The sequence below is a fragment of the Hyla sarda genome, chromosome 2 (genome assembly GCF_029499605.1).
Source record: "Hyla sarda isolate aHylSar1 chromosome 2, aHylSar1.hap1, whole genome shotgun sequence".
NCBI lineage: Eukaryota > Metazoa > Chordata > Amphibia > Anura > Hylidae > Hyla > Hyla sarda.
This window is the reverse complement of record NC_079190.1, coordinates 199,291,522-199,351,149: the sequence shown is the minus strand read 5'-3', so window position 1 is coordinate 199,351,149 and position 59,628 is coordinate 199,291,522. Positions and strand designations below refer to the sequence as shown.

Here is a 59,628-nt window from a genome sequence, read left to right as displayed (position 1 = left end):
AGAGCCCTGATTGTCCTCAGTGCACAGAGCCCTGATTGTCCTCAGTGCACAGAGCCCTGCTTGTCCTCACTGCACAGAGCCCTGCTTGTCCTCACTGCACAGAGCCCTGCTTGTCCTCACTGCACAGAGCCCTGCTTGTCCTCAATGCACAGAGCACTGCTTGTCCTCAATGCACAGAGCCCTGCTTGTCCTCAGTGCACAGAACCCTGCTTGTCGTCACTGCCCAGAGCCCGGCTTGTCCTCAGTGCACAGAGCCCTGCTTGTCCTCAGTGTACAGAGCCCTGCTTGTCCTCTGTGCACAGAGCCCTGCTTGTCCTCAGTCTACAGAGCTCTGCTTGTCCTCAGTGTACAGAGCTTGGCATCTCCTCAGTGTACAGAGCCCTGCTTGTCCTCACTGCCCAGAGCCCTGCTTGTCCTCAGTGCACAGAGCCCTGCTTGTCCTCAGTGTACAGAGCCCTGCATATACATATAAAGTTATTTTCTACATTATATAAAAAGCTTTTGTTAAGGACAGGTACACTTTAAAAAAATAACAAAAAGACAACATTACGACAAGAAGGATTTTTTCAAAACAAAGCTCTGTTCACACCTGCAAAATGTTCAGTATAGTATTTTTAACTGCATGATACAAGAATCCCCAAAAGAAAACTAACAAACCAAACTAAAGGTCAATGGGGTCTGTTAGTATTCACCTGGATCCATGTGAAAACAGGTCCACCTACATAGCTGCTATAAACTAAAACCCAAATGTGAAGAGAGGCTGACACACAATAGATTTTTATGTTGACTAGTAGACCAGTGCAACTGCAGAATTAAAATAAAGAAATCCTTTTTCCTTTTGGTGGCAATTTTCCCTTTAGATAGCTCTTTCTGCTATCTTCAGCTTCTGCTGGTGGCTTTTAAAGGGGTATTCCAGGCAAAACCTTATATATATATATATATATATATATATATATATATATATATATATAACTATTTTTTATATATCAACTGGCTCCGGAAAGTTAAACAGATTTGTAAATTACTTCTATTAAAAACTCTTAATCCTTCCAATAGTTATTAGCTTCTGAAGTTTTGTGTCTAACTGCTCAATGATGATGTCATGTCCCGGGAGCTGTGCATACTGGGAGAATATCCCCATAGGAACTGCACAGCTCCTAGGACGTGAGTCATCAGAGAGCAGTTAGACAGAAAACAACAACTCAACTTCAGAAGCTAATAACTATTGGAAGGATTAAGATTTTTTAATAGAAGTAATTTACAAATCTGTTTAACTTTCCGGAGCCAGTTGATATATAAAAAAAAGTTTTTGCCTGGAATACCCCTTTAACTTTTTGTTGTTGGCCACAACATCCCCTGTCTACACAGGAGACAAGAGATGTTGGCCATGCAAAATACGTGATCTAGCCATCAGCAGAGGAATGAGCAAACGCTTTTACGTGGGTCAGGAATGAGCCTATTATCAGCCTGTGTAATATTGTATTTGAGGGGCATACAGGAAGCTATAAATTGATCTAATGCCTTTAAGAGAAATTATGGGAACAGTAGTAATTTAAATTCATAATCCTACCTGCATAAACCCTGGCAATACTGAAAATATCTGTACTGCACCGAATTGGGCAATATTATGGATATGAAAATATGCTGGTATAATTGGTTGAACATTCTGCAAACCCCATTAAATTCCCATCACCTAAAGTGATTAAAAAAAAACACCCTTTAGATACAAGGAAAACTTAGAAATGAAAAGAAAGAAATGTGTGTTATAAAGGGAATTTTCTCATTCAGAAAAAAACATGCTTTCTTTGAGTAATAAAGCTATATTGTAGTAGTAGCAGAAAAAAAAGTTTATGTAGACATATTTCAAATAAAAAAATATTAGAATTATTTAGAAAAGTGCTGCATTTCACAATAAAATGTTTTGTTCTATGTTTATATAGGTGCTTGTATTGCAACAAAGAAATATGACACAATGTCAGTATTATATCTATTGGAATTAAATTGCACTACATTATATATTTCTGTAAAAAAAATAAAAACCTAATAAAATGAAACATGTTGCATTTTATATCTAGAAAAAGAACTGAGAAGTGGTGCGTGATAGAGATTTCCCTGATAATGTTTGCTAAAGCTTCTATCATGCATCTCCCCTCAGACCCTACATAGGTTATACATTGGCATCAATTCTGTTATCCACCATATTTGTCAAAAGAAGGGACTGTGTTCCAGATCCATAGCAGATCAGCACCTGTAAGAAGACGTCACACCTAAGGAATCCAGTGGGTGAAAAAAATAATTCCAATTATACATCTATTGCAATAAAATATATAATAGCAAAAGTGACAACTGAATCCACTGTATGAACCTAGTCTCAATGTGCTATACAGCACTGCAGCTAGTCCAGAGGCAGAAAAAGAAATGTAGCTAAGAATAGAAGTATTTAAAGCAGCATCATGGAAAGTGTATGGCTGGATGACATGATACTCAGTGATAATTCACCAATCTACACTGGCCAAGATGATGTAGGAACTTCTGTTATAATAAAACATATAAAGATAACGCCTAAGGCTATGCTCACACGCCGTAAAGTGTGCAAAATGTCTGTCCGGAAAACACAGGCAAATATTTTGCACATCGGGATGTTCTGGCAGCACTAGGACAGTAGGGTAATGCACCATTTCCATAGACGACAATGTATTTCCGAGTGAAAAACACAAATAAACAGTAAGCCGGTCGATTGTTTCTGCTGACACCAAAGTCAGGATTTTCACGGATTAAATATCTGCTGCAGAAATTCAACCCCGTGCACAGTGTGCACACACTTATTTAGGACCTAGGGGATACATGTCAGGTAACAGACCTGAGGAAATGACAATCGTTACCCCATCAGACAATGCATAGCTGTACACTGAAATTTTCAACACTTTTCTGACTCCGTTGATAGAACGATAATGTATCTTGCCAGAGAGTTCTGGTACGGTCTTTTTAAAGGGAATTAAATGAAGAAGAAACAGATCAGATCTCGAATTTACTAGCGAAATCCATACCATGCCCCAGGCTGATTCAGATCACAATGTTTTTTTGTTTTTTTTCTTCATATACAAACAAACATAAACCATTGATTAAAATAATTAACTTTTATGTGCTTGTGTTATATTTCACACTAAGGAATCTTCCTTCTGGCAGGGGCCCCAGGCCATGCGGACCTGCACCATCACCATTAACGGCAATGCAGTGCGCGCATAATTCTGCTAAAAGAATAAACAGGGTTATTATTTTGTCACACAAAACAGCGTAGCTGGGCACTGTCCAGATTATATCAGCCTAGGATATTCCTCTCTTGTGCAGGATCCGAACTACTGGGCTAACATATATGTGTGTGTGCCTGCCACGCCCCCTCCCATAGACTTGCATTCAGGGGGCGGGGCATGACATCATGAGGGGCCGGGCTATGACATCACGAGCTCCCGGCGCCGGCTCTAGCTTTCGGAACAGTTTGTTCCGAACGCTGAGCAGCGGAGTATCCCTTTAACCCTGAAAGGCCATGCAGAGTATTGCTGCATCCTGAAAATCGTGCCGCAGCTAGAGCAGAAAGCGGTCTATTCATATGGTATAAAACGTGCATAATGCCCACTTGAAAACACAGGACACACATGTTCAAATGGCGCTAGGACCGCTCTGAAATGCACAGTCTTCATAGACAGCAATGCATTTCCAACCGGAATCTACAGAAACATTGAACAGGATCATAGGTTAATCCACTGAAATCAAGATGGAATAACTAACACATTTTTCCTTAGCACCCCCCACCCCCCCAAATCACAAAAAATAAAAAGTTACTAACACATAAATTACATAAAAATGAAGCCTTTATAGCTTTTTAATCTGCAGAAAGTTGTCAGGATGTGGTTAAAAAATTTAATTGCGGAGGTGTAATATATATACACAGCCTTTAAATTCCTAAGTGCAACTACTAAAGATGCTGCATTGCTTTTCTTTTCCGATTGCTCCCTCTAGTGGAATTATTAAGGAAGTGTTTGGGACACACAAGCTGAAAAGAATTGAAAGTAAGGTAACAAGAGCTAGGCTCCATACGGGAGATCGAGGGTTGGACTCCCCATGATCAGACACATCCTACAGTCATGGCCGTAAATGTTGGCACCCCTGAATTTTTTGTCAAGAAAATTAAGTATTTCTCACAGAAAAGAATTGCAGTAACACATGTTTTGCCATACACGTTTACGGAACTAAACCAAAAAAATGGAGGGAAAAAAAAAGCAAATTGGATATAATGTCACACCAAACTCCAAAAATGTGCTGGACAAAATTATTGGCACCCTTAACTTAATATTTTGTTGCACACCCTTTGGAAAAAAATAATTGAAATCGGTCATTTCCTATGACCATCAACAAGCTTCTTACACCTCTCAGCCGGAATGTTGGACCACTCTTCCTTTGCAAACTGCTCCAGATCTCTCTTATTGGAAGGGCGCCTTTCCCCAATAGCAATTTTAAGATCTCTCCACAGGTGTTCAATGGGATTTAGATCGGGACACTTCAGAACTCTCCAGCGCTTTGTTGCCATCCATTTCTGGGTGCTTTTTGACGTATGTTTAGGGTCATTGTCCTGCTGGAAGACCCAAGATCTCGGACGCAAACCCAGCTTTCTGACACTGGGCTGTACATTGCGACCCAAAATCCATTGGTAATCCTCAGATTTCATGATGCCTTGCACACATTCAAGGCACCCAGTGCCAGAGGCAGCACAACAACCCCAAAACATCATTGAACCTCCACCATATTTCACTGTAGGTACTGTGTTCTTTTCTTTGTAGGCCTCATTCCATTTTCAGTAAACAGTAGAATGATGTGCTTTACCAAAAACCTCTATCTTGGTCTCATCTGTCCACAAGACATTTTCCCAGAAGGATTTTGGCTTACTCAAGTTCATTTTGGCAAAACGTAGTCTTGCATTTTTATGTTTCTGTGTCAGCAGTGGGGTCCTCCTGGGTCTCCTGCCATAGTGTTTCATTTCATTTAAATTTCGACGGAAAGTTTGCGCTGACACTGATGCTCCCTGAGCCTGCAGGACAGCTTGAATATCTTTGGAACTTGTTTGAGGCTGCTTATCCACCATCCGGACTATCCTGCGTTGACACCTTTCATCAATTTTTCTCTTCCGTCCATGCCCAGGGAGATTAGCTACAGTGCCATGAGTTGCAAACTTCTTGATAATGTTGTGCACTGTGGACAAAAGCAAATCTAGATCTCTGGAGATGAACTTGTAACCTTGAGATTGTTTATATTTTCCCACAATTTTGGTTCTCAAGTCCTCAGACAGTTCTCTTCTCCTCTTTCTGTTGTCCATGCTTAGTGTTGGACACACAATGCAAAGACTAAGTGAACTTCAGGTGTAATTCTTATATTGCCCACACCTGTTACTTGCCTCAGGTGAGTTTAAAGGAGCATCACATGCTTGAAACAATCTTATTTTTCCACAATTTTGAAAGGGTGACAATAATTTTGTCCAGCACATTTTTGGAGTTTGATGTGACATTATGTCCTATTTGCTTGTTTTCTCCCTTTTTTGGTTTAGTTCCAATACACACAAAGGGAATAAACATGTGTATAGCAAAACATTTGTTACTGCAATCCTTTTTTGTGAGAAATAGTTCATTTTCTTGAAAAATTTCAGGGGTGCCAACATTTATGGCCTGTATATCATATACAAGAAAAAGCGGGCTCAGCAACAATAATCATACCCAGGGTGCCAAGGTGCAGATCAATAAACTAACATTGCAGCACAAGAAAAGACTATGCCAAAAAGCGCACACCTACTGTTAATTTATAATGGAAAATATGTTTTATTACAATTTCAACATTATAATACAGCAGACAAGGACATTTAAACACATCTAAAAGGCCCAAAGGCCATTACACAACAGGGGGGACCCTCTAAAAGAGGGGGGAGACCACTCCCGGGGCACCTGTTTAATAACAATCTATATATTGCACTAGTCCTAAACAGCTCTAATCAGGACAATCCCCCTGAGGAAGTTGCCAACCTGCAGGCCTAGGGGGGCACCTGCGAGGTTATTCTCCATCTGCTGTCCATAGCCCTGTTTTTCCAGTATTGTATTGCTGCATACAGGTTGGATTTGCATTTGATCCTTTACAGGTTGATTCTCTTGGCCTTATTATTTGTCTGAGGAAAACTTTTTTATGTGACTTGTATTGTTATTTTTGCGGCTATACGATTAGAGTTGTTTAGGACTAGTGCAATATATAGATTGTTATTAAACAAGTGCCTCTTTTGGGGGGGGGGGGGGGGTCGCCCCTGTTGTGTAAAGGCCTTTTAGATGTTTTTAAATGTCCTTGTCTGCTGTATTATGTTGAAATTGTAATAAAACATATTTTCCATTATAAATTAACAGTGGGTGTGCGCTTTTTGGCATATTGTCTTTTCTTGTGCTGCAACATTTACGGCCATGACTGTATATCCTATCCCCTATATTATAAATGTCATATCAGTGGTTGTCTAAACATTAGTACTAGAAGGCTAAAAAGTGTCCCCCACACTGTTTCTAATTAAAAAGAGGGGTGAAACACAGGGCCAGGCACCCCTCCCCCATCTTTTTTTTTTTTTATCCCCTTTCTAGCTTATAGTTTTCTCCTTTCCAAATATATTGGTTTCTCCTTTGTCCTCCCCCTCCAGTTTGATAGAATTTGTATATGCACATCTAGAAAAATAGAATATGTCAGCAGATAAGAACCATTTGGCCCATCTAGTCTGCCCAATATTCTGGTCCTATCTCATATCAAGCCTTAAAGGGGTAATCCACCCCTAGGGGATAAGATGTCTGATTGCGGGGGTCCCGCCGCTGGGGACCCCCGCAATATAGCATGCGGCACCCACCTGTTTCTGGTCCGGAAGCGCTGAGGGGACGGGGCGTGACGTCACACGGGGACAGAGTCATGACGTCACGAACTTCCGTTCCCGTGGTCGGGACCCAGACCCTCCAGCGCTTCCGGACCAGAAACAGGTGGATGCCGCATGCTATATTGCGGGGGTCCCCAGCGGCGAGACCCCCACGATCAGACATATTAGGGGATAAGATGTCTAGGGGTGGAGTACCCCTTTAAACGTATCTAGCAAATTTTGTTCAGTATAATGCACATAGGGGTTTATTTGGATGTATTGACCCTAAAGTTTATAAATGTGACTGAAGAGCCAGAAAACTTATACATTTGCTGTGAGCAGCTGCATGCCAATCCATGTGGATATCCCCACCCTCCTCGATGATTGTTTTTGGGAAAGCTTTTGCTTCTAATTTGTACAGACTGGGTGGAAGCCTCTATATGTAAGGGAACATAGGGTCTAAAAAAATAAAAAATAAATAAATCATCTGGGAAAGCTTTATTCTCACACTCCCTAATAGCATACAACACAAGATTAAGCAAATGTTTCTTCACGCAATCTAGTACCTCAAGGATGTCACAGATGACTCCCCTTTATGAATCCCCTTTTTTTCCAAGCATCGATTTAGTGTGCGTAAAAAATTCAAAAACCTAATGTTTCTATTGTAACAGTTTTACAAAATATTTTTCATATTTTTGTTTAAAATATACCTGACATTTAGAAAGACTTTAGATATGTCAAAAGTTTTGATCGGTCAGTCTCCGTGCCAAGACCCAGAACGATCAGGGGAACAAATGGGGAAAAGCAAGTGATAGACTTAAAGGGGTACTCCGGTGGAAATTTTTTTTTTTTTTTTTTTAATGAACTGGTGCCAGAAAGTTAAAGAGATTTGTTAATTACTTCTATTAAAAAATATTTTTCCTTCCAGTACTTATTAGCAGCTGTATGCTACAGAGGCTTTTTGAATTTCTTTTTTGTCTTGTCCACAGTGTTCTCTGCTGACACCTCTGTCCATGTCAGGAACTGTCCAGAGCAGTATAGGTTTGCTATGAGGATTTTCTCCTGCTCTGGACAGTTCCGGATACGGGCATCAGGTGTCAGCAGAGAGCACTATGGACAAGACAAAAAAGAAATTTAACCCCTTAAGGACCCGAGCTTTTTCCGTTTTTTCATTTTCAATTTTTCCTCCTTAATTTTAAAAAATCATAACTCTTAAAAATTTTCACCTAAAATTCTACATGATGGCTTATTTTTTGCGTCACTAATTCTACTTTGTAATGACATTAGTCATTTTACCCAAAAATCTACGGTGAAACGGGAAAAAAAATCAATGTGCGACAAAATTGATGAAAAAACACTATTTTGTAAGTTTTGGGGGCTTCCATTTTTACGCAGTACATTTTTCAGCAAAAATGACACCTTATCTTTATTCTGTAGGTCCATACGGTTAAAATGATACCTTACTTGTATAGGTTTGATTTTGTATTACTTCAGAAAAAAATCATGAATACATGCAGGAAAATTTATACGTTTAAAATGGTAATCTTTTGACCCCTATAACTTTTTTATTTTTCTGTGTTCAGGGCGCTACTAGGGCTCATTTTTTGCGCTGTCATCTGAAGTTTTTAGCAGTACCATTTTTGTTCTGATCAGACTTTTTGATCACTTTTTATTCACTTTTTTGTGGTATAAAAAGTGATCAAAAATGCGCTATTTTGAACTTTAGAATTTTTGTTGCGCGTACGCCATTGAACGAGCGGTTTAAAAAGCGGTATATTTTTATAATTCGGACATTTCCGCACGCGGCGATACCACATATGTTTATTATTATTTACATAATGTTTTTTTTATTCTTGGAAATGCCGGGTGATTCAAACTTTTATTAGGGGAAGGGATAATTGAAAGGGTTAATGATTTTTTTTTACACTTTTCTTATGCAATATTATAGCTCCTATAGGGGGCTATAATAGTGCATGTACTGATCTTTTACTCTGATTGATCCATCTCCATAGGAATGGATCAATCAGGGTTTTCGGCGATTGAATGCTCAAGCCTGGATCTCAGGCTTGAAGCATTCATTCGGCGATCGGACAGCACAGGAGAAGGTAAGAAGACCTCCTCCTGTGCTACAGCTGTTCGGCATGCCGCGATTATACCGCGGCGATCCCGAACAGCTCCCTGACCTAGCCGGGCACTTTTACTTTCGTTTTTAGCCGCGCGGCTAAAGGGTTAATAGCGCGCGGCACAGCGATCAGTGCCGCGCGCTATTAGAGGCGGGTCCCGGCTTCACTATGACGCCGGGCCCGCCACGATATGATGCGGGGTCACCGTGTGACCCCGCGTTATATCGCAGGACCAGGACCCAGGACGTACCCATACGTCCTGGGTCCTTAAGAGGTTAAAAAGAAAAAAGAATTTCCTCTGTAGCATGAAGCTGCTAAAAAGTACTGGAAGGGTAAAGATTTTTTAATAGAAGTACTTTTTATCTTTCTGGCAACAGTTGAGTTAAAAAATGTTTTCCACTTCAGTACTCCTTTAAAACAGGGCTAAAGGATGGAGATCGTTCCGAGCCAAGGAGTGTAGCTAGCACGCTACGGCATGCTTCTCCCCGCTTGTTCTCCTGATTAGTGGGGGAGACTTCAACTGAGTCAAGTTTTTGACATGTCTCTATGAAACGTAAAGTTTTTTTTTAAATTACCGGGACACTTTAAATGTGCTTTTCAACCAAGCCATGCCTCCATGTGGCCAGAATTCAAAAAGGTGTCCTCACAAGGAATACAAATGCCACTGCAATTCAAAACATTTTAATATTATAAAAATAATACAATGTCTACTCATAATTCTAAGAAAACACTACTATCACTTGTAGGACAGTGTTAGCCTTCCTCAGCACGATAGTCCTCAGCACTAAGTTAGTATATGAATGTAAGAACATGTGATCTGTGTCAAGGTGAGAGTTTTTGTTCTGGTAGAACTTTCTAAGATAAGAAACACTGAACAAATTCATGCAGCATTAACACGTCCTCGACTTGTAAAAAAGTGTTGGCAATGTCCGTACATCTTCGTGTCTATATTCCAGTAGTAACCATCAATATAGAACATCCCAAAATCTGTCAGATGCCTAACTTCATGGCCACGTAACATGCTGGATCTTCTTCTTTGCTTCTGAAGGTTTCCCATCATTCTGAAAAAGAGTTGGTGAAATTCTTAGTTGTATATAAGTGAAGACCCCTTACATTCCAGTGCATGACTTGCTAAATAACTATATCGTATAACTGTCTACTATGGGCAACATCATGAAGAAACAGCAGTAAAGGCTATGAACCAATGTATTCCCATCATATCAACACAAGTTCTCATAGATGTGGGTCGCACTTCTGGGACCTGCACCTATCTTGAGAATAAGGGTCTATTCACACGGCAGAATTTCCGCTTGCGGAATTCCGCCTCAAATTAAAGCCTATAAACTTCTATGACATTCTGTACTCCCATTCACACTTCTGAATTTCTGCTTGCGGAATTCCGCAAGCAGAAATTCAGAAGTGTGAATGGGAGTAGGGAATCCCATAGAAGTCTATGGGCTTTAATTTGAGGTGGAAATTCTGCCGTGTGAATAGACCCTTAGGGCCCTGTAGCCTTTTCTGGCGGCTGGAAGTGGTTGAAAAAAATAAAATGGCACAGTGATAGCAAACATGGATAGGCCATACGTTTCGGGGGATGGGTATAATCCTTTAATCTACTCATTTAGGCCTATAAAATACATGCATATTTTTAAAAGGCAGCATGCAATACTTTCATATATTCTGTGGATGGAATGTCTGTTGAGCGTTTAATATATTGATGCTCCCATATATAACCATTACTATATCTGTGTTTCGGAGGGGCTAGTTTATAAAATTCAATATGCTGCCTAAAAAACAGCCAATCAGTATTACAAATGGACAATACTGATGCAATATGGATAGACAGGGTTTACACATACTATTTTGGTCAGTATTTTGTTCCCAATTTAGAACCAAAACCATATGGATGGCCAGGAATTGCCTCATCTACAACAGGGAGGACATGTCCGTCCAGGACTGCCGCAGACTGGTCCACAGCCGGCTTAGAGACTATTCCATCTTGGACTGTCCGGACGTCGATGAAGAAGAAGATTAACTCCCCTACCTCCCCATACGTTTGCCCAGTAGTTTGACCCTGTGATCTGCCCTCCCCTCTACCCCCATTTAACCCACACCCCTCCCCGATCACAGACTGTAATGTGTTGTTGTTTTTTGACTTGGTTTCTTTGATATCGAGTGATGGAGCGGAGTGTTAGTGTAGCATGTGGTATAGTGTATAGTTTAGGGAACCTGTGCTGTATATTGTACTGTTATGCTTTGTGTGATTGTAATTTATTGTATGACTTGTAATGACGACTGAATGACAAATAAAGCTCTTTCAATACCTTTAGAACCAAAACCAGGAGCGAGCCCAAAAGACAGCAAAAAAAGCAAATCTTTCCAATATAGTTTAGTTTTCACTCCTGGTTTTGAGTAAAAATACTGTCCCAATACTATGTGTAAACCAAGCCATACAATGTGAATAGCCGCATAGATTAACAACGATGGCTCTATAAAGCTGATCAAATACAGGGTGACTAAAATGATGTAAAAAAAAAATGGAAAAATATAAAAGTTTATCAACATGAAAAGAAACTACTATCTATATATAAATGTGACAAGGCATATGTCTAGATGATACTTCAGTCCATGATGTAGTACCACAGAAAGAAATTGGAGGATGCTATATTTGGCGATCGTGGAGAAAAGCATAACATTGGTAAATCCTATCTGTAACATTCAGGTTGAGTTTCTTTCAGGTATTGGCAAACATCCGAATGAAAGTGTGGAGGTGCACCAGTTAATTGCGCACAAGAGACTGGGCTCTGCCAGCTGGCCACCCCTGCCTCCGTCCGCCATAATGCTGCCACTGCAATTTGCATATTCCTTTTCTTCAACTCCACATCTTCGTGACATGGAGTTGTCGGTCACGTGAACGCTGCGCTCTGTCGGTAGAGCGCATATGCTGGCAGATTACAAACAGCTCTTACGTGTTACATACTGCCCTCATCAGTCAGGGCTCTCATGTCATCAGGACGTGAGAGCCATAAGGATTCGGCTGGCGCATGCAGACAGAGTGCAGCGCTAATGTGGCCGGCAACTCCACGTCACTTGGACGTGGAGTTGAAAAAAATGAATATGCAGATTGCAGGGACGGCGTTATGAGCTGACGGACAGAGAAGCCCCGCCTCCTGTGCGCAATTAAATGAATTGAGCAGCTGACCTTCAGTAGCCCATATCACCGGAACAAGTGGACAGAATTTAGTAAGTGACCCCTCTTTGAACTCCCGGTCACCCACTCTACAAGCCAGTGTTTAAGGTTTAAAGTGGGTGATCAGGCAGTTTTCCTTTAAAATGAAAGCTGTGCTGTGATTGTGATTTTGCTTTCATTTTCAGTCAATGGCCATATACAAGCGAGATTACTTTAAAGGGGTACTCCGGTGGAAAACTTTTTATTTTTTATATATTTTTTTTTAAATCAACTGGTGCCAGAAAGTTAAACATATTTGTAAATGACTTCTATTCAAAATTCTTTACCCTTCCAGTACTTTTTAGCAGCTGTATGCTACAGAGGAAACACTTTTCTTTTTGAATTTCTTTTCTGTCTGACCACAGTACTCTCTGCTGACACCTCTGTCCATGTCAGGAACTGTCCAGAGCAGGTTTGCAATGGGGATTTTCTCCTTCTCTGGACAGTTACGGGCAACAGGTGTGAGCAGAGAGCACTGTGGACAAGACAAAAAAGAAATTCAAAAAGAAAAGAATTCCCTCTGTAGCATACAGCTGCTAAAAAGTACTGGAAGGGTTAAGATTTTTTAAATAGTCATTTACAAATCTGTTTAACTTTCTGGCACCAGTTGATTTAAAAATTTTTAATGTTTTCCACCGAGTACCCCTTTGACTCTAGCCTTTTACTTTTACACCATCCTTTTTGACTCGCCCTGAAAATAAACTTATTTATCAGGGGGAAAATCAATGGCAATAAATGCCCAACATTGCCATCTCCTCCGAGTAGAAAGGGGCCATATTATCACAAACATAACTTCTTATGGTATTTCCTTTTAACAATTCAAATAACAATCACTTCAAATAATTACTAAATTAATAAATAAATGTATACATGCAAACACTGTAGCCATTCACTGGCATCAGCAGTCTCATGCCATATACCACCGAGGCCAAAGACTGACTGCAAGAGTAAGACGAATGTATACAGCAGTGTTTCCCAACTATGGTGCCTCCAGCTGTTGCAAAACGACAACTCCCAGCATGCCTGTCTACAGCAATGTTTTCCAACCAGGGTGCCTCAAGCTGTTGCAAAACTACAACTCCCAGCATGCCTGTCTACAGCAATGTTTTCCAACCAGGGTGCCTCCAGCTGTTGCAAAACTACAACTCCCAGCATGCCTGTCTACAGCAATGTTTTCCAACCAGGGTGCCTCAAGCTGTTGCAAAACTACAACTACCAGCATGCCCGGACAGCCTTTGGCTGTCCGGGCATGCTGGTAGTTGTAGTTTTGCAACAGCTGGAGGCACCCTGGTTGGGAAACACTAGTATACAGGGATGTCATCTCCTTAGCACAGATAACTAAAAACATTGAGGACCACTAGAAGGTGACATGATGAGGAATTTAGTAGGTAGGTAATTGTTGTTCTGGAATGGTGGGGAATTTAGTAGGTGAGTAATTGTTGTTTTGTTATTTTATAGCATCCCCTTTACAATAATACTATTACACTAAATTTTAAAGAATTGTGGTATACAAAAAAAGATATTAATGCTGTAACATGAAGAGGAAAACCTGTATATAGTGTCAATAAATAAAGCTATATTTGCATATACAATACATACCGTTACATCGGAGTCCTCTTTCGGAGCAGCTCTTTTTATTTTCACAACACTGACTGGCGGTTGTGTTTTTACTTTTACTGTTGCGGCACTGGACCCAGACGTTGAATGTTCTTGGTTTCCTGTTTGAACCTTTGTTTCTTTGCTGGCTGTTGAACTATTATGGTTGGACACCGGACTGGTGGGTACTGCCCCTGATCTTACTGGTGTGCTGCCTTTTTCCATGCATGACAGGTGAAGCCGCTGAGCTGCGTCTCCATTTTCTGTTTTTTTCACCTTTATACTTGTACTGGTGGAAGCCCCATCAAATACTATAAGAGGACGTTTTCTAACATTTTCAGCACTGTAAAAGAAATTCTGTTTATAGTCAGTCTATGTACTTTTACATCAGTCTCATTTCAATTATGCTGCACTACAATGATAAGTTAAAGGGGTACTCCGGTGGAAATTCTTCTTCTTTTTTTAATCAACTGGTGCCAGAAAGTTAAACAGATTTAAAAATCTTCATCCTTCCAGTACTTATTAGCTGCTATAAACTACAGAAAGAGTTCTTTTCTTTTTGGATTTCTTTTTTTTTTTTGCTCTCTGCCGACACCTCTGTCCATATCAGGAACTGTCAAGAACAGGAGCAAATCCCCATAGTAAACCTATGCTGCTCTGGACAGTTCCTGATACAGGCAGAAGTGTCAGCAGAGAGCATTGTGGACAGAAAAAAAAAAAGAAATCCAAAACACAAAATAACTTTCTCTGTAATATACAGCCGCTAATAAGTACTGGAAGGATAAAGATTTTTTAATAGAAGCAATTTACAAATCTGTTTAACTTTCTGGCACCAGTTGATTAAAAAAAATACAGTATATATATTTTCCACCGGAGTACCCCTTTAACAAGTCTGCAGGGAAACAAAGCAGAAACCAGAAGACATACAAAGTAGAATGAATATCAGTGTCTTCGAGGAGTGACACTATAGCATGCAGTTATATATACAGGCAGGTAGTGGAGATGTCACAACAGTAGGACTGCTCATCATTGCTTCAGACTGACCTGCAACATCATGTAAATAGTAGCACATTTTTAACATATTTTGATTTATTTGATGCATAAAGGGGAACTCTGGCACATTACATATTATCAAGAGAATAGGCACGCTGCAGTGTGCAGACATCCCTTTTTTTTTTATGGAATGTTGGTGTATACCTGGGGTGCACTAAATTAACACAGTGTGAACAAAGCCATACTCACCCAGTGCATGGTGCAGAAGAGCTAGCAAACTATGAGAACCAGGAATGGGGCATATTGGGTGGCCAAGGGTAACATTGATGGCCGTGGTCCAGTGATTGGATACAGGCTCAGGGTACGTTCACACGAGCTGATTTTTTTGCAGGTTTTCCGCTGCGTATTTGAAAGGGGGCGGGCTCTTCTCCGCTGTCCGCAGCATATTTTCCGCAGTGGAATTTACGCTGCGGAAAATCCGCTGCAGTCCCTACTGACTTCAATGGGGCTTGCGACGGATTTTCCACAGCGTAAATTCCGCCGCAGAAAATCTGCTGTGAACAGCCGAGAAGAGCCTGCCCCCTTTCAAATACGCAGCGGAAAACCCGCAACAAAATCCGCTCGTGTGAACGTACCCTCAAGGTCAGCCTGGGGCATTAGTTCTCATCGGGGTCCACAATTACTGATTTGTCACCACAGTGTGGGCTAAGTTCCAGTCTTCATTCATCTTTAGACCTCCTGATAGTCAGTAGGTTTGCCCCTTTTTTTTTATTAATTTTTTTCATGTTACATAGTAGTAGTTAGTATGGTTGAAAAAAGACATACGTCCATCAAGTCCAACCAGACTGATGTTGGCATTTCCCTCACAGTAATACATTCTGGATGTCAGGTCTGCATTTCCAGGATGTTGCTGCCTTCTCTAGCTACCATATCAGCACTGCTCCACTCCTGTATGGCTTTCTACTTCTATACAGCTCATGTGGGTGGGATCTCTTCTGCCTAGACACTAATGCTTAGGAGTGTTAAAGGGGTATTCCTGCTTTATACGTCTTATCCCCTATCCAAAGGATAGGTGATAAGATGTGTGATCTCAGGGGCCATCCGCTGGGGACCCCTGAGATCTCAGCGCATTCTGTGCTGGGCGCTGCCTCCAAGACGGGAACGTGACGTCACAGCCACGCCCCCTAGTGACATCATGCCCACATCACGTCCGCGTCTCAGAGGCAGCACCCGGCACAGAATGTCGGGGGCAGCACCGAGATCTCAGGGGGTTCCCAGCGGTGGGACCCCTGCGATCATACGTCTTATCCCTTGGATAGGGGATAAGATGTATAAAGCCGGAATACCCCTTTAATCCCCCATGGAGCAGTCTGCCATGGGCGCTCGCTCTGCTTTCTCTGTGTACTCATACACAGAATGCTTTCTTGTCTAAAGACAGCATGATGTTGGCTGTTTTAAAACCTCTTTCCCTTTAAAACAGAAACAGCCAGGAACAGTGTGCTGTTGAATTTTTTTCATCAGCTTTTAATACAGTACATCTTCCCTGCAATGCTTAGAACAGTGTTTCCCAACCAGGGTGCCTCCAGCTGTTGCAAAACTACAACTCCCAGCATGCCCGGACAGCCTTTGGCTGTCCGGGCATGCTGGAAGTTGTATTTTTTTAAAACAGCTGGAGGCACCCTGGTTGGGAAACACTGGCTTAGAGTAACAGTAATCTTACCTCCTCTTGTGTGGTTCTTCAAGTTTCTTTACTCCCTTCTTATTCTCCATCAGTTTACCCCATCGGCTCTTGGGTAACTGTCTTTGGGGTAGGGGCATAGCATGTTGGACAAAGATCTCTGTTAATTTCTCTTTGTCATTCACAGCATCGTTGACTACAATGTTTTTCTGAAACAAAAGAAATAAGTTCCTTTTTTAAACAGATAATTTTAAATAGGCAAGAAAAGGTCCACTAAGCCACTCCCACTGAGCGGCACAATTACCGATCGTAGCAGGTAGACCGCAGTAAAGGTCTTCTCATTTTATTGAGCATTCCATTAAAAGTCCCATGCAAGTGACACGATGTGAGCACAAACAACAAAGCAGAGAAACCCTAGAAATGACGCATTTTGAGTCACATGACTCTTAGTCAGGAATAGGTAATAGGTTCACTGCACAGATTTACTGCACTTACAACTAGTGAGTTGTCCTTAGCAAGATTGGAGAATGTCACTGTGCTACCTGGTCCTAAGGAGCAACTTCAACAAAGTTCATAAAAATTGAGATCTAATCTATGGAAACCAATACAGTGTAGATGGTATGCGTAACAAACAGTCAGAATCCGGCGGTTATGGTGTCACATAGCAGTGCCTCCACTGTTATAATAAATGAGGATCATGATGACCATGGATTATATTGTATACGGCCCACTAGTAGCAGGGGCTCCTCATGCTTAGAACCCTTGTACCATGCACAGTATTTTGGTTGTGATGTACCCACAGCACATACAACACATCATTCATAAACCCCACTAGTAGCAGGAGCTCACCACACATTAGGACATCATGTAGAAACATGCTTGCAACATACACTGCTAAAAAATATAAAAGGTGGTGACCACAGAGCACTTCTCAGTTCCTATGTTTCCTGGCTGATGTTTTGGTCACTTTTGAATGTTAGCGGTGCTTTCACTCTAGTGGTAGCATGAGATGGAGTCTACAACCCACACAAGTGGCTCAGGTAGTGCTGCTCATCCAGGATGGCACATCAATGCGAGCTGTGACAAGAAGGTTTGCTGTGTCTGTCAGCGTAGTGTCCAGAGCATGGAGGCGCTAACAGGAGACAGGCCAGTACATCAGGAGACATGGAGGAGGCCGTGGGAGGGCAGCAACCCAGCAGCAGGACCTATACCTCCACCTTTGTGCAAGGAGGAGCAGGAAGAGCACTGCCAGAGCCCTGCAAAATGACCTCCAGCAGGCCACAAATGTGTGTGTGTCCACTCAAACGGTCAGAAACAGACTCCATGAGGGTGGTATGAGGGCCCGACGTCTACAGCTGGCGGTTGTATTTACAGCCCAACACCGTGCAGGATGTTTGGCACCGTGCAAGACTGGCAAATTTGCCACTGGTGCCCTGTGCTCTTTCTAGATGAAAGCAGGTTCACACTGAGCACATGTGACAGAGTCTGGAGATGCTGTGGAGAACGTTCTGCTGCCTGGAACATCCTCCAGCATGACCGGTTTGGCGATAGGTCAGTAATGGTATGGGGTGGCATTTCTTTGGGGTGCCACATAGCCCTCCATGTGCTTGCCAGAGGTAGCCTGACTGCCATTAGGTACCAAGATGAGATCCTCAGACCCCTTGTGAGACCATATGCTGGTGCAGTTGGCCCTGGTTTCCTCCTAATGAAAGACAATGCTAGACCTCATGTGGCTGGAGTGTGTCAGCAGTTCCTGCAAGAGAAAGGCATTGATGCTATGGACTGGCCCGCCCGTTCCCCAGACCTGAATCCGATTGAGCACATCTGGGACATCATGTCTCACTCCAACCACCAACGCCACGTTGCACCACAGGCTGTCCAGGAGTTGGTGGATGCTTTAGTCCAGGTCTGGGAGGACATTCCTCAGGAGACCATCCGCCACCTCACCAGGAGCATGCCCAGGCATTGTAGGGAGGTCATACGGGCACGTGGAGGCCCCACACACTACTGAGCCTCATTTGGATTTGTTTTAAGGACATTTTCATCAAAGTTGGATCAGCCTGTAGTGTGGTTTTCCACTTTGATTTTGAATGTGACTCCATATCCAGACCTCCATGGGTTAATAAATTTGATTTCCATTGATAATTTTGTGCGATTTTGCTGTCAGCACATTCAACTATGTAAAGACGAAAGTATTTCATACGATTAGTTCATTGATTCAGATCTAGGATGTGTTATCTTAGTGTTCCCTTTATTTTTTTGACCAGTGTACATAACATATATGAGGACCCTGGTTAATAAAATGCATATAGCACACATAACATAGATGAGGACCCTGGGTAGTAACATGCATACAGCACACATAACATACATGAGGACCCTGGGTAGTAACATGCATACAGCACACATAACATACATGAGGACCATGGGTAGTAACATGCATACAGCACACATAACATACATGAGGACCCTGGGTAGTAACATGCATACAGCACACATAACATACATGAGGACCCTGGGTAGTAACATGCATACAGCACACATAACATACATGAGGACCCTGGGTAGTAACATGCATACAGCACACATAACATACATGAGGACCCTGGGTAGTAACATGCATACAGCACACATAACATACATGAGGACCCTGGGTAGTAACATGCATACAGCACACATAACATACATGAGGACCCTGGGTAGTAACATGCATACAGCACACATAACATACATGAGGACCCTGGGTAGTAACATGCATACAGCACACATAACATACATGAGGACCCTGGGTAGTAACATGCATACAGCACACATAACATACATGAGGACCCTGGGTAGTAACATGCATACAGCACACATAACATACATGACAGGTCTCACCTGCTCCAGTGACAGCAGCAGGAAGTCCCTGGAAAGCAGCTCCGGGTGCAGGAGAAAATCACAGTCCTGCCCCACTGATCCTGATCTACCACCACCAGCTGCCATCATTAACCCTTCCCATAGACCCTTGCGGCTCACCGGAAGTGATATCGATGGAGTGGCCGACTGCTGTGCCATCCGTAGTCAGGCGACCTGGGTGCAGTATCTGTACCAGCAGAGCTCCATATTGCCCTAGGCAAAGACCGGGGCAGCAGCTGTGACAAAACATCGGCATAATATCTTCTAATACCACATATAGCCATCGCTCATGCTAGATATAACGTACTGCCCACAGTAAAGATGGACGCCGCTGATGTGCCTAGATTGTCACGTGGGTGCTTCCGATGCCAGGATAGAAGGTCACATGTCACCGCAGTGACGCCCCTTTGTGTAACACGTAACAGTGACAGAGAGGAGGCCCGGGGCAGCCAGAGCACAGCCAGGTACTCACCTCCCCGTCCCGACCCCCCTATACGGGTGTTCTGTGTGGAGCGGCGGCCCTGCCCCCCCAGAGCTGTATACCATTGCTCCGCCACAGCTGGCATAGTAACAGGCAGCCTTCCCTATACACGTATAGGTGTGTGATAGTATGGATAGACTATAGCTATGTACCATAGTGTATGCTGGGAATGTATCTATTCCAGAAGGGGCCATAGAGGACCGCGTCTCCTGATCACCTGGAGGAACACCCAGAAGGCTAAACCTGTTCCTGAAGGATGTGGTGCAATGGAGGGATGGACCCAGCCCCTGATCACAAGGCAGCTGCTGCTTAGGTCTTCACTGGAGGTTCAAGGCACACAGTCAGCTGGGGTACCTGATGGGGTCTTCACCTGTCAGCTGGGGTACCTGATGGGGTCTTCACCTGTCAGCTGGGGTACCTGATGATGGGGTCTTCACCTGTCAGCTGGGGTACCTGATGGGGTCTTCACCTGTCAGCTGGGGTACCTGATGGGGTCTTCACCTGTCAGCTGGGGTACCTGATGATGGGGTCTTCACCTGTCAGCTGGGGTACCTGATGGGGTCTTCACCTGTCAGCTGGGGTACCTGATGGGGTCTTCACCTGTCAGCTGGGGTACCTGGTGATGGGGTCTTCACCTGTCAGCTGGGGTACCTGGTGATGGGGTCTTCACCTGTCAGCTGGGGTACCTGGTGATGGGGTCTTCACCTGTCAGCTGGGGTACCTGGTGATGGGGTCTTCACCTGTCAGCTGGGGTACCTGGTGATGGGGTCTTCACCTGTCAGCTGGGGTACCTGGTGATGGGGTCTTCACCTGTCAGCTGGGGTACCTGGTGATGGGGTCTTCACCTGTCAGCTGGGGTACCTGGTGATGGGGTCTTCACCTGTCAGCTGGGGTACCTGGTGATGGGGTCTTCACCTGTCAGCTGGGGTACCTGGTGATGGGGTCTTCACCTGTCTGCTGGGGTACCTGGTGATGGGGTCTTCACCTGTCAGCTGGGGTACCTGGTGATGGGGTCTTCACCTGTCAGCTGGGGTACCTGGTGATGGGGTCTTCACCTGTCAGCTGGGGTACCTGGTGATGGGGTCTTCACCTGTCTGCTGGGCCCTCACTTGTGTGTTGAGATATGGGTTCCTCATGTGTCTGCTAGTCATACCTGTTGGTCCTCGCCTGTCTGCAGGGGTACCTGGTAGTCCTCACCTCTCAGTGGGGGATAATTGATGCCCCTCTTACAACTTCAGCTCTGGTTGGTCTAAACAGTAAAAAAAAAGTAAAGGATTCGGTGTATAAAATCCTTTGGGAGCCTAGAATTGCTGGGGGAAGGGGGACCTTAGTGATGGTTCTACCCAATTCAGGGATTACAAATGTCATGCAGCTTCTTCCTAGGTATCTCTAACTAAGCTTTTCCAGGGTTCGATATACCTAGGAAGAAGCGGAGTGGTATTGTTAAACCCTGAATGAGGTTGGATTGCACCATTACTACCAGTGACTCTGTGCTTAGAAAGTGTCTCCATTAATAAGACTAAGCTGAATAGAGACGTCTTCATCTTTTTCATCTTTTTTTTTTCCCCATACTAGTAAAATGCTGATGTTCTGAACCTGTTAGAGGGGAAGCGAATAACAAATGCTCTAGGGATGTGAGTTAAAGGGGTACTCTAGAATGAATAAATGTCTCATTTACTCTCATATGATAAGTATGTGACACTGTTGTATGGACCAGGGAGATTGTCTTAGGCTGGGCCTACACATCTGGGAAGATTCATCAAATTGTGTGCAGAGGAAATGTTGACCCGTTGCCAATAGCAACCAATCAGATTGGTCCTTTTATTTTTCAGAAGCCTTAAGCTTTAAAAATTAAACAGGCAATCTGATTGGTTGCTATTAGAGATGAGCGAACTTACAGTAAATTCGATTCGTCACGAACTTCTCGGCTCAGCAGTTGATGACTTATCCTGCATAAATTAGTTCAGCTTTCAGGTGCTCCCGTGGGCTGGAAAAGGTGGATACAGTCCTAGGAGACTCTTTCCTGGGATTGTATCTACCTTTTCCAGCTCACCGGAGCACCTGAAGGCTGAACTCATTTACGCAGGATAAGTCCATCAACTGCCGAGCCGAGAAGTTCGTGACAAATCGAATTTACTGTAAGTTCGCTCATCTCTAGTTGCTATGGGCAATTGGTCGACTTTTCTTCTGAACAGGTTTTGCTAAATCTCCCCATAGTATTGTGCTCTGTATTTGTAACCCACAGCAGGAGTGGAACCAATCCATATCAAAACTATCATGGAAGGAATGACAGTGATCCCTCAACTTACAATGGCCTCAACATACAATGGTCTTTTCTGGACCATTGTAACTTGAAACCAGACTCAACATACAATGTACAGACAGTCCAGATCTGCGAAACATTTCAATGGCTGGAAGAACTGACCAATCAGAATGGGCATTCACTGGTAAAACCCCTGTAGTAATGAAGTCTATGCACTGACTGGTGTCTGGTAGCGCCCCCTACAGTACAGGGAGGAATTATATGTTCTGTACTCTTTACCTGTGCCATTGTTAGCTGCTCCATTGGACAAGTAAGGGCAGCTCAATTTTACTTTTTTAAGACACTGTGTGTACAGAACCCTGAAGAAGCTCCTGTCCTCTACATAGACCAGCATTTCCCAACCAAGGTGCCTCCAGCTGTTGCAAAACTACAACTCACAGCATGCCCGGACAGCCTTTGGCTGTCCGGGCATGCTGAGAGTTGTAGTTTTGCAACAGCTGGAGGCACCTTGGTTGGGAAACACTGACAGTGATTTACAGCTCCCAGCAGATCTCTCTTACTTTTATATGTAAGGATTTGCTTTATCTATATAAGTTATCTACTTATTTTTCTTTAATCCTCACGTTTTCCTATTTTTTGGATGACATTTTGGTGGCTTCAGAACCAATTACCAGGTTTCCATAGAGTTATGGTCTCAACATACAATGGTTTCAACATACAATGGTCATCCTGGAACCAATTAATATTGTAACTTGAGGGACCACTGTACAGCTTTTTCTGTGTTTTGATTATAAATACTGATAGAAATACTATGTTAGACCCATTCTGTATGTGCAAAGACATTGAAGGTCCACACTGTATCAGTGCTTCCGTCAGATGTATCCATCGGCCCACCCCAGAAAACGGAATGCCAACGTATACTGTACAGAGGGCAACAGATGCCATTTATTTATGGCCTGAACAGAGTCTGTTGTCCTCCGTTACAGCACACGTCTGCATCTTGTTTCCTGCGAGATGCTGATGGATACAACACCTAAAAATTTGGTTAAAGGGGTATTCCAGTAAAAAAAAAAAAAAACATTTTTTTTCTTTATTTCATATCAACTCGCTCCAGAAAGTTAAACAGATTTGTAAATTACTTTTATTAAAAAATCTTAATCCTTCCAGTTCTTATCAGCTTCTGGAGTTGAGTTATTTTCTGCCTGACTACAGTGCTCTCTGCTGACACCTCTGTCTGTCTCAGGAACTGTCCAGAGCAGGTTAGGTTTGCTATGGGGATTTGCTCCTACTCTGGACAGTTCCTGAGACAGACAGAGGTGTCAGCAGAGAGTACTGTGGTCACACAGAAAAGAACAACTCTACTCCAGCAGCTGATAAGTACTGGAAGGATTAAGATTTTTTTAATAGAAGTCATTTACAAATCTGTTTAACTTTCTGGAGCCAGTTGATGTGAAAAAAAAAATGTTTTTTTTTTTTACTGGAGTACCACTTTAAAGTGTAAGCTAGAACTAGCTAAGTGCGTACTTCTCATAGCTAGTTCTACTGATTGGTCATGGTCTAAACATTCAGACCCTGATCGATCAATACTTTTTATGTGTCTCTATGACAGTGTAATGCCAATTCCCATTTAGTATCAAATATCTTTACTGGTATAAATATGGGCATGCAAATGGGTGTAAGGAGGCTCTGCATTTTTTGTGCTTGTTTCTTCACCTGATCAGACAACCCTGTCCATATTATAGCTGATGGGCGAGAATGTATGGCGGCCTCCCGCCTCTCCCGACAGCAGATGTCATGTTGGATTTAAACATGCTGCTATCTGCCAAATTTGCCTGGCAGCAGATTATTGCCCTTTCCTATGGGAAAAAACATGCACTCTCAGTTGAGCGTGCATGTCTATAGTGGAGATTGAAGGACTAGCTGATCTAAAGTGTATGGCAGTGATTCCCGTATTGTGTGTCTCTGGCTGCTGCAAAACTACAACTCCCAGCATGCCCGGACAGCCAACGGCTGTCCGGGCATGCTGGGAGTTGTAGTTTTTACAACTGCTAGAAAATTTTGGTCTATGGAAAGCTTGAACAAAAACATACAATGTGAGCTTTAGCGGGGATTGGAATCCCTGCAGTGCTCCTAATTCCTATATTCTGTGAATATATAGTTATTTTACCGACATTTTAAAGGAGTATTCCAGGAAAAAACTTAGCTATATATATATATATATATATATATATATATATATATATATATATATATATATATAATATATAGCTATCACCTGGCTCCAGAAAGTTAAACAGATTTGTAAATTACTTCTATTAAAAAATCCTAATCCTTCCAGCATTTATCAGCTGCTGAAGTTGAGTTGTTCTTTTCTGTCTAACTGCTTTCTGATGACACTTGTCTCGGGAGCTGTCCAGAGTAGGAGCGAATCCCCATAGCAAACCTCTTATGCTCCGGACAGTCCTGAGACAGACAGAGAGGTGTCGGCAGAGAGCACTGTTGTCAGACAGAAAAGAACAGCTCAACTTCAGCAGCTGATAACTATCGGAAGGATTAAGATTTTTTTTATTTAATTTACAAATCTGTTTAACTTTCTGGAGCCAGTGGATCTTAAAAAGGTTTTTCCTGGGATACCCCTTTAATTCTTGGCTTACTTCCCTAATAGTGGGATACCTCCTGTTCGAATGATGCTGACTGTAGTGTTCTTCAGAAGAAAGAATGCTAAACAGGAAAACGTCTATGAGCAGGAAAGACCATTCCCCGGAGTGATATTAGCTTGCCTCGGATAGTTCTAAAACCTTTTACAAAATATTCTGTTCTTAGTACCTTATTAATCTGAACACACACACATATATATATATATATATATATATATATATATATATATATATATATATATCTTAGCCTCAGAGGGATATGTTGATAGGATATATCATAATTGTTTGTTAGGATACAGTTAGCACCAAACATTAAAACATCTTTGTTGTTTTTTCTCTTATTCTGTCATAAAAGTAAAAAAAATAAAAAATAAAAATAAAAAAAGCGGTACATCCGCTGCATTCCAGATACCAGTAGCATCCATCATTTGACCGGAAAACAAAATTCTGCATGCTGTTTTTTATTTTTTTTATTTTTTTTTATAGGCGTACTGCTGACTATACACATTACATATGTGTCAACTGAACCTGCTGATTTTGGCCAGACCATCTAAATGTCCCCTCAATGGCAGACCTTAGGGAATATAAGGGTTAATTAGCCGGAATTCAGCTTGCCCAATCATTTTTGGGGGAGATTTTTCAAAACCTGTCCAGAAGAGAAGTTGCTCTGTTGCCCATAGCAACCAATCAGATTACTTCTTTCATCTTTAACAAAGCCTATGCAAAATGAAAGAAGCAATCTGATTGGTTGCTATGGGCAACTGAGCAACTTTTCCTCTGGACAGGATTTGATAAATCTCCCCCAATTTGTTCTTGGTGAAATAAGCCACCACCAGAAGATTCTGGCAGCAGCTTACCCCTCATCCCTGGTCATGCAGGGGGGGGCGACAAATGAGTGACCCAGGGATGTATTCATGTTGTCAGACCTGGAACTGGGAAGGAATTGTCTCCCCTAAAATAAGGACAATTGAATTCTACCTCATGGTATTTTGCTTTCCTCTGAATAAACACTGCAGGGTCATAGGCTGGATGGATGGATGGATGGAAGGCTCTTTCAGCTTTTGAGACTGTTACAATTTACATTTACCATACAGGTGTTGCTGTAATAAGTCTATCTTAAGTTGTAATGGAGTATGAATGGTTTTTGGGTGAGGGATTGCGGTGTATGCCATCATTAGGCACATGTTGACATGTCTCTGTTTGCAGACACTTTGCTCATTGTTTCTATCTTTACCTTTGCAGGACGCCCTGGGGCTCCCTCTCTATTTTGCCATGAGTGTTCAGGCGTTTAGACTGGTGTGCGCTTCAGAGAAGGAACATCTCCCCCCTGGGATCCAGATTGAATGCTTGGAGTGCTGTGGACATGACCTGTACATTGGCACAAATGACAGCTGCATTCACCATCTCCTGCTAGTAGAAGAAAACAACACTGAAGTGACCGGCCTGCCCATAGTTCAGCCTTCTGATCACCTTAACACTAGCTTCACCACCACCCGACAACGACAGAGGCAACTGGGCTTAAAGAAGCCAGTATGTGAACTGAGAGCGGCCTCCGCCCTGGGACGGTTGCTGGTGCTCTGTGATAATACGATTACATTGCTGTGCAGTGACTCTCTAGAGCCAGTTGCAGGATCTAAGATCCGGGGGGTCCTCAGCTTCACCCTCAATGAGAATCCGGTGAGTGGGGATCCCTTTACTGTGGAGGTTTGTCTGATCTCTTCGAAGAGACGCACTGTACAGATCTTCAGCGTGAGTCAAGAGCGCGTACAGCTAGTACGGGAGGTCTCCACCCCAGAGCAGCCATGTGCAATTTCAGCAGATGGACATTTCCTGTGCCTGGCCCTCAGCAGCCGCTATGTTACCTTAAACTATAATACCGGACATTGCCAGGATCTATTTCCCTATCCTAGTGAGCTCAAGAGGCCGATCATAAAGAGGATCAGCAGACAGGAGTTTCTTCTGGCTGGACCTGGAGGTTTAGGTAATAAGAAAATCAGATAAATTTTTTTTTGGCATTTGTTACATTAAATGGGCTCTGTCAGATACAAACACTTTTGATATGTTGTAAAGCATGCAAAACAAATAGGTTTTGCAATTGCTTTCATTAGAAAATTTTCAGTATTTCATACTGAAAAAGCCACTCAAACAACTGCCCCCCCCAGCCTGCTTGGACACATACTAGTCCTGCTGTGTCCATGCATCATCACCTATGTCATGGACACACTTTCTTGATTGACAGCTGTGAGCGCAGGGCTCAGAGCTAGAGGAAAAATCCTCCCACTGTCATCTTGTGTCCCGCTACTGTCAGTGAGGACAAGCTGGGAGTTGTAATTTTGCTAATGCTAGGGGAGATGTGAGCAGACAGCATACTGAGGGAGGGGGCGGAGACCTGCACAGTGAGGCCACACCCCCTCCCTTTGAGAGCTTTGAGAGTAAGCTAAATTAAAAGTGTAATGAAAAAAAAAATAAAGGTGCTAGACACACATAAAAATTAGATGTACATGGTCAGGAGTGATATATTATATTTTTTGTTGCATCTGACGGGTACGCTTTAACCCCTTAAGGATGAGTGCCGTAAATGTACGGTGCTGCTAAGAAGTACTTAGCGCATAGCGCTGTACATTTATGGCGCAGCTTTCCCGGATCACCGCGTCTCTGGAGGCGGTGATCGGAATGGGATGACTGCTGACGTAATGTAATAAGGGGTACAGTGAGCATTTACGCCCCACAGGTGTCTGACAGATTTTTGGAACAGTGGTCCGTAAAAATGAAAAATTTAATTTTTCATTTGCACAGCCCACTGTTCCAAAGATCTGTCAAACACCAGGGGGGGGGGGGGGGGGTAAATGTTCACTGCACCCCTTATTAAATTCTGTGAGGAGTGTAGTTTCCAAAATAGGCACCATGGGGGGCATTGTAAACTCACATGGCCCCTAACTTCTATTCCAACCAAATTCTCTCACCAAACGCTCAATGTCGCTCCTTCTCTTCTGAGCATTGTAGTTCGCCCGCAGAGCACTTTACATCCACACATGGGGTATTTCCATACTCAGAAAAAATGGAGGCTTTTTCTCCAATTACCCCTTGTGAAAATGAAAAATTTGGGGTAACATCAGCATTTTAGTGAAAAAAATCTAATTTTAAATGTTCCCGCTGTTGTGGCACCATAGGGGCTTCCTAAATGCGACATGCCCCTCAAAAACCATTTCAGCAAAATTTGCTATCGAAAAGCTAAATGTGATTTCTTCTCTTCTGAGCATTGTAGTGCACCAGCATGCACTTGACGTCCACACATGGGGTATTTCCATACTCAGAAGAGATGGGGTTACACATTTTGGGTGGCATTTTCTCCTATAACCCCTTGCAAAAAATTTTACATTTGGGGGGAAAACCAGCATTTTAGTGGGGAAAAAAAAAAAATTCATTTACACATCCGACTTTAACGAAAAGTCGTCAAACACCTGTGGGATGTTAAGGCTCACTGTTCCCCTTGTTACGTTCCTTGAGAGGTGTAGTTTCCAAAATAGTATGCCATGTTGTGTTTTTTTTTTTTTTGCTGTTATGGCACCATGGGGGCTTCCTAAATGGGACATGCCCCCAAAAACCATTTCAGAAAAACTTACTCCCCAAAATCCCATTGTCGCTCCTTCCCTTATGAGCCTTGTAGTGCACCCACAGAGCACTTGACATCTACATATGAGGTATTTCCTTACTCGAGAGAAATTGGGTTACAATTTTTGGGGGGATTTCTCTCCTTTTTACCCCTTGTAAAATTTCAAAAACTGGGTCTACAAGAACATGCGATTGTAAAAAATGAAGATTTTGAATTTTCTCCTTCAATTTGCTTCTATTCCTATGAAACACCTAAAGGGTTAACACACTTTATGAATGTCATTTTGAATACTTTTGGGGGTGCAGTTTTTATAATGGGGTCATTTATGGGGTATTGCTAAAATGAAGACCCCTCAAATCCACTGAACTGGTCCCTGAAAAATTCCGATGTTGAAAAATTGGAAAATTGCTGCTGAACTTTGAAGCCCTCTGGTGTCTTCCAAAAGTTAAAAAAAATGTCAAATTTATGATGCAAATATAAAGTAGACATATTGTATATGTGAATCAATATACAATTTATTTGGAATATCCATTTTCCTTACAAGCAGAGAGTTTCAAAGTTAGAAAAAATGCTAAATTTTCTAAATTTTTATGAAATTTTTGGATTTTTCACAATGAAAATTTACCACTAACATAAAGAAGAATATGTCACGAAAAAACTTTCTGGGAATCAGAACAATCGGTTAAAGTATCCCAGAGTTATTAATGCATAAAGTGATAGTGGTCAGAATTGCAAAAAAGGGCTCAGTCCTTAAAGGGTAGCTCCCACCATCCTATTTTTTTTTTTCTGTCCCTGCCTATTGCCCATCTATCCCTAACCCCCTCCCTGCTATTAATTTTTATTTTTACTATATTAAAAATGCCTTTTGTCTGCCTGGCAGTGTGCTCACTACCAGGCAGACTTCCCCAGCAGGCACCACGTCACTGATGCCTGCTGAGGGGGACTTCCGCCCTTAGTTCATCTACACAGGGTGCCTCCAGCTGTTTCATCACTACAACTCCCAGCTTTCCCTGACATCTATTGGCTGTCAGGGCATGCTGGGAGTTGTATTATTGAAACAGCTGGAGGCACCCTGTGTAGATAAACTATTAGTTAGCTACAAGCAGCACTATGGAGCTAGCCCGTCCCCCCCCCAGTATAATGCAGAGATTCTCAATATATATCTTACATGTATAATAATAATAATTATTAGGTAATATAAGTAGGCATTTGCCCGCTTTCACATGTGCATAATATGGATCATGTGTGATCACTTGAGCTAGATCAATATGATGCTTCAAAGTGTAGCCATCTATATACTTGTTAGTACATAACAATTATTTTTAGAAAAACTTTTCACTTGTCATAGAGACCTGTCAAAAGTTTTGATTGGTCAGGGTCTCAGTGTTAAGAGTCCCACTGATCAGGACAGCCTTTGGCTGTCCGGGCATGCTGGGAGTTGTAGTTTTGCAACAGCTGGAGGCACCCTGGTTGGGAAACACTGGATCAGGAGAACGAGTAGGGAGAAGTGTGTGGTAGCAGTATCCATCCAGCTTCTCTGGACAGCCCCATAGACATGCTGAGAGTGAAGCACACTACTGCACATTAAATAAGATGGGGCCGATTCATCAAAATGTCTAAAAGGAAAGCCATAGCCACCATCACAGCACAGCTTTCATTTAAAGGGGTATTCCAGGCAAAACCTTTTTTTATATATATCAACTGGCTCCGGAAAGTTAAACAGATTTGTAAATTACTTCTATTAAAAAATCTTAATCCTTCCAATAGTTATTAGCTTCTGAAGTTTTCTGTCTACCTGCTCAATGCTGATGTCACGTCCCAGGAGCTGTGCATGATGCGAGAATATCCCCATAGGAACTGCACAGCTCCCGGGACGTGATTCATCAGAGAGCAGTTAGACAGAAAACAACAACTCAACTTCAGAAGCTAATAACCATTGGAAGGATTAAGATTTTTTAATAGAAGTAATTTACAAATCTGTTTAACTTTCCGGAGCCAACATGCTGGGAGTTGTAGTTATGCTACAGCTGGAGGCACCCTGGTTGGAAAACACTGGTGTAGATGTATGTTTTGGGGGGGAAGCGGACTGTTCTAGCACCCTCTGAGGACATTCTGTGTTACTGACATTCTGTGTTCTCTTGTGTTTATAGGGATGTTTGCCACAGTGGCTGGAATCTCTCAGCGTGCACCAGTTCATTGGTCAGAGAATGTTATTGGGGCAGCAGTGTCCTTTCCCTATGTGCTGGCATTGGATGAAGAGTTTGTCTCGGTGCACAGCATGCTAGATCAGCAGCAGAAGCAAAGCCTGCCGTTCAAGGAAGGGATCATTCTGCAGGATTTTGAAGGTAATGGTTAGAAATGAATAGGTTTAATCATATCATTATGTAACAGTATTTCACATGCTGATTATATGTCGTAAGAAAAGTCCCTTGCCGAATTAAACTGGAATTGTCATTCAGAACACTTTTGACATGTCATAAACTTTGAATGGCGCTCATCTTCATTGAGCGTGAGACAGCAGGAAAAACAGCGCTCAGTGACATGCTTCTCCCTACTAATTCTCATGATTGGTGGAGGTCTCAGCACCCAGACCCTCACCCATGGAAACTTTTGACCCGTTGGAAGTTTTCTGAAATGACGGACACTTTTTATTTATTTTTTTAATTTTTTTAAATCAACTGATGCCACAAAGTTAAACAGATTTGTTAATTACTTCTATTAATAAATCTTAATCCTTCCAGTACTTATAAGCTTCTGAATACTACAGAAGAAATTATTTTCTTTTTGGATTTATTTTCTGTCACAGCCACAGTCCTTCCTGCTGACACCCCTGTCTATTTTAGGAACTGTCCAAAGCAGCATATGTTTGCTATGGGGATTTTTTCCTACTCTGGACAGTTCCTGACATGGACAGAGGTGTCAGCAGAGAACACTGGTCGTGACAGAAAAGAAATCCAAAAAGAAAAGCATTTCCGCGGTAGTATACAGACGCTAATAAGTAATGGAAGGATTAAGATTTTTTAATAGAAGTAATTAAAAAATCTGTTTAAAGGGGTATTCCAGGCAAAACCTTTTTTTTTTTTTTATATATATATCAACTGGCTCCGGAAAGTTAAACAGATTTGTAAATTACTTCTGTTAAAAAAAATCTTAATCCTTCCAAGAGTTATTAGCTTCTGAAGTTTTCTGTCTAACTGCTCAATGATGATGTCACGTCCCGGGAGCTGTGCATGATGGGAGAATATCCCCATAGGAACTGCACAGCTCCCGGGACGTGAGTCATCAGAAAGCAGTTAGACAGAAAACAACAACTCAACTTCAGAAGCTAATAACTATTGGAAGGATTAAGATTTTTTTAATAGAAGTAATTTACAAATCTGTTTAACTTTCCAGAGCCAGTTGATATATAAAAAAAAGTTTTGGCCCTCAATACCCCTTTAACTTTCTGGTATCAGTTGATTTAAAAAAAAAAGGATTTCCACCGGAGTACCCCTTTTAAGGTCATGATAAAGTCTCTGATTATGTGTGCATACATAAGTGTATACTATAAATTTGAATATCTAATAATCGCGCACATTGGCAGCATTGTTCTTTGTACTAACAATTCCTGTTCTGCTTATAAGCATTTGTCTCGGTTATGTTATGTAAATCCAGTTCCTCAATTTACAAAGGTTACTAGTAAATTCGATTCGTCACAAACTTCTCGGCTCGGCAGTTGATGACTTATCCTGCATCAAATTAGTTCAGCCTTCAGGTGCTCCGGTGGGCTGGAAAAGGTGGATACAGGGATAGGAAAGAGTCTCCTAGGACTGTATCCTAGGACTGTATATACCTTTTCCAGCCCACGGGAGCACCTGAAAGCTGAACTCATTTATGCAGGAAAAGTCATCAACTGCTGAGCCGAGAAGTTTGTGACGAATCGAATTTACTGTAAGTTCGCTCATCTCTAGTTACTAGTAATAGTCAATGTCGAGGACAATGTGGATGGTGTCCCTGGACCCAGCAGATGACAGAACAGGACGTGTAGTAATGAGTACAGAAGCTTCATGCAGTCAGTAGAATCTTATTACCTCCTTCATTTTGGTAGTTTTTTCTGTAGTAAAGTATTGATGTGGGGGACAGCAACCCTTACCAATATAGTGGGATCACTGCTATATTGGAGAGGACAGGAAAGTTTTTATTTTATTTGGCTTATTGATATTTGATTGACATTACTGAAAACAGGAAGAGTCATCTTTCCTTATCTTATCATGTTTCGCTCTATCGGTAGTATATTCTACTGCTTCCTTCCTTTTGTATTGTAATTGTTCTGGAGAGACATACAGCTGAGGGAATTGGTTTTTTTTAGATGTTAAATTCATATTTAAAAAATCTTTAAAGAACCTGTAACTTTAACCCTAATAATATTTGGGCATGTTTGTTGGTGTGGTTTTCACCCTTCCTTCAATCCACATAAAATTTGACATAAAAATTCACACAAATATGGTGAAGATTTTGTAGATTTATTTCAGATATACAACAATGAAACAGCAAAACATTGCATAAAGTTATAGTTTTAAAGTTTTGCCTCTATTGCATTGATGGAAGTTTCTAATGTCATACTGCATGTATAACGGTAGGAATTTATGGAAATATTGGCATTGTTATGTGAAGGTATTCCTGATCAGATCTCACCTTGTTTTCTTGTATAATAAAACACTCCTCATTGAACACTTAACTGATAAAGCCATCGATTATTATGCAGTATTATTATTGACTAGATGTGTTTCTTTCCTGCGTTTTACAGGTAGGGTAATAGTAGCAACCAGTAATGGGGTGTATGTCTTAATCCCTTTGCCTTTGGAGAAGCAGATACAGGACCTTTTATCTAACCAGAGGGTAGAAGAAGCACTTTTACTTGCCAAGGGTGCACGGCATAATATTCCAAAGGAAAAATTTCAGGTATGCAAAATGTAGATGTAACAGTTTTTTAATGTAAAAGAAAGATTACACTAATAACATTATTGTGGCCATTTCTTCATTAACCCCTTAAAGGGGTACTCCGCCCCTGGCATCTTATCCCCTATCCAAAGGATAGGGGATAAGATGTTAGATCGCGGGGGCCCGCTGCTGAGGACCCCGGGGATCCCCGCTGCGGCACCCCGCTATCATTACAGCACAGAGCGAGTTTGCTCTGTGCGTAATGACGGGTGATACAGGGCCCGAGCAGCGTGACATCATGGCTCCGCCCCTCTTTACATCACGGCCCGTCCCCTTAATGCAAGTCTATGGCAGTAATGATAGTGGGGTGCTGCAGCAGCGATCCCCGGGGTCCCCAGCAGCAGGACCCCGGCGATCTGACATCTTATCCCCTATCCTTTGGATAGGGGATAACATGTCTAGGGGTGGAGTACCCCTTTAATGACCACAGACGTAATTGTATGTCCTGGTGCGGCGGGACTTAGCGCACCAGGACGTACATTTACATCCTGTACATAACCGTGAGCATCGGAGCGATGATCGTGTCATGTGCGGCAGGTCCCGGCTGCTGATAGTAGCCAGGGACCTGCCGGTAATGGCCGACATCCGCGGTCGCGCGGATGTCTGCCATTAACCCCTCAGATGCCGTGATCAATACAGATTACACATCTGCGACAGCGCAGCTACATTTTATGCTGATCTGATCGTCCGCGGCATGGCCACCGGGTTGAGATCAGCTAACGTGGCAGACAGAGGTCCCCTCACCTGCTTCCGCTGCCATCCTGGCTTCTTCTGATCTGGTCTGAGATCGAGCAGACCAGAGCAGAAGAACGCCGATAACACTGATCAGTGCTATGCTCTATGCATAGCACTGAACAGTATTAACAATCAACTGATTGCTATAAATAGTCCCCTATGGGGACTATTAAAGTGTAAAAAAAAAAAAAAAAAAAAAAAGTAAAAAAATTTGAAAAATCCCCTCCCCAATAAAAATTTAAAATGTCCTTTTTTTCCCCCCCATTTCCCCCCCAAAAAGTGTAATAAAAATGTATAAACATATTTGGTATCGCCACGTGCGATGTGCGTAAATAACTGAACTATTAAAATATAATGTTTATGATCCTGTAAGGTGAACGGTAAAAAAAAAATCTAAAATTGCGGCTTTTTTGTCACATTTTATTTTAGAAAAATGAATTTAAAAATTTATAAAAGTTTTATGTGTACAAATATGGTATCAATAAAAAGTACAGATCACAGCGCAAAAAATGAGTCCTCATACCGCCACTTATACGGAAAAATGAAAGTTATAGGTCGTCAAAATAGAGGGATTTTTAACGTACTCATTTGGTTAAAAAGTTTGCGATTTAAAAAAAAAATTTATTAAGCGCAACAGTAATAGAAAAGTATGTAAGCATGGGTATCATTTTAATTGTATTGACCCACAGAATAAAGAAAACATGTTATTTTTACCGTAAATTGTACAACGTGAAAACGAAACCTTGCAAAATTTGCTAAATTGCGGTTTTCTTTTAAATTTTCCGACACAAATAGTATTTTTGGGTTGCACCATACATTTTATGGTAAAATGAGTGATGCCATTACAAAGGACAACTGGTCACGCAAAAAACAAGCCCTTATACTAGTCTGTGGATGAACATATAAGAGTTAACTTTTTTAGAAGGAGAGGAGGAGGAAAAAACGAAAATGCAAAAATAAAATTGGCCTGGTCCTTAAGGTCAAAATGGGCTTGGCCCTTAAAGGGGGTAGTCCAGTGGTGAAAAACTTATCCCCTATCCTAAGGATAGGGGATAAGTTTGAGGTCACGGGGGGTCCGACCGCTGGGGCCCCCCACGATCGCGCTGTACGGGGGCCAGGCTCTTCAGCCACATAGCGGGTGTCTACCACCGCACAAAGCGGCGGCCGACACGCCCCCTCAATACATCGCTATGGCAGAGCCGGAGATTGCCGAAGGCAGCGCTCCGGCTCTGCTATAGAGTTGTATTGAGGGGGCGTGTCAGCCGCCGCTTCATGCGGTGGTCAACACACCCCCTTCGCGCGGGCTGCCAGGGCCCCGTACAGGAGATCGCGGGGGGGCCCCAGCGGTCGGACCCCCCGCGATCTGAAACTTGTCGCCTATCCTTAGGATAGGAGATAAGTTGTTCACCACTGGACGACTCATTTAAGGGGCTAAAATAGATCCATGGTCATGTCTTTATTTGTATAACGCTTGTGTATTGCATTATTCAGTAAGGCAGTGTTTCCCAACCAGGGCAAATCCCACTTTCTCGCTGTATAAGTTTATGGAGCGAAGGAGATGGACGGAACAGCTGGCCGGGAAGTAAGGAGCGTTGCTGCGCACTTCACATGGTTATAACTTGCAATAGCAGCAGGTCCTAGCAGCGAGACTTGGTGCAATCTAAACTATACAAAAGTTTACTGAAATGACAGTGACCCTTTTAAAGGGGTACTTCCGTGGAAAACTTTTTTATGTTAAATCAACTGGTGCCAGAAAGTTAAATAGATTTGTAAATTACTTCTATTAAAAAATCTTAATCTTTTCAGTACTTTTTAGGGTCTGTATACTACAGAGGAAATTATTTTCTTTTTGGAACACAGAGCTCTCTGCTGAGATCTCTGTCCATTTTAGGAACTGTCCAGAGCAGCATATGTTTGCTATGGGGATTTTCTCCTCCTCTGGACAGTTCTTAAAATGGACAGCAGAGGTCAGCAGAGAGCACTGTGCTCATGATGTCAGCAGGGAGCTCTGTGTTCCAAAAAGAAAACTATTTCCTCTGTAGTATTCAGCAGCTAATTCAGCAAGTACTGGAAGGATTAAGATTTTTTAATAGAAGTAATTTACAAATCTGTTTAACTTTCTGGCACCAATTGATGTAAAAAAAAAAAAAAAGTTTTCCACTGGAGTACCCCTTTAAACATGCTTTGTGAAATAGGTTTGCCACTTCCTGTGGGAGAAGCACATTAAACAGCTGTTGTAAAGTCTAATATTTTGCTTTAGTCAATATTTGCTTGACTCTAGTTATAATAAAAGGAAAAAATATATAAGAGTTAAGACCCACCCCCAGCTTTATACTAAAAGTAGAGATTGCTGGGAGTGTTTCTGTGATAAAGCATTTATGTCTCGGGGAAGGGGGTGGGGGGCATTATCTAGTTGTTGCTTTTCATCACATACGGAGTTAAAACTAAGTACTACAATATGTGGAGCCCATTCACTTTGGTGGACATTGGAGGTCTTAGGGTCCATGAACACTACGGATTTACCAGAGAAGAACTCTGGTGCAGTAAATTACCTCTGCTGTCAATGGGATTCCGCTGCACATTGCGGAATTTCAGTGACACTAAAATTCACCCGCCAAAAGAATGAACTTGTTTATTTTTTGGGCAAAAAGTAAACAGAATGCATTGCTGGCTGTGGTGGCTAGCAATGCCCGTGCCGTCCTATTGCTGGTGTCTCTGGCTGCCCATGGGACCTCCGCCCACAACTTAACCGGGCAAAGATTTCATAGTGTGGACCCTAAGGGAACTAAAAGCTGCATTTCATGTGGCTTATAACTTAAATAGAAAGGGGTCCTTTTTGTGGAAACCACCAACAAGACTGAGATCTGCTAGAGATGAAGGATATATAAGGAAATCCATTATAACCTAGATGTCTCTCGACAACCATGTAGCAGTGCCATCAGTCTTCTTTCTTTACAGTATAAGTGAACAGCGTTTGTTTTCCCACAGGTTATGTATAGAAGAATCCTCCAACAGGCTGGGTTTATACAGTTTGCTCAGCTTCAGTTTTTAGAAGCTAAAGAATTATTCAGGTAAAAAATAACTTGTATTGTTCTGAATGTAATGTCTATATATTAGAATTGTCATCATATTGTACTAGTATGCCTGTATAGACAAAGCACTAGGATGCCTGTATATCCAGCTCTCCCTCCACACTAGAGGTGAACGAATCCTGCACCCAGCCCAGGTGCACAACAACAGTCCAAAGAAGAAAAGGTTATCCAGCACTTCAAAATAATTCCAGCTTTATTGGTATAAACAGCATCACGGGATACAGGCAATTCGGTTAAAACATCAGACGCATTTCCAGCGCATGTGCACTCTTCCTCGGTGTTCTGCTTGTGTAACTAAAATGGCCCCAAAGAGGACTTAAAGTTAATGTCCACTAGACTGGCTGGGAATTTTTTTACGCAGTTATTTGCAAGACACATCCACAGCAGATTCCCATTGCAATCAGTATGAAGGGTAAAAATCCACAGCAAATCTGGGTGTTCCCATGCCAAATTTGCACCAGAATTGCCATAATTTTCCATGCAGATTTGGTGCAGATTTTTTCTGCAAGTAATCAGTCTAGTTTTCATTTTCTCTCAGTAATGTCCATGGGATAGGGAATAATGTGCAAGAATCACAAGAATGGAGTGCGATGTCACACAATGAATGGAGGGCACCGCTCATGGGTCCATTAATTGTCTATAAGGCGTCTGAACTTTGCAGCTCTCTGCAGTGTTCAGAAGTCCCATGAAATATGAATGGAGTGGTGGCCTCACACAATCAGTTTACGCCATGTATTTCAGGGTGCAAGTTCCCTTCACTATGCAGGGCCCACCGGTACGAACTCCACTGGCCAACATGTTATGCGCTATCCTGTGGATAGGCAATAACATGCTAAGATGAGAATATGCCTTTAATCCATAATTATCTATATTTGGGTAAATAAGTGGTACTAGAGTGCCCCTATTAACTGTGACCGTTACAGTGTTCTAATGTACAGCAGCTAGAAGTAGGCTAAATCTTGGCCGAAACTTTAAAGGGGTATTCCGGCCCGAAGACATCTTATCCCCTATCCAGTTATTAAGATTAGGGGATAAGATGTCTGATCACGGGGGTCACGCCAAGATGGGGACTCCTGCAATCTCTCATGCAGCACCCACCTGTCTCAGCTGCATGGAGCGATGATCGCTTCATGTCTGAAGACTCCCGACCACGGGGCCGGAGTATCATGACGTCACGACTCCGCCCCATTGTGACTTCACGACTCCGCCCCATTGTGACGTCACACTCCGCCCTCTTAAATGAAAATCTATGGGAGGGGACTTGACGGCCGGTGCTGCATGAGAGATTGCGGGGGTCCCCAGCAGCGGGACCCCTGCGATCAGACATCTTATCCCTTAGGGCCAGAGTACCCCTTTAAAATCTTTGTATTGGCCCAAACTTAACATTTTTGTATTGGAGAAAAGTTGTAGAAATATTCCAATAGTCCTGAGGCCCCACACATTTCTCTATAGTGAATCATTCCCCTATAGTGCTACATTGCTACCATAATTTATTGTGCAATTATTAGAAGCAACAAGGGAAATGTTCATTTAGAAGACTCTTGGAAGTCTGGGAAGGTTCATAAGCCTGCTTAAACCCCTTTTAACACTGCTCAAAGTTTTTTTTATTTAAAACGTGACACAATAATCTTTGTCCTCTTTTATTGCCATTTGGAAATTGAAAATGTGTGTTGTCTTAGATGGTTCTATTTATGGACTGTATTTGTTTTCTTTATTGCAGAACTAGTCACCTTGATATCCGGGAACTCATCTCTCTTTACCCCCTGCTCCTCCCATCTTCCTCCGCATTTATCCGTGTCCATCCTCCCCTGCATGAATATGCCGATCTCAATCAGATGACAAGAGGAGACCAGGAAAAAGTTGTAAAGTGCAAGCGTTTTCTCATGTCCTATTTAAGTGAAATCCGCAGCACTGAAGTGGCAAATGGGTATCAGGAAGATGTAGACACTGCCTTGCTAAAACTTTATGCTGAAGCTGATCACGAGAGCCTGTTGGATCTTTTGGTCTCAGATAATTCCTGTGAAGTGTCAGACAGTGCAGCCTGGTTGGAGAAGCACAAAAAGTAAGTGGTGTCGAGCTATCCTATAGGGACCACGTACATTAAAATTTAGGAGAACTGTTCTATTGCAGTTCCCCGAATCCAATAATGACTGCTAGCTTTCAACGTGAAGCCATAATGCTGTTATCCCAATATAAAACAGGATAGCTGATAAGTATTTGATTTGAGAGGTCCCAGTTACTTTTCAGCTAATTCACATGACAGGCCTCTCTTCTCCCCACAATGGAATACTTACCACTTATTCACCTATCCTGGATATAAGTAAATAAGGTGCAAGGTAATAATGTATATGACATGTTTGTTTTAAAATCTTCCAAAATGTGGGAAAGGTATAAAATAAGTTAGTAAATTAAATATTAGTTTTACTTAATATATAACAGAACATGTTTCTGTTTTTGTTTGCTTCAGGTATTTTGCACTTGGTTTATTGTATCACTACAACAAGCAAGATGCTGCTGCTGTCCAGGTAATATAATCAATTTTCCTATTTTTCTGTAATAAATGTACTATAGGATTTTGTATTTTGCATTGACCTTGACACATCAAGTGCTAGACATTTGTATTGTAAAAAAAGGAGTGTGTGTATGTATATATATATATATATATATATATATATATATATATATATATATATATATATATATATATGCTGATTTTTAGAACATTTGGAGGGCACTTCTTTTATTTCCTTGTATGAATGTATTGCTGGATGTTGGAGCATTAGATGCGGTGTCAGTGGCCGTAGCTGCTATAATTTCATTTCCCTGCTGGGGTGCTAAGTGAGACAGAGTACTAGTATTATTGTGTATAGACTGAGAAGAAAATTTACTTGCACTCACCGGTTTAGTGGAAGTCAGTGTTCCAGATTATCCGTTGTGCTGGGAGATGAATGGATGAAGGTGCTCAGAGGCACACAGCTGTTTTCGCGCACAGCTAGGAGGCCGGAAGAAGCGCACGGCTGTGCGCGAAAACGGCTGTTAGCCTCTGAGCACACTCATCCATTCATCTCCCAGCACAACGGATAATTCGGAACACTGACTTCCACTAAACCGGTGAGTGCAAGTGAATTTTCTTCTCAATAAATATATATAATTTTATATATATATTTATCATCTATCCTCAAATAAATAGGACAAGAGCACTTCTTTTTTTTTTTTAGCTTGTTACCAGCGTAAAAAGAACGATAGAAACATAAAAGGTTATATTTTGCATACATATGTATACATAAGTTGTAAATATAACCAATAACCATTGTTGAGCAGTATACCCTGAAGGGTGGTTTTACATATAGCTATTTAAAAAAAAAAAATGCCACTACGGTTTTTGAATGGGGGGGGGGGGGTGTATTTTTTTTGAGCCAAGGATGAAAAAAAAAAAAAAAATATTCATATGTCGTAGAGACTTGGTTGGGATCTGCGTGTTCAGACCCCAACCACTGGCAACAATGAGGCTCACGGCTCAGTATCACTTGTCCTGGACCGTTTATGGGGCTATCCTGGTCTCATAGACACAAAGCAGGAAGAGAAGCACTCGGCTGAATGTGTATCTTCCTGTGCGCTCTCTTCATCAGTCGGGACGTCTTAACACTCAGACCTTGACCAACAAAAACTTTTCAAATGCCCCTAGGACATGTCAAAAGTTTTTGCCATTAACAGAAATGCTTAAAGCATTGAAAAATGCCCCTCACATCTGGCAATTAAATTCAGTTCAACTCACTACAGCATTACTACTGAGCTGATAGGAAGCTTCTTTGCAGCATTAAAGGAGTAACTGTAGTGTAATATAACTCGCCCTATCGAAGGATAGGGGAAAAGTTCTAGATTGGCGGGGGTCCGACCACTGGGGCCCCCCTTGATCTCCTGTACGGGGCAGTGGAAGTCCACAGGAAGCCCTGTCCTACAGGAAGTGCCGTCCCTTCAGGAAGCCGCGGCAGACACGCCCCCTCTATGTATCTCTATGGGCGTGTCAGCCGCCGCATCATGCAGGGATGGATCGCCTCCTTCCTGCGGACTGCTGCGGCCCCGTACAGGAGATCGCGGGGAGGTCCCAGCACTCGGACCCCCCGCGATCTATAACTTATTCCCTATCCTTCGGAGAGGGGATAAGTTGTATTCCACTACAGTATTTCTTTAAAGGGTTACTATAATTATAAAAAAAAAAATATTTGAGATGTTGCCCAAACAAGTTTTGATTGCACCACGTCTCACTCCTGAGACCCACTGTGTTCGCTAGTTGTAGGCCGGGTAAGTCTGTGGCATTGCATTCTGCTTCCCGGCTGACTGGCAGATCTGACCTTTTTGCTGTATAGACTTATGTAGTAAAGGGGTCGGTCGAAATTGATTTACAGTTGAGGAGAGAACCGTGCACTGCTACAAACTTCCCAGGCTTATAACTAGTGATCACAGCAGGCCTCAGGCTTAAAGGGGTACTCCGCCCCTAGACATCTTATCTCCTATCCAAAGTATAGGGGATAAGATGTCTGATCGCGGGGGTCCCGCTGCTGGGGATCCCCGGGATCTCGGCTGCAGCACCCCTATGTCATCACTGCACAGAGCAAACTCGCTCCATGCATAATGACAGGCGAGACAAGAGTCGGAGAATCTTGATGTCATGGCTCCGCCCCCTCATCCCGCCCCTTAATGCAAGTCTATGGGAGGGGGAGTGACGGCCGCCACGCCCCCTCCCGTAGACTTGTATTGAGGGGCAGGCCGTGACATCACGAGGGGGTGGAGCCGTGATGTCACGATGCTCCGGCACCTGTATTGCCCGTCATTACGCATGAAGCGAGTTTGCTCTGTGCAGTAATGACAGCGGGGTGCTGCAGACGAGATCCCGGGGGTCCGCAGTAGTGGGAACCCCGCAATCAGACATCTTATCACCTATCCTTTGGATAGGAGATAAGATGTCTAGGGGAGGAGTACCCCTTTAAGACCTGGTACAATCTAAACTCTTGATACGTCAACATGGCAACACGTTAAAAGTTTGTTTTTTAATGATACTAACACTTTAAGGCCTCATGTGCATGGTCCATGAAAGGGATTTGTATACTGCACCCATATGCTGCTGTAGTACATAGTATATCTCACTGTGCCTCTGCTCTATATCCCATGCCAGTGCATGGATCATTAAAGGGGTACTCCAGTGAAAAAACAATTTTTTTAAAATCAACTGGTGCCAGAATGTTAATGTAAATTACTTCTGTTTAAAAATCGTAAACCTTCTAGTACTTATCAGCTGTTGTATACTACAGAAGAAGTTGTATTGTTATTTTCTGTCTGACCACAGTGCTCTCTGCTGACACCTCTGTCCATGTCAGGAACTGTCAAGAGTAGGAGCAAATCCCCATAGCAAACCTATCCTGCTCTTGACAGTTCCTGAGACAGACAGAGATGTCAGCAGAGAGCACTTTGGTCGGACAGAAAAGAAATTCAAAAAGAAAATAACTTCCTGTGGAGCATACAGCGCATGATAAGTACTGAAAGGATTAAGATTTTTAAATAGAAGTAATTTACAAATCTGTTTTAACGTTCTGGCACCAGTTGATTTAAAAAAAAAAAAAAAAATAATAATAATAATAATAATAATTTTTCACCGGAGTACCCCTTTTAAGCTAGAACCAAATACATCTCGGCTAATGATTTCTAATGAGGTCTTTGCATTTATTGGCCCAAATGTTTCACTCAGCATGAGACAAAATAAGCCTGTTTTGCCCATAGCAACCAGTCACCCCTCGGGTTCGATTTTACCAGAGCAGAGACAAAAGCTGAGCTGCCATTGGTCGCTATGGGCAAAACAGAATCATAACTTTAGGCCATTTTGTTTGCAGTTAGATAAGCTACTAAACAAATTGCTCATTGCTTTGTATGTATAGGTAAAATATTACAGCACCATACAAAATGTACTGTAGTGTATTGCAACACCCCATATGACATATATGGTTTCTTAAGAAGAGAATTTATAACAAAAAAAGGAAGTAGAAGTTGAGTGTGTGAAATATTTGCAAGGTTGCATAGTGATATAGAGTAACCATATTTTGTAGGGGACAAATTAATATGTTTTAATTATATCTGGGATTTACTGTCATTCCATAAACCACTGTAGTTACATAAGAATTTGATAAGAAAATCCTTCTTCCAGATTTGGGTAAGAATAGTGAACGGTGAGCTTGAAGACCACACTCGTCCAGACCTGTTTGAGTATATTGTGGACTTCCTGACTTTCTCCAATGACCAGCATCTGGTGTGGCAGTATGCAGACTGGGTTTTGCAGAAAAGTGAGCAGGTTTGTGGTTCTCGGCTTGGGTTAAGGCAGTTAGCTTTTTATGCCTGGTCAAGAAATGATCAGATCCGTACTACATTATTCTGTTCTAGAAGTGATTCCATATTTTCTCATGCCACTTAAAGGGGTACTCCCCTTGAAACCTTTTTTTTTTTTTTTTTAATCACCTGGTGTCAGAAAGTTAAACAGATTTATACATTACTTCTATATAAAATCTTAATCCTTCCAGTACTTATCATCTGCTGTATGCTCCACAGGAAGTTCTTTTCTTTTTGAATTTCCTTTCTGTCTGACCTCAGTGCTCTCTGCTGACACCTCTGTCCATGTCAGGAACTGTCCAGAGCAGGATAGGTTTGCTAAGAGAGCACTGTCCTGCTCTGGACAGTTCCTGACATGGACAGACATGTCAGCAGAGAGCACTGTGGTCAGACAGAAAGGAAATTCAAAAAGAAAAGAACTTCCTGTGGAGCATACATCAGCTGATAAGTACTGGAAGGATTAATATTTTTAAATAGAAGTAATTTACAAATCTCGATTGGAATATATAGCGTATGCCTCTAGGACCTCACCAATGGGGCATAATGATGTGGGCAATAATGAATTGTGGCAACGTTAGTCAAAAATGTTTTTAATTCAGATTATAAAATATAAATATATAAAACAATGACAAAGTGAAGCATTAAAGTGGCACTGTCTAGTGAAAATTCCACTGGGCCCTAGTGGGATATCCAAAATAGAATATAAAAAATATAAAAATGATGGGTTAGTGTTCCAATAAGTCCATAAATCTGCAAATAAAAAATGAAATCCGCAAAAAAATAAGATGGATGGATATTCGGTTTTGTGGCAAAATAGACTTGTAACAAAGTCAATGTGCTTCTAACATAAAGTCAATAATAATAAAAAATAAAAAAAAATTGATACAAAGTATCTCTCACCACTGCTTCTGGCTTGATGGATTTTTTCGCAGCCTTGTGTTCCTCGCATGCCCCAATATGGAGAGGGGGGGCACTGGTTTTTACATCTCCCTGGCAGCCCCGATGGCAGGGGGCGCAAACAAATGTTACGTACCGTTGGCTCCGATGTCGGAGGAGCGTGCAGCAGTATTCCGCGCTGGAGACCACGCTCGCTAACCGGCTTGCTGCAGATGGTACTAGTCTGACACTCCGGCAAGAGTGTCAGTCGGCTCGGGAGCGACAATGGGTCTGGTGGTGATGGTACGTACCGGAGTGGTAGATGGTCCGGGGATGGCGTCCCACGTGGAAGCTTGAGTAACAGGAGGTACAGGCTGTGCGATGTGGTTAAAGGTGTGGTTGCGGCCAGGCAGGGCGGAATGAAGCTGATTTAACTCCTCTGTTGCCAAAACATATGAGTTTGCAGATGGACACTGGTGTTGACTGTGTGAACAGTGCCAGATTCCTAAACGTGTTTCGGGGTGCTGGGAAACATGAACCTCCGACCCCTTCCTCAGTCTACCATCTACCGCTCCCGTACGTACCATCACCGCCAGACCCATTGTCGCTCCCGAGCTGACTGACACTCTTGCCGGAGTGTCAGACTAGTACCATCTGCAGCAAGCCGGTTAGCGAGCGTGGTCTCCAGCGCTGAATACTGCTGCACGCTCCTCCGACATCGGAGCCAATGGTACGTAACATTTGTTTGCGCCCCCTGCCATCGGGGCTGCCAGGGAGATGTAAAAACCAGTGCCCCCCCTCTCCATATTGGGGCATGCGAGGAACACAAGGCTGCGATTCATTGTAAAAAATCCATCAAGCCAGAAGCAGTGGTGAGAGATACTTTGTATCAAATTATTATTTTTTTGATTATTGACTTTATGTTACAAGTCTATTTTGCCACAAAACCGAATATCCATCCATCTTATTTTTTTACAGATTTCATTTTTTATTTGCAGATTTATGGACTTATTGGAACACTAACCCATCATTTTTATATTTTTTATATTCTATTTTGGATATCCCACTAGGGCCCGGTGGGATTTTCACTAGACAGTGCCACTTTAATGTGTCACTTTGTCATTGTTTTATATATTTATATTTTATAATCTGAATTAAAAACAATTTTTGACTAACGTTGCCACAATTCATTATTGCCCACATCATTATGCACCATTGGTGAGGTCCTAGAGGCATAAGCTATATATTCCAATTGATATTTATTAGTGTTGCCGGTAGGGTCCGGCTTTAGCTTTGATTGCCTCGGTCCTTCTGTTGTGAGCTGCACCTAATTTTAACTAATTTACAAATCTGTTTAACTTTCTGGCACAAATTGATAAAAAAAAAAAATGTTTTCCAGTGGAGTACCCCTTTAAGGATTACTAGGCTAGGTTCACACATTGTTTTGTGCTTACATTTTAGTCTTTCTGTTTCCTTAGTTGACATTTTTCTGTATACAAAAGCATAGTCGGCTATGCTATTGCATCCAGCAAAAAATAGTATATGTTGCAGTGATTTTTTTTTATTTTTTTATACAGTGTAAGTCCATGAGAAACTGATTCCGCTGTATGGCGTACAGCCACATCCGTTAACATGTACGTTTATATCTAATATAAAATGTATATGTTAAACGTAAACACAAACAATTTTTTTTGTGTGTTTCCTTTCTATAATTGTGGCAAAACAGTTTTGTAAAATACCGTAAACATCAGTTTTGTTGTGATTATCATAATCTGCTAAAAAGTGCATATATAACATTGGTGGGGATTTCCAGGACTTTTATAGTGGTAGTCTATCCTTAGGATATAAGCCATCAGTATCTGAATGAGGAAACTGCTTCGCTCCCAAGAGTGCTACAGTCTCTTTACTTCCTACCAGGCGCAGCTCTGAACATGGAATAGCGCAACATTGAAGTGAATGGGACAAGCTGATCGCAGAGCCCCCAACAATTAGATATTGACGGCTTATACTAAGGATAGGCTATGAATATAGAAAACCCCTTGAAATCTATATCCTTCATCAATTCTACTGTTTTTTGCACACAGCTGAAAATCTTGTTCTATCTTTCAGGTCGGGGTTCAGATTTTTACCAAACGCTCTTCAGAAGAACAGTTGCAGAATGGCTTCTGTCCTGATAAGATTGTCAGCCATCTCTGCAAGTACTGCAAGGCTTTACTTATCTATCTGGAACATTTAGTCATAGAAAAGAATATTCAGGTAAAGATCTTATCAAATACAAGCCCCAATCATTGTGAAACAAGTTTTATCTAGGATTGTTGTATGCTTCTACCACCATTCTGAAATCTTTTGCTATCTAGTACTATAGTAGTTGCACTCAATGTAACCTCCCTCCTAAATGGGTTGACCGGGTAATTATATTAAGTTATATGTCAGTGGACGTGACTTAACAGCACTGCTTAATCACTCACTGGCCGCATCAGGGGAGTTGGGTATAAGCAGTATTACAACCTGTGGACGAGGGAGCAGAGAAAGGTAAAATAGAGTGTTGATGTTATTAGCCAGCCTGGGGACAATTGTAAAATAATATACAGTGACCCCCCCGACATACGATGGCCCCGACATATGATAATTTCAACATGCGATGGCCTCTCAGAGGCCATCGCATGTTGAAGGCAGCATCAATATACAATGCTTTTGTATGTCGGGGCCATCACATAAACTGCTATCCGGCAGCGCAGACTGCTTCAGCTGTCACCGGATAGCCATTTACGGTGCCCCGTGTGGTCCAGTGATGGTCTCCTACCTGCCCTTGGGGCTCCGGAGCGTCCTCTTCGGGATCCCCTGCATCGTTGGCGCTCTCCGTTGTCGTGATCACGTCGCTGCGCTCGCCGTCCCGTCATCCAATAGGAGCGGCGTGCATAACGACGTGATGGCGGCGACGGAGAGAGAAGATGCCGGGGAAGCAGAGGCCTTGCCGGAGCATCGGGGACTCCCCGGGAACGTGGCGACAGCGATGGAGGGCGACATCCAGGGCAGCGGTGACGGTCCGGAGCGGTGGGGAAGGTGAGTACAACTTCCTCTACCAGTGGTCTTCAACCGGTGGACCTCCAGATGTTGCAAAACTACAACTCCCAGCATGCCCGGACAGCCAACGGCTGTCAGGGCATCCTGGCTGTTGTAGTTTTGCAACATCTGGAGGTCTGCAGGTTGTAAACCACTGTCCTATACTTTACATTGCACGGATCCCTCAACATGCGATGGTTTCAATAAACGATGGTCCGTTTGGAACGGATTACCATCGTATCTTGAGGGACCACTGTATTCCACTAGACTACCTCTTTAATTCAAAGTGGAAGGACACAATAATGTATAGCAATTATACAAGGGTCTAGTGGAACTAAACAGGATTAGTCTATCCATATAATCATATAATCTTTATTAAAGTATATCCATGAAGTACAATAAAACAATTTAAAACCATATACCGTATTTATCGGCGTATAACACCCACTTTTTAGGCTAGAATTTTTAGCCTAAAGTCTATGTGCATGTTATACGCCGATACACCCCCAGGAAAGGCAGGGGGAGAGAGGCCGTCGCTGCCCGCTTCTCTCCCCCTGCCTTTCCTTGGGTCTAGAGCGCTGCTGCCGGCCCTTCTCTCCCCCTGGCTATCGGTGCCGCTGCCCGTTCTGTCCCCCTGACTATCGGTGCCGGCGCCCCATTGCCGGCGCCGACAGCCAGGGGGAGAGAAGGGGCAGCGGCACCCATTGCCGGCGCCGCTGCCCCGTTGCCTCCCCCCATCCCCGGTGGCATAATTACCTGGGTCGGGTCCGCGCTGCTGCAGGCCTCCGGCGTGCGTCCCCGGCGTCGTTGCTATGCGCTGCACGGCGCGGCGCGGCGCATGACGTCAGTGCGCCACGCCGTGCATAGCAACGACGCAGGGGACGCGCGCCGGAGGCCTGCAGCAGCGCGGACCCGACCCAGGTAATTATGCCACCGGGGATGGGGGGGAGGCAAAGGGGCAGCGGCGCCGGCAATGGGTGCCGCTGCCCCTTCTCTCCCCCTGGCTGTCGGTGCCGCTTCTCTCCCCCTGGCTATCGGCGCCGGCACCGATAGTCAGGGGGACAGAACGGGCAGTGGCGCCGATAGCCAGGGGGAGAGAAGGGCCGGCAGCAGGGCTCTAGACCCCAGGAAAGGCAGGGGGAGAGAAGCAGGCAGCGACGGCCTCTCTCCCCCTGCCTTTCCTGGGGTGTATCGGGGTATACACGCGCACACACGCACCCTCATTTTACCATGGATATTTGGGTAAAAAACTTTTTTTACCCAAATATCCTTGGTAAAATGAGGGTGCGTGTTATAGGCCGGTGCGTGGTATACCCCGATAAATACGGTAAACAGTATGGAAAAAAAAAAATATATATATACATATAAATATGGTATGGACAAAGCCTGTGCGGCAAAACGCGTTGAAGGTGTGGTGGGCAACAGGGATAGGGGACCTATGCTGGATGTTTGCACATTTCCTGTACTTTTTCTGTACTATTCTTAGCGCTTAGGTTTTTTCCTATAGCACTTTTATATTTGTATCTTGTCTCTTTCTCGATTTGGTTCCATTGGGGGACACAGAAACTGTGGGTATATGCTGCTGCCACTAGGAGGCTGACATTAGGCAACAAGAAAAGTCGGCCCCTCCCAGCAGGATATACCCTCCCACAGGCACCTGGGCTAATCAGTTTTAGCTCAGTGTCTATAGGAGGCAGACACAGGTCTGGAGTTCTCCAGACCTGGTCTTTTATTTTCTTATTTTTTATTTTAGGGACGTGTATATAGATTTTTTTTCTCCCTTTTATTTCTCAACTTTTAGGTGGGGACTAACCTGCCACCGGTCAGCGCCTGGGGTTGTACCTTTGGGTCCGGGTCCCCCTAATTACCCTGCTCGTCTTGCTGTCTCAGCCCGGCATGATGCAGACATTTAATAGCTGGCTGAAAACTTCATGAGGTAAGTATTCCAAGGACAAGGTGAGTATTTTTCTCCCCTTTCTTTTCAGGTATCTAGCCTTTCAAGATTCTCAACCTCTGTAGCCCCCCTGTTTGAAGCACACCCCTTTTTATTTTTTCTAGGGAAGGTCTCCTGCTCAGCCATTCTGAATTTTGGGGACGGGGACAGTGACAGTGGTGCAGGACATTTGGCTATGATGTTTCACAGTATTAGGGGCATTTTTTAAGCACTTCTCTCGGCGCCGGCACATTTTCGGCTTCGGCCGCCTCCACGCACGAGGTGACCGGAGCACCAGAGGCTCTGTTATTTTGTTGGCTGCGCCGTTTGCTCTCGGCCGACAGCTTCCCTTCTTACTATAGACGCCATACAGGGCATTTTTATTATGGCCGCGGCAGTGGTCTCCTCACAGAGTTGAGCTCCGCCCACTCCCCACCAGGCGGCTTTCGGCGGGGATTCCGGCCCTATAGCGTTTCTGCGTGCGCTACAGGGATCATTTTGGACCAATGAAGACTTGGCTGGCGCTGGCCCTGCCCCCTCCTTCTCATTTTTTTCTTTTGCTTCCACTATGTCCAAATCCAGAACTGAACCCCCCCCCCCCCCCCCTCCCAGACAGGTCACTGCAGCCCTGGCCACCTGTTATGCTTGTGTGGGCTGCAAAACAAAAATTCTTTGTGATTCTGCTGAACCCACTTGTCCTGCCAGCACCACTGCGTGCCCCGGCCCTCCTGGTATCTCTTCCCAGGTCGTTCCGCCATAATTTGTGGGCTCTGCTCTCCCTCCAGAATGGGTGTCTTCCCTCTCCCAGTCTATTTCCAACTTGGCGCAGGTCTCCCGTTCCGTGGTGACTGCTTTAGAGAGGTCTTCCTTACGCCAGCCCTCCAGAGAGTCTCGTCGTTCTTTTTTGAGGCGCTCCCACAAGCGCTCTAGGGGTTTCTCCTCTGGTTCATCTCCAGACTCCGGAAGTCGGGTTAGCGCTCCCCTCACAGGTCTCTCTCCCCTCCCCTGGCACCCTGAAAACGCCCCTCTTCTAAGGGCTGCTCTCCTGGTTGCCATTCTAGGTCTCCAGATCTGAGTACCAGGCCCCTCTTGCCTTCATCCAAGGCTGCCTCCGTCAGCTCCCACTCTCCTGGGGAGCTGGAAAGTGAGGCGTCAGGTTCTGCCTCTGACTCAGAGAACCAAGCCAGCACGTCTGACATGGTAGACAACTTTGTCTCTGCCATCAGGGACACTTTTCACCTAGAGGACCCAAGAACTTCGGACCCAGCTCCAGAAGTTTCCTTTCACCACTCCTGTCGCTCTCCTAAGGTTTTCAGCTCTCATGCAGAATTTGACAAGTTATTGGAAACAGTATGGATGCAACCTGATAAACGTTTTCAAGGGACTAAAAAGGTTTGGGCACAGTTTCCCTTAGCCCAGGACCTCATTGCAAGATGGACATCTCCACCGACTGTGGACCCTCCGGTCTCCCGTCTGTCAAAAGCGACTACTCTACCCCTGGCAAATGCAGCATCCTTTAAGTATCCGGCAGACAAGAGAATTGAAAATCTGGCAAAATTCGCCTTTGAACCAGCAGGGTCATCTTTACTTCCAACCTTCGCTTCTGCTTGGGTGTCAAAAGCCCTTTCTGTCTGGTATTTTGTCCGGGACCCCTTCAGAAGATTTGGCGGATCTTGCACTTCAACTCTCCAATGCTGGAGACTATTTGTCTGCCCGTTGTACAGCTTTTGCCACAGGTAATCTAGTGGCTTTTCGTCGCTCCATGTGGCTCAAGGCCTGGGATGCTGATGCCGCTTCCAAGAAATCGCTCACTGTGCTTCCTTTCACTGGGTCCCAACTTTTCTGAAAACGCCTGGATGAGATTATCTCAGAAGCTACTGAAGGTAAGAGCTCCTTATTACCGCAGAATAAGTATCGCCATACTGATTCCCACAGGAAGTCTACTTCATTTCGGTCCTATTGCTCGGGTAGGGCGACCAGACCGGGACCCTCGCACCCTTCTTTCAGAGCCCTTCCCTCCTGGAAATCGGATAACCGATCTGTCCGTTTCGTGGCCAAGTTGGGCACCCGTAAGCCTCCCTCCACCTGAAGGGAAGCCCCCATCTGAAGATTCTTCTCGGGTGGGAGGTCGTTTGTCCCTTGGGAGGATGTTTTGTCTGCCCACGTGCAGGACTATTGAGCCCTTGGTCCTCCCGGGAAGCTCTCCTCCCCATCAACATCCTGGAACTCTGGGCAATTTACCTTTGCCTCCTCCATTGGGAGCACCTTCTCCAGTTTGTGTCCAGTCGGACAACTCCACAGCTGTGACATGTGTCAATCTCCAGGGCGGCACATGCAGCCCAGCGGCGATGGCCAAGGTCTCCAGGATCCTTCTCTGGGCAGAGCTCAGACTTCCCTCCATCTCAGCGATTCACATACCAAAAGTAGAAAATTGGTAGGCGGACTTCCTCAGTCACCCCTCAGCCGACCCTTGCGAGTGGTCTCTTCATCCAGAGGTGTTTGCAGAGATCTGCAATCTCTGGGGCACCCCGGACGTCGACCTGTTTGCATTCTGCCACAACTGGAAAGTTCCTCACTTTGTGGCAAAGTCCCGGGATCCCCTGACCCTGGCTGTGGACGCCCTAGTAATTCCCTGGTTGCACTTCGCACTCCCATATCTCTTCCCCCCTCTTCCTCTCCTTCCCAGGGTCCGGCCTGGCCCAGGCGGACGTGGTACGCCGACGTGGTTCATCTAGTGGACAACGTGCCACTGCGCCTCCCAGTTCGTCCAGACCAGCTCTCTCAGGGTCCCTTTTGCCACCCCAATTTACTGTCGCTGCCTTTGACGGCGTGGCGGTTGAGACCATGGTTCTGAGGGCAAGGGGGTTCTCTCCCGAAGTGATCCGCACTATGATCAACACAAGCCTACCTCTGCGAAGATTTATCTCTATACTTGGCAGTCCTATTTTAGCTGGTGTGAATCTCACTCCTTGTCTCCAGTTATTTTCTCTCTCCTATGACTTCTTTCCTTTTTACAGTCTGGGCTGGAACAACACTTGGCTCTCAGTTCCCTTAAGGGTCAGGTGTTGGCTCTCTCCATCCTCTTTCAGCATTCCCCGATGTCTGATCCTCACATCTGGACTTTTCTGCAGGGTGTTGCTCATGCGGCTCCACCTTACAGATCCCCTACTCCTTTTGAACCTCTCCGGGACGTTCCTCTTCGTATCCTTTCCTGGAAGGTGGCCTTCTTCATTGCGGTCACTTAGGAGAGTTTCGGAGCTGGCGGCTTTCTCCTGCCGTTCTCCCTACCTGGTCTTACACCAGGACAAGGTTGTTTTTTGTCCGGTCCTTTCACCTAAACGAGGACATTGTCCTTCTGTCCTACTCAATCTAATCCCAGTGAACGTTTGCTTCATGGTCTTGATGTGGTATGGGCTGTTCGGATTTACCTTTCAGTAACTTCTTCCTATCACCAGAGTGACTCCTTCTTTGTGCTTAAGGAGGGTTGTCATAAGGGGCTTCCTGCTTCAGAGGCGACCATTTCACTGTGGATCCATTTTGCCATTTCGGAAGCTTACTGCTGCAAGGGGAAGACTCCTCCTCTTTTAAGAGTCTTAGCTCATTCCACTCATTCTGTCGGGGCCTCTTGGGCTCTCCACAACAGGGCTTCGGCCTTGCAAATTTGTAATGCTGCCACTTGGTCATCCTTACACATATTTACAAAGTTTTTTCAGGTACATACCTTTACATCTGCTGATGCTGGTCTGGGGCGCAAGGTGTTGCAGGCAGCTGTGGTCCAGCCTCCCACCTAAGTTGCTTTATTTTTTATTTGTTGCTTCAATTTATTGCCCACCCTGGGGACTGCTTTGGGACATCCCATGGTCCCCCCAATGGAGTCGATTTTTATGCTTACCATAAAACCTCTTTCTCGGAGGATCCTATGGGGGACACAGCACCCACCCATGTGTTCTGGTATTCCTGCTTTGGTTACCTGTCCGAGGGTGGTTTCAGTTAATTTTTATTCTGTGGTTTCCTCGGACAATTACTGTTTTCTTTTCTTTACCTTTTCGGTCCTCTCCTACTGCTTTGGGACTAAACTGATAAGCTCAGGTGCCTGTAGGTGGGTATATCCTGCTGGGAGGGGGCCGACTTCTTATGTTGCCTAGTGTCAGCCTCCTAGTGGCAGCAGCATATACCCATGGTTTCTGTGTCCCCCAATGGATCCACCGGGAAAGAGATTTTACAGTAAGCATAAAAATCTACTTTTTATCTGTTATATGGGGTATCTGGGAGTGTTGTGTATTGCTAATCATTACCTATTATGCTTTACTATGTGTTCAATGTGCATATACACACTTCCAAGTATCGACAGTTTTTTCTATAGCTTTATTACTTGTTCTTTTGCTCATTGAACCTTACCAGCATATAGTTATTGTGCTCCAGTATTCCATACTGTTTATGTGGTTTTACATTGTTTTATTGTGCTTTATGAATATACTTTTAGAATTTTATTAGAGGCAGAATAGAAAGAGTTACTTTCAGAGTACAGATCTCTCCTTAAAAAACAGTAAGGCATCATTCACACCACAATTTGTGCCTCTGAGGCACGAATATGTCGGAAAATTACATGCTGACATGTCGATAGGAACCGACCCCATTTATTTCAATGGATCGAACGTAGTCAGCTAGTGATTATGTTCGGGTAATTTCATGAGCGTATACAAGTTTTGGCTCTGACTGAGTAACGCAGTTAGTAGCAATTTTGAGTCCAAGACCCAAACTCTGATACGTTAGGAAAATGACCCGCATAAATGGTGATGTGAAGCTAACCTAACAAGAAAATATTTTAAAGGACAATATAAAACAATTTCCAAACAGGGGAATCATTGTAGGTCAGCAGATGCTGGCATGTGATGTCACTAGCTATGCCCGCCTGCTGCAACTCCACAGTTATTCCATTTATTATATAGTTTCTTTATTTCTGTGCACAGAAAGAGAAATACCATACACACCTAGCTGTGCTGTATCTTGAAGAAATCCTGCGACTGAATATAGCAGAGTCTTCAGACAACATGGCTGAGCTGGAAGATCTGCGTCAGAGGTTTCAGAACCTTTTACAGCAGTCAGATCTGTATCGGGTTCTCCTGCTTATAGGTAAGTGTGTGTGACAGAAGGCATTGCACAGCATCTCGGAGTATTTATTGCATTTATTTTGCTCTTTATGACAGCATGGATGTGATTTCTATGCATACTCTTCCAAAGTACATAAAATATACTAAGTTCTCTGTATAACAGCAGACTTTCATTGTACAAGAGATTTAGAACACTTTTTATGTTTGTATAAATATTTTTTACACAATGTGTATTTTTGGCATATGCATTACATGTTGTTCGTAACTTTACCTACATTTAAAGGGAGACTCCGCTGCCAGCATGACCTCCATGAATGTCCATATTCTTGTAAAAGCTAGCCAAGACATTTCCAAGACCAGTTCAGTCATGAGCACTATTGGAATGGAGCTCCGATACCAGGCACAATCCATGGGTACATATTGTGCTTGGTCTCAGTGCTATGTGTTTATAATCCTGTACTTACTTCTACTTATCAGCTGCTGTATGCTCCACAGGAAGTTGTATAGTTCTTTTCAGTCTGACCGCAGTGCTCTCTGCTGACACCTCTGTCTATGTCAGGAAGTGTTCAGAGCAGGAACAAATCCCCATAGCAAAGCTCTCCTGCTCAGGACAGTTCCTGACCTGGACAGAGGTGTCAGCAGAAAGCACTGTGGTTAGACAGGAAAGAAATACACACGATCCTCTGGAACATACAGCAACTGATAAGTACTGGAAGGTTTAAGATTTTTAAATAGAAGTAACTTACAAATCTGTGTAACTTGTTAGCACCAATTGATAAATAAAGTACCCCTTTAAAGGTATGTTTCAGTCTAGATATGTGCTCTGCAATGAGGCATGTGTAGTTTGCATGTAGTCACATGCCTAGGGCAGATTCTCCTGCTCTGGAAATAAACAATGAAGACAATTGCAGAGCATTTCATTATACAATGAATACATTTAATCTACTAAAACTGAAAACTTCCTTTAACCATTTCACATCTAAAGTGCATGGATAACCTAGATCTCTATTTGTACTTTTTAATTTAAATAGTTTTCTTCTTTCAGATAAGATTAAAGGCACAGATATGCATAAGGAGCGGGCGATATTACATGGGAAGCTGGAGGAACATGACCAGGCTTTAAATATCTTAGTTCATCAATTGAAAGACTTTGCTTCAGCTGAGAACTATTGTATGTGGAACTCTCGGGGCAGGGATAACCATTATCGTAAAAGACTTTTCCAGCTGCTTCTTTCTTCCTACCTCACACCGTCCACAGCTGACAATTCCCTGACTGTGGCTGCTGTCGACCTGTTGAATAACCACCCTACAGAATTTGATGCTTCCAGCGTGCTCCAGCTATTACCAGAAAACTGGTCTGTGCAGCTTCTTTCTCCATTCCTAGCTGGGGCAATGAGGGAGCATGTTCATTCACTGAGGATGTCCCAGGTGGCAGTAGGACTTGCTAAAGCAGAGAATATCATTTATAAGAAAGAGAAGGTATGTGGTATTTTTTGATTACTTATTTTCAAAATGCAATTTTGTGGATTAACACAAATTACATTTCATGCCTCTTTTTTTTTTTTTCCAGTTGAATATGAAGGAGAAGCCAGTAATTCTTTCAGAGAAGAAATTCTGCCATTTGTGCCGGAAGCCATTCCAAGAACCGGCCTTTGTCAGAAGCCCCAATGGGCATATTGTCCATACCCATTGTGCTGCCAGCCAGCATGTAAACAGCAGCATTGATGGCCACAGGTCCAACCCTAGTAAACGAACTTGAGATGACATCATTGAGCTGGAAATGCTTGCTCTAAATTCTCATAAGATCTCCTTGGAGGAGACCTGTCCATATGATGTAATGAAAACAGTTTTTCAACATTTATGAAGGTAAAAGTGAGACATCATCTGGCTTGGAATGATGCGAAGTTCAGGGAGATTGTGAGGCATTTATAATGCAGTCTTTTGAACAATGATGAACATCATTGGAATCAATATATTGATCTTAATCAAATAAAGCTTTTTGCATTTTTAAAGGTATTTGCACTGAAGATATTTTGCATATGCTGTGATGGAGGTATTAAAAACATTCTACCTTTGGCTTATTCATGTTTGGAAAAAATCCTGTATGTAGTCATAAGTAACTCCGGTGGAGGTGATTTGTTGGCATAGTCCATTCTGGATGTCATATTTTTTTATTGTACCACTTCAGATGAAACCATGATTGCTCAGAACATTCCACAGGATGTGGTAAACTGTACCATTAGTTCTTTTATGTTTACCTCACCTTTTTGCTTATAAAATTAAAATCTAGAAATATAATGAGATACCTCATCTACCGAAAATATTAAACCCATTATGCCTGGGCACCCAGAATATAAAATAACAAAGGGGACTCACCTTCCTCCTCTGCCACCGCCATCTTCTTCCTGGTTTGGCCGTGGTCAACACATCACAAAGCTGCAAATCGCTGGCCACACTGATGTTCCACCTCGGCCAGCTATAGGCCAAGCTGCAGTGTTATGCATCGCGCCCAAGCGACCAATACCATGGCTCACTGACGTTCAGCCTATCACCGGCTGAGGTGGGACATCGCTGTGGTCGGCGATTTTTTGACCATCTTCGTGATGCGCTGACCACGGTCAGACCAAGAAGAAAACAGTGGCGGAAGAGCGGAGCCAGATACCGAGACACCAAGGGAGCGGCAGCAGGTGAGTCTCTCTTTTTCTAGATGAGAAATCTCCGTTTAAAAGCGATTTCATTGTAATAACAAAAAAAAATAATCATAATTGATTGTAAATGTCTTTCTTTTTACACCTTTGTTAATTGGCTTTCTTCAAAATTTTAATCTGCATAATCTTGATGGGCACCATGCCTTTTTTCCTTCAGCCATGTAATAGTAGTACAGCATGGGTGATTATAACAGATCCGCATATCATTGAAGCTGTAAAGCGGCACACTGGGGAAATATTGTGGTTTTAAGAACATTTCTCAACCAATGTATGCATGTTGTAATGATAGCAACTTTTGGCAACATTTGTTTCTTTTGTTTCCCAAGCACCAATAATATAACCCTCTTCTGATTCCGTTTTTGAGGGTACAATTATTATACCTCTATATTTGTTTGTGTCTGGCATACAGTTTGAGGTCTATACTATGTATGTACATTCTGAATCATGTGCAGAATTTTTTTTCTCCCTCAGAATTTATTTTACTTTGAAAAGCATTTGTCAAGCATTTATATGTTCCATATGAAACATAAGTATATTCGCAAGCAATTGTGCTGGAAGGAAAAATCATTGGTTCAAATAGTCTTGATCTAAAAGGATTGCAGAAATGTGGCATCAAGTTAATGTGTTTATGAACTATGCCATTCCCAGAGCCTAGAATATGTAAGAAAAAGCGAAAGAAAAAAAATGTAATAAATTCTTATTTCCATGTCTATCGCTGTAGTGACTGATGATCGTGGTTGGGAAAACATGTTTTAGATTATGTATCATGCTTTCATACTTAAAGGGGTACTCCGGTGCTTAAACATCTTATCCCCTATCCAAAGGATAGAGGATAAGATGCCTGATCGCGGGAGTCCCGCCGCTGGGGACCCCCGGGATCATGCACGCGGCACCCCGTTTTGTAATCAGTGCCCGGAGCGTGTTCGCTCCGGGACTGATTACCGTCAACCGCAGGGCAGGCGGCGTGTGACGTCACGCCTCCGCCCCCGTGTGACGTCACGCTCCGCCCCTCAATGCAAGCCTACGGGAGGAGGCGTGATAGCTATCACTCCCCCTCCCGTAGGCTTGCATTGAGGGGTGGAACGTGACGTCACACGGGGGCGGAGGCGTGACGTCACACGCCGCCCGCTCTGCGGTCGACCATAATCAGACCCAGAGCAAACATGCTCCCGGTCTGATTACAAACTGGGTGCCGCGTGCATGATCCCGGGGGTCCCCAGCTGCGGGACTCCCGTGATCAGGCATCTTATCCCCTATCCTCTGGATAGGGGATAAGATGTTTAAGCACCGGAGTACCCCTTTAACCTCCCTACCACCACATTGACATTTTTGGAAGGGTTTCTTTAATTTCACATTTTTATTGTAGATTTTAAATGTGTATTTGTATAAGTAAATATTCTTGGCCCATTTTTAAAAAAAGAACCTGGCAGCTCAGCTGAGTTGATCGGGACTAGTGTTGCTCGCGAATATTCGCAATTCGAATATTATTAGCGAATATCGCATATTCGCGAATTCGCGAATTTCGCGAATATAGCGCTATATATTCGTAATTACGAATATTCTTTTTTTTTTTTTGTTTTTTTCTTCACAGTACACATCACAGTGATCACCCCTCTCTGCTTCCAGCTTGTGTGGTGTAAAGAAGGCTCTAATACTACTGTGTGAGACTGGCGTGCGAAAATTCGCATATTCGAAAATTCGCACATGCTAATTTTCGCATATGCAAATTTTTACATATGTTACTTTTAGCATACGCGATTTTTCGCATATGCGAAAATAAAACGAGAATATAACGAATATGCGAATATGCGCGAATATATGACGAATATTCGTCCATATATTCGCGAATATTCGCGGATTCGAATATGGCCTATGCCGCTCAACACTAATCGGGACCCGATCATGATGTTCTAATTAGCTGAGAGCTTCCTGACATCACCGCTAGTGCTTCTCTGTTGGGCCCCGCTGCGAGCAGCAGCAGTAACGTCGGGATACTCCGTCCGTGCCCAAAGCCTGCCGGCCGAACAGAAGGAACGGGGGAAGAAAACGGGAGAATGGGTCCACCAATCTTGGACACGTATCTATGGTCATCATCAGTGTCACCTGAACTATACACCTGTACCAACAGGTTAGTGTGGTGACACTGATGATGATTTTCCTTTTAGAGTTAGGTCACACACAGCGCATCCGCAGAGCGAGCTCCCTAAACTTATAACGATATGTGTATCTGCATTTCTCTATCGGCTCCAGTGGGGGACACAGACCTTGGGTATATGCTGTTGTTGCTAGGAGACTTGACACTAAG

At 43.2% G+C, this 59,628-nt stretch overlaps 2 protein-coding genes across 5 annotated transcripts; one reads left to right on the top strand and one right to left on the bottom strand.

Annotated features, from left to right (window-relative positions):
* Positions 1 to 9,707: 9,707 nt before the first annotated feature.
* On the bottom strand, positions 9,708 to 19,734 carry C2H2orf49 (chromosome 2 C2orf49 homolog). 2 transcript variants are annotated; one of them, XM_056556122.1, is made up of 4 exons: positions 19,419 to 19,734; positions 16,581 to 16,747; positions 13,871 to 14,210; positions 9,708 to 10,103 (listed from the first exon to the last, which is right to left on the bottom strand). In XM_056556122.1, the coding sequence occupies exons 1-4, from the start codon at positions 19,593 to 19,595 to the stop codon at positions 10,047 to 10,049; spliced, it is 741 nt and encodes a 246-aa protein (XP_056412097.1). In that variant the 5' UTR covers positions 19,596 to 19,734; the 3' UTR covers positions 9,708 to 10,046. The 2 variants fall into 2 exon arrangements, with proteins under 2 accessions (XP_056412097.1, XP_056412098.1); XM_056556123.1 differs by having other exon boundaries at positions 19,557 to 19,734.
* A 29-nt stretch (positions 19,735 to 19,763) lies between these two features.
* On the top strand, positions 19,764 to 58,027 carry TGFBRAP1 (transforming growth factor beta receptor associated protein 1). Of its 3 annotated transcripts, none has more exons than XM_056556120.1 (12): positions 19,764 to 19,900; positions 26,080 to 26,818; positions 30,601 to 30,795; positions 33,237 to 33,391; positions 37,154 to 37,236; positions 38,978 to 39,319; positions 39,725 to 39,782; positions 43,454 to 43,597; positions 46,618 to 46,764; positions 54,475 to 54,637; positions 55,661 to 56,094; positions 56,186 to 58,027. In XM_056556120.1, exons 2-12 carry the CDS (start codon positions 26,110 to 26,112, stop codon positions 56,372 to 56,374), a joined length of 2,619 nt encoding a protein of 872 aa, XP_056412095.1. In that variant the 5' UTR covers positions 19,764 to 19,900; positions 26,080 to 26,109; the 3' UTR covers positions 56,375 to 58,027. The 3 variants fall into 3 exon arrangements, with proteins under 3 accessions (XP_056412095.1, XP_056412096.1, XP_056412094.1); XM_056556121.1 differs by having other exon boundaries at positions 19,898 to 20,034; XM_056556119.1 differs by lacking the exon at positions 19,764 to 19,900 and adding an exon at positions 25,650 to 25,821.
* Positions 58,028 to 59,628: the final 1,601 nt, after the last annotated feature.

Excerpts from the sequence above, each read along its gene's own strand:
- C2H2orf49 (XM_056556122.1), bottom strand. The coding sequence starts at position 19,595 with ATGGCACAGCAGTCGGCCACTCCATCGATATCACTTCCGGTGAGCCGC. Across the intron at positions 14,211-16,580 it reads GAAGAACCACACAAGAGGAG|TGCTGAAAATGTTAGAAAAC; the intron begins GTAAGATTACTG and ends TTTCTTTTACAG. Across the intron at positions 10,104-13,870 it reads AAGAGGACTCCGATGTAACG|AATGATGGGAAACCTTCAGA; the intron begins GTATGTATTGTA and ends ACTCTTTTTCAG.
- TGFBRAP1 (XM_056556119.1), top strand. The coding sequence starts at position 25,729 with ATGAGTGACCCAGGGATGTATTCATGTTGTCAGACCTGGAACTGGGAA. Across the intron at positions 26,819-30,600 it reads GGCTGGACCTGGAGGTTTAG|GGATGTTTGCCACAGTGGCT; the intron begins GTAATAAGAAAA and ends TTGTGTTTATAG. Across the intron at positions 46,765-54,474 it reads TCATAGAAAAGAATATTCAG|AAAGAGAAATACCATACACA; the intron begins GTAAAGATCTTA and ends TTCTGTGCACAG.